The sequence below is a fragment of the Pongo abelii genome, chromosome Y, assembly GCF_028885655.2.
Source record: "Pongo abelii isolate AG06213 chromosome Y, NHGRI_mPonAbe1-v2.0_pri, whole genome shotgun sequence".
NCBI classification, from domain to species: domain Eukaryota; kingdom Metazoa; phylum Chordata; class Mammalia; order Primates; family Hominidae; genus Pongo; species Pongo abelii.
Genome location: NC_072009.2, coordinates 66954008 through 67026096, shown reverse-complemented (window position 1 = coordinate 67026096; position 72089 = coordinate 66954008). Strand labels below are relative to the sequence as shown.

The 72089-nt window shown below is 41.6% G+C and overlaps 2 long non-coding RNA genes across 2 annotated transcripts; both read right to left on the bottom strand.

The window, feature by feature from the left end:
* Positions 1-28681: 28681 nt before the first annotated feature.
* On the bottom strand, positions 28682-48709 carry LOC134760959 (uncharacterized). The gene is made up of 3 exons (XR_010139080.1): positions 46973-48709; positions 45181-45284; positions 28682-29818 (listed from the first exon to the last, which is right to left on the bottom strand). It is a non-coding gene; the product is annotated as an uncharacterized LOC134760959 (long non-coding RNA).
* Positions 48710-51514: 2805 nt separating this feature from the next.
* On the bottom strand, positions 51515-59243 carry LOC129053730 (uncharacterized). Its single transcript, XR_008518520.2, has 3 exons — positions 59081-59243; positions 56723-56823; positions 51515-54861 (listed from the first exon to the last, which is right to left on the bottom strand). It is a non-coding gene; the product is annotated as an uncharacterized LOC129053730 (long non-coding RNA).
* Between the last annotated feature and the right edge of the window lie 12846 nt (positions 59244-72089).

The following is a 72089-nucleotide window of genomic DNA, read 5'->3' as shown; positions in this document are numbered from 1 at the left end:
ACAGTCACATCACCTTGGTGGTAGGGTCAGTGATATGTCACAATCCCCTCTTTTGGAAGGGCCCAGATAAGAGTGGAGAGTCACATCACCTAGGCAATGAATAGAAATGTATGTCATAATACCCCTGTTGGCAAGATCTATGCAGAAGAATCACATCACCTATGTGTTCAACAAAGATATATGTTACCATACACCATGTATGCAGGGCCCAGGCAAGAGAAAAGGCCACATCACCTTGGTTCTGGGCCCAGCAATATATCACAATTTCCCCTAAGAGGAGGTAACAGACAGGAGAGTCACATCACCTAGGTCAGTGGAGCAAAGCTATATGGTAATGCCCTGGATGTGTGGGCCCAAAAATAGAGGAGAGTTACATCGCCTGAAGACTGCACCCAGCTATAAGTCACAATGACCCCTGTGGGCAGCACCCAGGCATGAGAAGAGAGTACTATCATGTAGGTGCTGTGCCAGGCTGTATTTCACCATCCCCACTATGGATAGGTTTCAGGGAGAAGAGGAGCATCACATCATCTAATTGATGAGTCTAGAGATACGTCAAAATGAACCCTCTGAAGAGACCAGGATGCAGAATCACAGGACCTGTGTGCTTTGCCTAGCAATAACTCACTCTCCCTTCTGTAAACGCGGCCAAGGCAGAAGATGAGGGTCACATCTTTAAGGTGGTGACCGCGGAAATATTTCACAAGCTCCCTGTAGGCAATACCCAGGCAGGAGATTCCCTTCCCTCAGTTGTTGGGACCAGAAATACATCACAATGTGGGGCTCAAGCAAAAAACAAAAGAAACATCACCTATTTTCTGGGCTTAAAATTATGTCACACTCTCTCCTATGGGCAAAGCCTTTGTTAAAAAAGAAGAGTCTTATCAAATATTTGATGGGCTCAGAGATATGTCCCAATGCCATATGTTACAAATTTCTGTAGGCAGGGTTCAGGCAGGAGACTTACTTTGGTGTTGGGCCCAATAATGTGTCACAGTGCTTTCTGCTTGCAGGGCAAAGTCAACAGAGTAATGTCACCTAGGAGTTGGACCCACCAACGTATCATAATCTCCTTCCAAACAAATGCTAAAAAAGAAAAGAAGAGTAACATGAGCTAGATGCTGGGCACAGTGATATGTCACAATCCCTTCTTTAAGCAGGGACTAGGCAGGAGAAGAAAATCACACCACATGGGTGATGGGCATATAGATATTTCACAATGTCCCCTTATGAAAAGCTCAGGAAGGAGAGGTAGATCGTCTAGGTTTTCGATGCAACAATATGTCAAAATGGCCATTGTGTACAGGACACCGGCAGAAGAATCACATAACCTGGATGTGGGACCCAGCAATACATCACAACGCCCCGGTGAGTAGCACTAATGCAAGACAGAAAACTTACGTTACCTAGGTGCAAGGCCAAGTGATACATCCCAATGTCCCCTGTGGGTAGCACCAAGGCAGGAGATAAAAGTCACATCACCTGGGTGCTGGCTTCAGTGATATGTCAGAATCCCATCTGTGAGCTGGGCACAGGAAACAGAGCTAAAATACTCGGGAGCTGGGCAGAGATGTATGTCACAATCCCCCCTGTAGAAAGCGACAGGGATGAGATGAATAATTCCACACATGTCCAGATTCCAGGTATGAGAATTTGTATGTTGGGCCTAAGTACACCAGTCCCAATCTCAACAGTGAACTGGATTCATAAATGAGTCTTCTCTGGCTGACCGTGTCCCCTTAGGAGAGTTACAGTCTCACAGATGTAATGAATTTTGTTCTGAGAGTCACCCACCTACCTGTGGAAAAGATCATTATATGAGAGTCAATTTTTTCTTTTTCTTTCTTTCTTTCTTTCTTTCTTTCTTTCTTTCTTTCTTTCTTTCTTTCTTTCTTTCTTCTCTCTCTCTCTCTTTCTTTTCCTTCCTTCTTTCTTTCTTTTCTTCTTTGCTTTCTTTTTTTTCTCCCTTGAGATGGCGTGTCACTGTATCACCAGTCTGGAGTGCAGTGGGACGATCTCGACTCTCTGCAACCTGTGCCTCCTGGGTTCAAGCGACTCTCCTGCCTCAGCTTCCTGAGTAGCTGGGATTACAGGTACATGCCACCACACCCAGCTAATTTTTGCATTTTTAGTAGAGAACGAGGTGGCCAGGCGCGGCGTCCCATGCCGGTAATCTCAGAACTTTGGGAGGTCGAGGTGTGTGGATCAATTGAAGTCAGGAGTTTGACACCAGTCTAATCATTATGGTGAAACCCCGTCTCTACCAAAAATATAAAAATTATCTGGACATGGCGGCATGAGCCTGTAGTCCCAGCTACTCGGGAAGCTGAGACAAGAGAATTGTTTGAACCTGGGAGGCAGAGGTTGCAGTAAGCCTAGATGGTGCCACTGCACTCCAGTCTGGGTGACAGAGGAAGAGTCTGTCTCAAAATAATAATAATAAATAAATAATAGAGAGACGGGGTTTCACCATGTTGGCCAGGATGGTCTTGATCTTCTGACCTCGTAATCCACCCGCCTCGGTCTCCCAGAGTGCTGTGATTACAGGCGTGAGCCACCGAGCCCAGCCGGTTGTGCCCATTTTTGAGGATGGTAACTTTTATTGTCACCAGAGTGTGCATGAGTGTTACAATTTCACCTGTTTGCTGGGCCCTGTTAAGACACTATTTACCTCCTGTGGGCTTTGTACAGTATGCATTAAACATAATCCACTCTGAGGTTTTCATGCTGATATGAAGCTATAAGCCCAGGTATGAGAGTCAACATCTCTCCAGCTGGCTGGATCCAGATAAGAGGATCTTTACTTGGCTGTAAACTGGGTTCAGAAATAAGTCACTATCCCAACTGTGACTGGATGTTCACATATGATAGTTACAATTCCAACTGTGGACTGCATTCAGGTATGAGATTTAGGACATCTGCAATCACCTCTGTTCCTGTGTAAGAATGATAATTCTGATGATTGGTGGGTGTGCACACAGAGAACACAATCTCACCTGTGTTCTGGGCCCTGTGATGACACTGTACCATTTGAGTGCTTTATGTGATATGCAAGAGTGCTTATTTTCTCTGACCTTCATAGTAAGAGAAGACCCATAATTTTGCACGTTTTGTTAAGCCTGGCTATGAGAGAAAGTATCTCTCCTATTGGTTGGTTTAAGGTATGAATGTCATCATCACACCTACGTGCTAGGCCAAAATATATGTGACAACTTCACATTTGGGTAGTCAGCAAGCAGGAGAGTCTCATCACCTGGGTCTGTGTCAGGGATATGTCACAGTCTCCCCTGAGGACAGGGACAAGGCAAGAGAGTCACATCCCTAGGTGTTCTGCCAGGGATATGTTCTTGCTCCCTCCTGAAAGCACGACACATGCATCAGAGTCACCTCACCTGGGTTCTGGGCCCAGTGGTATGTCACAATTTTCCCTGTGAACAAGGCACAGGCAGGAGAAACACATAACCTGTTTGGTGGGCCCAGAAGTATGCTACAATTTTTCTGTGAGCAGGGCTAAGGCAGAAATGGAGGGTATCACATTTTCTAGGTGATAAATGCACAGCTATATCACAAGACCTCCAGTAGTCATGGCCTTGGCAGAAGCTTCCTATTGTCTATGTGATTGGCCCAGTGATACATCACAATAGCTAAATTATGCAGGGCACAAGGCAAAGAAGAGAGTTGCATCACCTAAGTGATGAACAAAAAGATATGTCATAATACCCATGTGGAAATGGCCCATGCAGGTGAGTCACATTACTTAGGCATTGGACCCAGTGATATGTCACAATGCACAATATATGCAGGGCCCAGCCAAGAGGGAAGAGTCAAATCACCCAGGTGCTGGGCCCGGTGATACATTTTAATCTCTCTTTGGTCAGATCCCTAGCAGTAGAAGAAACTCACATCACCTCGATGCTGAGGTCAGCCATATGTCACAATACACCTGAGAAATGAGCCCAGGCAAAGAGTCTCATCATTTAAGTGAGAAGCCCATAGATATTTTGCAATGCCTCCTGTGGGTGGTGCTCAGTAATAAGACAGTCACATTACTTAGAGTCTGTCCCCAGCGATTTGTAAGAATCCCAGCTGTGAACAGGCACCAGGCAGGACAAAAGAGTCCCATCACCTGGGTGATCAGTGCAGAGATATGTCACAATACCCCCTGTAGGCAAAGCCTAGACAAGAGTAGCATCACCTGGGTGTTGGACCCAGCAATATGTCTCAATGGCTCGTGTGGGCAAAGCACAGGACAGGCTTACATAACAAAGTGCCAGGACCAGTGATAGGTCAGGATACCCATTATGGGCAGTGCCAAGACAGGAGAATAGAAGCATACTAATTAGCTGCTGGATTCAGGGATATATCACAATCTCATCTGTGGGCTATACACAGGCAAAAAAGTCAAATCACTCAGCTGCTGGCTAGAGGTGTACGGTAGAATCACACCTGCAGGAAGGTCCATGGATGAGATTAACAATCCCACATAAGTGCCGGTTCTGCGTATGAGAGTGAACGCCTCTTGTATGTAACATCTATGTGCATAAGTCACAATCTCAATGGTGGAATGGATTTTTTCCATGAGAGCCTTAATCCCTTTGGAAAACTGTGTTATCTTAGTGTAGTCACAGCCTCACAAGTGTTTTAGATCTTGGTCAGGGAGTCACAAACCCACTTGCGGACAAAATCCACTTATAAGGCCAATTTTCCAACTTTTGGCTGCCTCTGGGTGTGAGTTTCAGAACCTCAATTATGGCCCATGTTCATGTGGGAGAATGACAATTTTGACTGATGGCTGGGCTCAGGCAGGAGCCTTTCATCCTGCAGGTGTTGAGACAAAGGATATGACACAACACCTAAAATATGCTGGGTGCAGGTGAAAAAGGAGAGTCATATTAGCTGGTTGCTAGGTCCAGTTATATGTCACCACCTCTCTTTTTGGCAGGACTAAGGAAAAAGAGGAGAGTCAGAGCTAAAGAAATGTCATCATATATCTGTGGGTAGGGGTTATACATAAGAGTTGCATCACCTAGTCATTGAACCCAGCCATATATTATAATACACAATGTATACAAGGCCCAGGCAAGAAAGGAGAGTAATATCACGTAGGTACTGAGTCCAGCAATATGTCACAATATCCTCTGAGTGGAAGCTCCAAGCAACAGGGTAACATTACCTAAGTGAAGTGCCCAGAGAGATGTTTCAATGCCCCTGGTGGGTAGGATTTTGAAAAAGAAGTTATAGAACCTAGGGGCTAGGTCTAGCTATGTGTCACATTCATCTCCAAGATGGATCCCAGACATGACAGAAAAGTCACATGATGTAGGTACTGGGCAAAGTAGTATGTCACAATCCTTACTGTGAGCAGGCCCTAGGAAGAAGTAGAGAGTCATATACTCTAGATAATGGGCCCAGAGGTATTTGACAATGACTCCTGTACGTAGGGACCAGGGAGAAGAATCACATGACCCGTGTGCTGTGCCCATTTATAAGTCCCACTTCCTTCTGTGGGCATGACCTAGGCAGGGAGAAGAGTCACATCATCCCAGTGCTAGACCCAGAGATATGTCACAATGTCTCTTATGGGCAACGCTCAGGTAAGAGAGGAGAGTCACATAAAATAGGTGACGCACCCAGAGATATTTCACAATGCCTTCTGTAAACTAGATCCTGGCAGAAGATTCACATCAACATCAAGTTGGCGCTAAGCCCAGCAACATGTCACAATTCCTTCTGTGTAAACGGACCAGGCAGGAGAAGAGAATCACATTACCTGGCTGAAGAGCACAGAGATATATCATAATGCCCCTGTAAGGAAGGGCCCAGGCAGGTGAGTTACATCGCCTGAGTAGTGGACCCAGCAATATAACACAGTGTCCCATATGGGCAGTGCACAAGCCAGAGAGTCACATAACCTGGGAGTGAGGCCTAGCGAGTGAGGCCTAGCTATATATAACCACGCTTCCTGTGGGCAGCGCCAAGGCAGAAGAGGAGACTCACATCACCTGGGTGCAAGGTCTAGCGATATGTCAAAATGCTCACTGTGGGCAGTGCCAAGGAAGGAGAACAGAGTTACATCCTCAATATGCTGGATCCAGAAATATGTTAATATCCCATCCGTGGGCTGGGTCCATGCGAGACCGTCAAGTCTCTCAGGTGCTAGGCACTGGCAAATTTCACAATGAAAGCTGCAAAATGGTCCAGGAATTAGATTAAAAATCCCACAACTGTCTGAGTTGTAGGCATGACATTCAACACCTCCTATATGTTGGGTCTAAGCCCACGAATAACCATCTCAAAACCAGGCTGGATTTGTGCATGAGAGCCTCAATTCCTCTGCAGACTGACCTGTGTTCCTGTGAGAGGATGACAATAGTTACTGTTGGCTGGGTGTGCATATGAGTGTCACAATCTCACCTGTGTCCTCGGCCCAGTTAGCACGCTCTGTGTACTACCCAATGGCCCTATACAGTATGAATGAGAGTTGTAATCAACTATGAGAGCTTCCTAATGGTAGGGACCCATGATCGTACTTGTAGCATTAAGCCCAGGTATGAGAGTCAACATCATTACAATTAACTAGGTCAGGATAGGAGAGTCCTCCCTTGCCTATGAGCTGAGTTTAGAAATGAGCCACCATTTCAACTCTGGTTGGATGTTTATATATGAACACGGGCCTAGCACCAAGGTGATGAGAGTCTTTGGCCTAGACACTTCAAGCAGGAGGCAATGTGACATATCTCTGGGCCTATCAACTACTTGATGTGACCTTCCTTTTATACCTGAGCTTTCCCCATAAAAGAGATGTGACATATGTCTAGACCCAGCACCTGGGTGATGTGAGTCTTCTTTATTGACTGAGCCCTGTGTATTTTGGGTATTCTGACCTATCCCTGGACCTAACATCTGGAAGATAAGAAGATCCAGCATGGTCCCTGCCTAAAAAGTTTCTTATGACAAACTTCTACATGAATCACCTTGGAGATTTGACTCTTCTCTCTTACCTGAGCTTTGCTCATAAGAGGGATTGCTAAGTACCTCTGCAGCAAGCACCTAAATGCTGTGACTCTTCTTCCTTGTCTGGTTCATGCCCACAGATGAACGGGTGGCTTATCACTGTGTCCAGCACACCGGTATGTGATTATGCTGCCTGATCTCTTCTCACAGGAGCCATTGTGACATATCCCTGGGCCCAGAAACTATTTAATATGACTCTCCTCAATGACCTTAACTTTGTGCACGGGATAAATTGTGACATATCTCTGGATCCATCACCTAGGTGATGCGATTCTCCTTTTCTGCATGGGCTATGCTTACAAGAAGGACGCTGACTTATTGCTGTGTTGACAGCTGATGTGATACATCTGTTCTTGTTTTCTTAGTTTTTAAGAATTTAAACAAGAGACACGAAGAAAAAAAGTACAGCATAATTTATTGGAAAAGAAAATATTTGAAAGTTAAGTGCAGAATACAGTACATCCTGAGAGATATTCCAGGGTGGGTTGCTCATAAGAGTGAGACAGCGTGGATTGTCACTGGAGAAACACCCTTATAGGAGTGTTACATTATTATTAATAAGGAGGAAGGAAGAGGAGTTGCTACTAAGCATGTTCTGGGTGGTATTCTGGGTGCTCATGCGCAGTAGCTGTACATGCTTGTTCATATGTTGCATGTCTCGTTAGCATCTTAGATCTCCACCCAGGAGTGTATTTCTGTTTGTTTTTTGTTTGAGACACAGTCTCGCCGTGTTGCCCAGGCTGGAGTGCAGTGGTGTGATCCCTGCTCATTGCAACCTCCACCTCCTGAGTTCAAGCCATGCTTGTGCCTCAGCCTCCTGAGTAGCTGGGATTACACGCATGCACTACCATACCTGGCTAATTTTTGTATTTTTAGTTGAGACGCGGTTTCACAATGTTGGCCAGTTGAGTCTCGAACTTCTGGTTTGAAGTGATCCATCTTCCTCAGCCTCCCAAAGTGCTGGGAGTACAGGTATGAGCCAACGTGCCTGGCTAGGGGGTGTATTTTTTGTTATTAAAATAAGCAAAAGTTAAGTTTGAGGACAGGTAAATTCTAAACGCACATGCTTTCTAGAACAGAAAGACCTTAATGGGGATAGCTTTGCTCAAATAAGCCCAATTACAATGCGAATGCTAAGGCTTACTGTGTTTTCTGTACAGTCACCACAGTTTCTCTATCCCGAGATCATGGTCATTTTCTTGACTATCTATTCGGCCTCAATTTCCCCCTAAGATATTTTAGGGCAATCCTCATATTGGAAGTTGAGGGGTTAGGCCATTTTTTTCTGGAGCTGTTTCCTGCTGAGTGGGTGTTACTTCTGCCTAGCCTGGGCCTTAAAGCTTCTTCCTGTGTGATCTGACCGGGTGTAAACAACATCGTTCATGGAGCCAGTGGGCAAGATTTTGGCAGCCAAAGTTTGAAAGCCTTGCAAAACTATCATGCAAACATGGAGCTGCCGCAAGCAAGACAGCAAGAAATCAGTTAACATTTTAAACAAAATTGGAACAAAAGTAAAAGCTGCAAGTATAATAATGACTGATACTATTAAAGAGAGCAAGGCAGGCAATGGACATCTCTTTCATGTTCCCATGGATGTTCCTAGAGATTCAATTTTGTCTGCCTGGGTGATGATATTATTAATATTTTCTTGGACTTAACCAGACTGATTGATCTCAAAAACAGCATTCTTCTTTTAGATATAAACATGCTCCTCTTTGCCTGGCTGGGAGAAGATCCCAGGCTCTTTGGTTTTGTCGGACTACAGTGGCCATGGAGTCCAGACGTTGTTGAGTCTATTGAGGCCCTCTACTGCTTGTTGGGGACACATTGAGGTTTTCTGAGGTAGTTTATAATGGATTCCAGAGCCTCCACCTTATGGTGACATTTGTGCTGCAAAAGTATTCTGCATTAGAATGGTGAAAGCAACAAAAGTTTTAAGTCTTTTCTATTTTTTGCCAATAAGCAAAAGTTTTGTGCAGCTAAGTTAGCAGCAGTCATTGGTTCCATTTATGAAAGGTGAAGTTGAATGGTGGTCAAAGTTAGAACATGGGAGGCTGCGGTAAATGCGCTGAAGTTGTCTGAGAGCCATCAGAGCTGTTGCTTCCATTGGATTAGATAATTTATTGAGAGAACAAGCAGTCTGATGGTCCTCTCTCCATTTGAGACTTTCTGTAAGGGGAGCAATTTCTCTGGCCCTGCATGGTGTGAAGCTCCACTGAGAAAAGCTACAGTTGGGCTGGTCTCTATTGTACCTGGCAAAGGCCGATAGAGAGGAGTATAAGGAGGAGGTGAAACAAGCTTAGATTCTACAGAAGACTCTGATAGTGTGGGAGATGCTGGGGATTCTAAAGGAGGTGTGGGCCTATAAGGGCCCCTATCTGGAGCTGCTGTTGGGCTGTGCAGTCTCGGGTCCCTTCCACTTAATAAGAGATGATCTTCTAATGCTTCTGAGGAGCTTTGTGGCTTACTAGGCTTTAGCCCACAGGTGCTGCATAGAGCTGGGTTTTGTTGTCAGGCCAAAAATGTTTGCACATAGGATATTTCAGACAATTTTCCCTGATTTCTACAGAAAAGGTCTAGCTGTAGGAGGGGTTAAAAAGTTCACAGTCTCATTCTCCAGCTATGTTTTGTCAGCTATTCTGTATCCAGGTTAAATAGTATTACAAAAGAAGATAAGGTTTTTTTTGGTTCATCTTGCCAAAAGCTGTTTCAATTATTAAATATACATCCCAGAGGTGTTTTAATGGCAGTAGAGGAAGCGGCTCCCATGGTGCCGAGAGACTCTTGCAACGTCAGAACATGTACTAAGTCCGGGAGGCCATGGGCATCACAACGGGAAAAGTGGAACCAACAAAGTGTCCGGCGCTTCCCCTCAAGACTCCATTAACAGAAGCTCTAGGAGGTCATAGTCATTTGCCATACACCGTCCTATCTCTCACCAGTGCTGGACATCTCCAGTCCTACCGAGATGACCCCCACTGCTGGCTGGGGGACAGATGTCTGGCTGACAAGCCTTTCCCTAATTTACTGGTTTGCCATTTATGATGCCCAATTATAACACCTGCAATACTCCGATTCAAACACCACGACCGGACATCTACATGACTGTGGGTCTTTTGTTCAGCAAAGAAAACCTGTTGAAGAACAATTTCAAGGAGCTGGGAAATGCATAAAGCCTGAAGGGACAGGCTTATCTTAATATTCCTCTCAAAACAAAACAAAACAAAATTGTAAACAGAAAACCTGACCAGAAAATAAATTAAAACAGCCACTAGGTGGTGATCGAGTATTGCCGAAGGGACAGCAAACGCTAAACTGAGTCTGAAGTGTGGCCAGAAAGATGTGAAACTAAGCAGCAAAGTAGCCCTAATATGAAATGTTAAGAGCAACCCATGTGGTTAGTGTTATTTATGGATAGTACAGAGGCAGCAGCCAAAAGGAGAGCGGACATATATTCTCTCTCTAGAGAATGTAGGTGATTTAAACAGGTTTCCCCCAGAAGTTTAGTGAAACAGCGCTGGAACAACCAGCGATAGTTAACCAGGTAGTCTGGAAGTGCCATAGTATTCACTGCAAGTAAAGGGAAACTGAAATTAATGAAGCGTGCAAAGTTCTCTCTGGGCCATGGCAACAGAAATGTTGATGGCTGATGTAATACCTTGGTTCTTATCTTCTTAGCTTAAAACAATTTAAACAAGAAACACGCAGCAAAAGAAGTACAGCACAGAGTAATTTATTGCACACAAAAGATAAAACAATACGTTGAAAATTAACTGCAGAATAGACGGTACAGTCTGAGAAAGAGATTCCAGGGCAGCCTGCTCATAAGAGTGAGATAGCATTAATCGTTGCTGGAGAAAACCTCCTTCTGGGAGTTTTACATGATTATTCATAAGAAGGTGGAAAGAAGCGTTATAGTAAGCATGTTTTGAGTGGTCTTCTGGGTGCACATGTGCAGTAGCTGTACATATTTGTGCATATATTGCATGTCTCATTAGCATGCAATGACATTGCACCCAGGAATGTGTTTTTACTATTAAAATGAGCAAAGGTTCAGCTTGAGGACAGATAAAATCATGATCTCTAGAAGTAAAAGTCCCTACTGAAGATAGTGGATTTCAAAGAACCCAAGTGCTCTGCAACTTAAAACTGGCCCCCATGAAGCTGGACCACTATCTGTTCCTGAGGGATCCGGTCCTATTTGTGTCTCTGAGACACTGGCAAGTCAGGCCTGACTTGAGATGAGACTGATGATTTTAAGTGTAAAATACCTAAATAGCAGCTTCGGGTTGTATTTTGGAGCTTCTCCACTTAACTTGGTTGATGAAAATGGCTCACAAGACTCACGCCTTGGAAGTGGGGTTTTCTCCTTTGCTTTTAGCAGATTTTATGAAAACCAATAATTAACCTTCTTGATGCCTCGACTTTCACATTCGTGAAAAAGGCACCATTGAGAGTGACGTTTCCAGGAAGGCACAGCCCTTGTCCGCCCCTGCAGAGCTCTGAAGCTGTTCACAAGCAGGCCAGGTGGAAGATTTCTCTAAAAAGCGATTGAGGACGCGCTCTGGCTAGAGAAAAGAGAGGGCTGTGGCACAATGGACGGTGTCTCAGACATCAGGACAGTTTCCACAGCAGTTTAGGAAAGAAGGCAGCGCCCTGGGCTGCAGAGGGTGCAATGCTCTGGAAGGACCCCTGGGTGCAGCTGAAAGAGGAACCTGAGAAGCATAGGGCCAATCGGTTGAGGACAACCCCCCCAATTTGGGCAAAGGTAAGGTATCTTCGTAGGGTAATACCCTCCTCAACGCTCAGCCCAGACCTGTCCTCCAGGTCCACCTTTGTACTCACTCTCCGTGGCAAAGAGTCGGCATAGCATAAGAACTCAGCAGTGCTTTGGACACTGGGAAGTCCACAGCGCACTGTCCCTCCCTCCCTCCAGGGCTATGCGCCCCGGATCCTGGTACATGCTGGAATTATAGTTCTGAAGCCTACCGACAAACAGGCTGAGAGCAGTGAACGGACTACAGCTCTCAGCATATTAGGTGGTGCGTGTACCACTTTGCCCCTTCTTCCAGGGCTATGCCTCACCCCGGAGACTGGCGCATGCTGGGATTGTAGTCCTATAGCCCTTTGACCAAAGGGCTGGGAGTGTTTATAAGAATACATCTCCCAGCAATCTTAGGGAGGGGCACACAGCCCCGCCTCTTCCTCCAGCGACACTTATTGTCCCTGAGACAGGTGCATGCTAAGATCGTAGTCCTGAAGCTCTGCGACCAAAGGGCTGGGAGTGTTTATGAGCATATATCTCCCAGCAAGCCTAGGAAGACGCACACAGCCCCGCCTCTTTTTCCACTGATGCGCACTGTCCCTGACCCCAGTGCATACTGGGATGGTAGTCCTGCAGCCCTGTGACGAGAGTTCTGGGAGTCTTTATGAAACTACAACTCCCAGGAAGCAGAAGGAGGCGTCCACAGTCTAGCCTTTTCCTCCAGTAATGCGTACTGTCCCTGAGCCGGGTGCATGCTGGGATTGTAGTCCTGCAGCCCGGTGATGAAAGGTCTGCGAGTGTTTATGAGAATACATCTCATACCAAGCCCAGCGAGGCGCGCACAACGCTGCTTCTTTCTCCAGTGACGCCAACTTTCCCTGACCCCGGTGCATGCTACGATTGTAGCGCTGCAGCCCTGTGACCAGCGAGCTGTGAGTGTTTATGAGACTGCATCTCCCACCAAGCCCAGAGAGGCTTGCAGAGCCTTGCCCCTTCCTCCACTGATTAGCGCACGCTCCCTGAGCCCCATGCATGCTGGGATTGTAGTCCTACAGCGATGTGATGAAAGGGCTGGGAGTGTTTATGAGACTACCTCACCCAGCAAGCCCAGCGAGGTGCTCACAGACCTGACTCTTCCTCCATTGACTTGCTCACTCTCCCTGAGCCCGATGTATGTTGAAATTGTAGTGCTGCATCCCTGTGGCCAAAGGACTGCAGTGGTTATGAGACTGCATCTCCCAGCAAGCCCAGAGAGGCATGCACAGCTCCACGTCTTTCTCCAGTGACGCACACGGTCCCTGAACTCGCTGCATGCTGGGATTGTAGTCCCGCAGCCCTGTGATCAAAGGGCCAAGAGTGTTTATGAGACTACATCTCCTAGAAAACGTAGGGAGACGCACACAGCCCCACAGCTTTTCCCAGTGACGCATACTGTTTTTGATCCTGATACATACTGGGATTGTAGTCCTGCAGCCCTCTGACAAAAGGTCTGAGAGTCTTTATGAAACTACATCTCCCAGCAAGCGCAGCGAGGTGCGCACAACCTTCCCCTAGTTCTCAAGTGAAGAGGAATGTCGGTGAGCCCCAAGCATGCTGGGATTGTAGTCTTTTAGCACTGTGAGCAAAGGGCAGGGAGAGGCCAGGAGACAACATCTCCCAGCAAACTTAGGGAGATGCACCCAGCCCCGCATCTTTTCCCAGTGACGCATACTGTTTTTGATCCCGGTGCATTCTGGGATTGTAGTCCTGCAGCCCTGTGAAAGAAGGTCTGAGAGTCTTTATGAAACAACATCTCCCAAGAAGCGCAGCGAGGTGCGCACAACCTTCCCCTCTTTCTCCAGTCACTCGGACTGTCCGTGAGCCCCAAGCATGTTGGGATTGTAGTCTTATAGCACTGTGACCAAAGGGCAGGGAGACGCCATGGGACTACATCTCCCAGGAAGCCCAGCAAGGCGCACACTGCCATGCCTCTTTTTACTTAGACTATCGCACTGTCACGGAGCTGGGTGCATGCTAGGAATGTAGTTCGGCAGCCCTGTGAGCAAACGGCTGGACGTGTTTATGAGAATACATCTCCCACTACTCCCAGGATGTGCACACAGCCCTGCCTCTTCCTGAAGTGACTAGCGCACTGTCCCTGAGCTGGGTCCATGCTGGGATTGCAGTCCTGGCGCTCTATGACCAAAGGGCTAGGATTGTTAATAAGACTACATCTCCCAAAAAAGCATAGCGAGAAGCGCACAGCCCTCCCTCTTCCTCCTGTGACGTGCGCAGTCCCTGAACCCAGTGCATGCTGGGGCTGCAAGTGTAGTCCTTTAGCCGTGTGATGAAAGGGCTGGGAGGGTTTATGAGAATACATCTCCCAGCAAGCCCAGCCAGTAGCAAACAACCCCGCCTCTTCCTCCAGGGACGTGCAATTTCCTTGAGCCCTGTTCTGGCTGGGATTGTAGTCCTGCAGCCCTGTGACCAAAGGGTTAGGAGTGTTTATGAGAATACATATCCCACCAAGCCCAGCGAGCTGTGCACAATACCGCCTCATCCTCCAGTAACGTGCAGTACCCTTGAACTTGGTGCATACTGGGATAGTAGTTCTGCAGCCCTGTAATGAAAGGTCTGGGTGACTTTATGAAACTACATCTCCCAGCAAGCCAAAGGAGGAGCAGAAAGCTTTGCCTCTTCATCCAGATACACCCACTAATCCCTGATCCTGGTGCATGATGGGAATGTAGTCCTGCAGCCCTGTGACCAAGGGCTGGGAGTGTTTATGAGACCGCATCTCTCAGCAAGCAAAGCAAGGCCGGCACAGCCCCGCCTTTTCCTCCAGTGACGCGCACTGTTCACTAAGGAGTGTTCATGAGATTACATTTTCCAGCAAGCCCAGCGAGTCATGCACAGCTCTACCTCTTCCTCTAGCGATACACACTGTCCCTGATTCCGTTGTATGCTGGGATTGTGGTGCTGCAGCCCTGTGATCAAGGGGCTGGGAGTCTTTATAAGACTACATCTCCTAGCAAGCCCAAGAGGCGCTCACAGCCGTGCACCCCCCTCCAGCCCCACTTTTCCTTCAGTGCCGTGCACTGTCCCATGAACCTGGTGCATGGTGGAATTGTCCTGTTGCGGGATTCAGGAGGACGAGAGAGACCTCGGGTTGAAACAGAAGAATCTTTATTGAGTGCACTCAGGACCAGCTGACTCACGTCGAAAAGACTGGGCCTGGAACAAAGACAGCACCTGACTTTTAGACACACTTCACAAAAGGGGGTGGGCTAGCTTGAAGCAAGATTACAGTGGCATGAAAGTAGGAATACAGAGGCAGGACAAAGATAGGATTACACATGACCGTTGTCAAGCAACCCACATGTCCATTATCTAGGTTTCCCTGGGCATGGGCTTATCCTATAACCCTCACTATGGTGCCCAAACAGCTGTAGTTCAGCCTACTCAGGCTTCTCATGACTTTCATTGTACTTCTTCGATAAAACAGAATACTTGAAGTCACTAGTTACAGAGAACAAGAATCTATAAACTATTTCCATAAAACAAAGGAAATTTGTTTTTCTTTTCCCTGTGTTGGGGAAGAGCTGAGAGCGTCTCCAGAGCACATTAGATAATATTATCAAGACTTTTCCTGGGTCTGGGCTGAGCCTATTGCTGCCTCTGGGACAAGTTAGCCTAATACAAGAAAACTTATTTATCTTTCTTTTTAATTTTATTTTTCTTTAATTTCCTTCCTTAGGCCTCCAGTCCTGTGACGAAAGGCCTGGGAATGCACAGTTACACATCTGTTTACTTGTCATGAGACTCTTTTCCTTTACCCCCATGAACATACTTACCACACCTTCTTTCAAATCTTCTCTACTGATTACAGCATCTTGCACTTCTTGAGAATAGGTTCTATTGTCTGCTTTTTATCTTGTGAATCGATTACATTTTCATGCTTCTTCACACATCTCATGAATTTTTAAATTGTGTGACAGGAACTACAGGGACTCTGGATTGTGTTGCATTTCTTTGAAAATTATTATGTTAAGAGGGAGTTAATTTGAATAGATTCAAACCCCAATCCTTATCTCTTCTACAGTGGCATAGCTAAAATCTTCATTCGGTTCTTCTAAACAGTGTGCGTTTCTATAAGCAAAATATAGTATTTAATTAAGCTTTATTATACTTATCTGTGAAATAGTTATTCAACGAACTAGTTTACTTCATTATTACTGGAAGTCAGAACCTCAGTTGTGTTCACTTTTTGGATTTTATATAAGTGAAATTATATAATATGTACACATTTACATGTACTTTCTTCTATGCAACTTTATATTTATGATATTAATTCATGCTATTGCAGATAACTATAGTTTGTTTATTTAAAAAATATTTTTTACATTTTGGCAAAGTATACATAAAATTAACGATTTTAGCTACTTTAAGTGTGCAGCTGAGAAAAATTAACCACACTCACATTGTTTTGCATCTATTATTCCCATTCATAGGGACCTTCTTTCAACTTCCAAAACCAAAATTCAATACACATTAAATAAAAACTCCCTGTTACTCCTCCTTCAGCTCCTAGGAACCACTCTTCTACTTGGGTTTCTAGAATTTAACTACTCTAAGTATCTCATAAGTGGAACGATACAGTACTTGTCCTTTTATGACTGGCTCGTGTCACTTTGCACAATGTCCTTAAGGTTCATGCATGACGTACCATGTGTCAGAATTTCCTTATTTTACATAACTGAATAATATTCCAATGTATGTATAAATCACATTTTATATATTGATGATAATTCAAACAACACGGGTAATTCAAAAACCTTTTGGGTGATGTGAGTAATGCTGCTATGAACCTAGGTGTACATGTATTATTTTGTGTCTTTGCTTTCACATCTTTTGCTACATACCCAGATGTGAAATTGCGGGTTTATATGGTGAGTTTATGTGTAAATTTTTTAGTTACTATGCTGCTATTTTACAGCAGCTGCAGCATTTTACATTTCCACCAACAGTGTACAAGGATTCTAATTGCTCCACGTCCTCACCAACACTTGTGATTTTCTGTTTTCTTTTCTTTTGGTACTAGCTATGCTGATGCGTATTAAGTGATATATCATTTGGGGTTATATTTGCATTTTGCTAATGATTAATTTTGTTGAGCACCTTTTCATGGACTTATTAGCCATTTCACATAATTTTTAGAGAAATGTCTGTTTAAGTATTTTGCCCATATTTTAAACAAGTAGTTTGTTTTATTATTGCTGAATTGTTCTTTGTATATTCTGGATAGAGTCCTATTTATCTATTTTTCTTTTGTTTCTTGCGTTTTTGGTGTCCTGTTAAAAAAAAAAATTACTGCCAAATCCAGTGTTATGACATGTTTTACCTACATTTTATACTAAGAATTCTGTAGTTTTAGCTCTTACATTTAGGGTTTTGATCCAGTTAGTTAATTTTTTCTTATGGTATAAGTTAAGGGCCCAGCTTCACTCTTTTACATGTGGGTACCCAATTTCCCCTGCACTAATTGTTGTAAAGGCAATTCATTTCCCATAAAAATCATTTGACCATATATATGAGGGTTTACTTATATTGGCTTTCTATATTACTCCATTAGTCTATTTGTAGCATGCTATTTTGGAATTTTGTAGTAAGTTTTGAAATAATTAAGTGTGACTTCTCTAACTTTGGTATTTTTTTTCAAAATTATTTTTGCATTCCCTTGAGATTCCTCATAAACTTAAAAATTGATTTTTTAATATCTACACAAAATAATTGGCATTTTACTTCTTGGTTACTTCCTAAGTATTTTATTCTTTTGATGCTATGGTAAATTGAGTTGTTTTCATAGTTTTCTTCTCAGATTATTCATATTACTACATAAAATACAGTTTATTTTTCTATGTTGATTTTGTATGCTACTACTTTGCTGAATTTATTAGTTTTAATATTTTTTGTGTGGAATCTTTAAGATTTTCTCCATAAAAGATTATATTTTCTGTACATCTGTACACACTTTGATGCAGTTTATTTCATTGTCTTTTTAAATTTCTCTGAATGAAACTTCTAATACTGTGTTTAATAAAAGTGGCTGGCAAGAGCAGACATTCTGTCTGTCTTCTGAGCTTAGATGAAAGAATTTTGGTCTTTTCCTCTAGAACATGTTATTTGCTGTGGGTTTTTATATGTGAATTTTACAAAGATGGTTTTATTTTATTTGTAATTTATTATGTTTTTATTATGAAATATTTTGAATTTTGTAAAATACATTTTCTGTGTTAATGAGATAATGTTTTCTAAAAATTTTGTTAATGTGACATATGCATTGATTAATTTTCTTATGCTAAAACTTTTGTTAAGAAAGGCTAGCTAAGTGAACCAGTGAGACTGGAAAAAGAATAAAGAAATCTATACTGGTTGTGATCAATTAGTTGTAAACACCACTGCACTGAAACCAGACATATGCTAAAACTTCCTTACATTCCAATAATAAATTCCCCTTGGTCATGGGTTGTAATCTTGCTAGTATACTGCTGAATGTATTTAGATAGGATGTTGCAGAGTAGTTTTGCATCCGTGTTCATAAGGGATATTAGTCTACGGGTTTTTGTAGTCTCTTTGTCTGGCTTTGACATGAGCTAATGCTGGCATCATGGAATAAGTTTGGAACTGCTCTCTTCAGGCTTTTGGTAGACTTTGGAAAGGATTTTTATTCTATAAATGCTTGACCTAAATCACTAGTGAAGCCAACAAAACAAGGGCTTTTCTTCATGAAGAGGTTTTTAATTACTGATTCCATATCCTTAGTAGTTTTCTATCTATTCAGATTCTGTATTTCGTTGTAATCAAGTCTTGTATACCTAGGAATGTGCCCACTTTATCTAGGTTTTCCAATTTATCATCCTATCATAGTTCACAGCACACTTTTATGAACATTTTATTTCTTCGAATTCGTAGTAATGTCCCACTTTCATTTCCCATTTTAGTATGTGAATATGCTGTTAATTTTTTTGTGTGTAGCTGAAAGTTTGCCAATTGTTAATGTTTTGAAGAAATGAGAATGACTTTTGGTTTTTTGAAATTCTGTTGTTTGTATAACCTGTATTGCATTTATCTCTGCTAAAATCTTTAATACTTTCTTCTTTCTCTTTGCTATGCATCTAATTTGATCTTATATGTCTAATTTTCTAGGTGATAAAGTTATTATTTATTTGAAATCTTTGCTCTTTTTAAATGTATTTTAGCTGCAAACTTTTCATCTTAGCACTGTTTTTGCTGTTTCCCATAACTTTTGATATGTTTTGTTTTCATTTTTCTTCCTCTGTAAGTATGTTACTACTTCCTCTGTGATTTCTTCCTTTACTTATTGGTTAGTTAAGGGTATGTTGTTTAATTTATACAATTTTTTAAACTTTCTAGCGTTTCGTCTGTTATTGATTTAATTTGAGATCTACTATACAGCCCATCCTAGAGAATTCCCCATGTGCATTTGAGAAGAGTGTGTACTCTCTTTTGTTGGATGGAGTATATTGTATATATCTGTTAGATCAATTTGGTTCATTGAGTTAGTCAAGTCCTCTATTTCCTAATTTATCATCTATCTCATTTTTCTATTCATTACTCAGAGTGGAGTATTAACATCTTCAACTATTATTTTAGAACCGCCTATTTGTCCCTTTAATTCTGTCAACTTATGCTTTCTATATCTAAATGTTTTATTATTAGGTCTGGGTTTAAACTATTTCTATCCTCCTGCCAAGTGGACATTCTATGACTATATGATGTCTTATTGTCTCTTGTAACTTTTTAAGTCTATTTTGTCTGCTATTAATATGGTCATCCCCAGTCTCTTTTTCATATTATTGGTATACAATAATTTTTTTCTTCCTTTTTTTATAACCCTGAAGTCCTGTGGAAAGCCAACAGCAGCATTACTTAATTTAAAAAGCAGAGAAATCTTAAATCACTAGCTTAATGTTTGTAAAAGCATTTAAATGGAAATGAACTACCCAGTCGACCAGGAACAAAGGATATCAGTTGGATCTAAGAATAATCATGCCAAAAAGCTATAGGAGGAAGAGCTGCTGGGAATTAGGACTGTGATAATGGTCTTTGGGACCAAGAAGGAAATGGGGAAATGGGGATTCTTAGGGTCAGGTGCATGCTTAGCAAAAGACCCAGAAAACCCTAAGCTCTCACCTCTGTATTTTAAACTCTGCACAAGTAGAAAGTAGAGGTGCAAGGAGAGTTGTAACTTCATGCTCATTGGTAAAGGCATGCTCCAACACACATACATAGATCCCAGGTGAAAAAAAAATCAGATATTTATTTTTAGTGAAGGTTAAAAAATCTGGAGTCTTACTTTCCAATTAAGGTTCAGTGAAAATATTTGGGGAGATTTGCATTGATCAATTCATCCTGAGGTCAAGAAAATATTGATTTTGACATTTGGAGCCTCCAGTAAAGGATTAGCCTCCACCTAGAGGTGTTCTTTGGCCTTTTGGACTCAGAGACCTCTTGACACTACTACTGGTTACACTGATTTGAAAGTCAGCTAAGAGTTTGCTAAAGAACTCCTGACAAACTAAATTTGACCTATAGAGGGCTAGGGAATCCCCAGCTAGTTGAAATTTTGTGCCTCCTTCTATCCTCTGAAACAAAGCTGCTGTCTCTGTGGGGCCCCCAATTTACTGAGTATTTCCTATATGACGGGTCCTCGTTCATAGATGAGTCAGGAAAGCTGAAATCTCATGATGTCCACTGGGCTGCTATGGCTGTTTTACCTGTGCCAGCCATACAGAACCTGAAATTTATGGTTGCTCCTCTCAAAGGTCAGAACTCAGGCTTTGGGGTAAATGCCCATATTCTATCTGTTTTGTTATCTACAATGGAAATTGTAGACTGTCTGAATATCTTTTGGGCTGCAAGCCGGAAACAATCCCAGATGCTGATCTAACTGGGTCACTCATCTAGAAGTCCATGGTAAGTGTTTGTTTTCTAGAGAGTAACCACAATCAAGCTGCAGATTGAACCTAAATCTGTGTCTAACACAGAGTCTAATACTGCAGGCCAGATTTGGGGTTGCTGGAGAAAGTTGACCTATTTGTCTCATGATTGAACAATTCCTAGACAATAACTAGCAGAATAACCAGAAGTGGACTTTTAGCCCACTTCTTGAGATATCAGTCACCACTGTTGACATCTTCAGCATAATAGTCATGTGATTCCAGCCATACCATGTGTCTCTTGAAGCTAATCTGTGCCACCTTTTAGGCTTTTGAGACCAATTGAGCTCTGAATTTTGGCATTTATCACCACATCTACTAAAACGGGCCAACTCTATGATGTTCCCTCCTGTTCCACACATGTTGGTTAATTTGTTGATTAGGTATGCTTTTCTCTATAAGGGGATTATCTCTTCCTGATTGCCTCCAAGATAAGGATGAAATGGTTGGGGGATCTAAGAATCCATTTCACAAACTTGGAATTTCATGCTAATAATTCCTGGGAGAAATTTCTTTCTTTCCCATAACTGCAATTCTAGGCCAGCCTGGCTTGTGTACCCTCTGAGTTGCATCCCAGCCTAGTAGCAGTTATAGGACTCCAACTTAGTTCTAGTTAAGTTTTATGTAAATATTCTTGTCTCTATTTTACCTGGCTCTACTAGATAAAATGTCTAGAAAAAAGTAGAGGGCGACTAGAATAAAGGTGAGATTATAGGTACCGGAATGAGACACACTGATTCTGTGGAGGTAGAGGGAGAACAACAACCTGTAACCTGGGGAATGAACAACTTAGACCTCGGAAGGTACGGGGAATGGTGGGACATCAACAACTTGTTTTTCTTTCTGAATAACCCCTGGTGCAGCCCACCAAAGAGTCTGAAATACTATTAGACCAGACGGTAAGGCAGAGGCTGTGGATTCAGCTCCTTTTTGTCCTCCACATTACTCTTAAGAATCCTTTGAGACTACTCTATCTCTCTGTGATGTAGGCATGAAACTGTAGTAGGCAGTGTGCACTCTCAGTGCCCATGGTTCAAGGCCATAGTTTTTCAGATGATGGACAACCATTGCTTTTTCCTGAAGAGACTTAGTACCCTGTGGCTGAGCTTAAGCGGGACTCTAGACAGCATTGATTGCGTTTTCTTCTTCCTCTATGAACTGGGATTTCTCCTTCTGTTTTTCTACTACCTAGAGATGAATCTGTATTTGTCAATATTTAGGTAAATTAGAGACATAAATCACGTAAGGAACCCTAGACACAGCTTCTAGCATAGGTGGACTCACCTATTTCTCTTCTCACTTTATGATATCAATTATATTGGCACAGGGAGAGATACCCTTCGATGGGGTCTCTCAGGAGCCATTAGAGAAGCATACTTCTAGAGAAGCTGGTAGGACAGGGCAGGAGGACCAGTGAGGATAAAAGCTTCTGTCCAAATTTTTGAGCCTAGATGTGTGTGGCAGATGAATCCAGGAAAGATCCCAGATCCCTGGAAGGGATTATTAGGAGAGGATCCATTAGATTAGAACGCGAGAATGGGTGTTCATCCGTCACCTTCTGAGTCAGATTTTCATGGTTAAGTCTGTGGTAGGGCTGCAGAGAAATGCTCGCCTGGGAAAGCCGTTGATCATGTGCAACATAGGTGGCTCCAGCACAGGGAGAAGTCCTCTATTTGAGAAACATCATACGTCTGTGGATATATCTGTGCTCTTCCTCAGCAAAGCACCTTTGACTGAATGATTCTTTGAGAATTATGCGTAAAGAGCTCTATATTATTTTGAATTTAGTAAACATTGGAATAGAAACAAACAATATTACCTACTTTCAAACTGAATAACAGCATGAGCAACTTCCACGAAAATGTCACATGAGGAAATTCCGGGGCCTTGCTCATCCCCGGAAACCTTGAACATCTTGATGCAACCTGTAGGGTTAAACTTATGAACACTTAGTTTTTTAGCATATAGATTTTTCTTTATAAAAAAAGATTTCTTTGGACCTTTATTTTGTTATATGTCATGAAGAATAAATCATTTATTTCCTTTGTGATAAGAACATCCATTTTTACACCTCAAGTATTAATGATGCCATCCTCCATGTAGTTTTGTTGCTATGGCCTGAATGTTTATGTTGCCATTCAAATTCATATGTGGATAATTTTAGGCATGTGGCCTTGGGGAAGTGGTGAAGCCAAGAGTTCTTCATCTTCATGAATGGAATCAGTGCTCTTTCAAAGGAAGTTGAAGGGAATGCCCTTGTTCCTTTTGCAAGATGGTACCATCTATGGGGAACAGAGCTCTCACCATATACTAAATTTGCTGCTGCCTTGATCTTGCATTTCCAGCCTCTATAACTGTGAAAAATACATTTCTGTTGTTTGTCCTATACCCAGTCTAAGGAACTTTGTTATAGCAGCCTGGATGCCCTATGACACTTTCTTAGGCACTTTGGTCTATTTCTGAATGTTTAGTTTCAGTGACCTATGAGTTTTTTAATCAATCAAGATTTTTCAAAGGGCTTGCCAGTCTTGTTTTAATTTTTTCTCAGAGTTTTCTTGTCTATTCTTATTTGCGCTTTCATCTATATAATATTTTATAGTAACGTGTACTTCCAATATTTAATGGTATCTGTATAGGAACAAAATTGAATTTATAAATAACCTTAAGGACAATTGATGTTGACAATATTGAGTTTTTCTGCCTAAGAATACGATACAAACTGTCTCTTTGCTTATGTCTACTTTCATATATTTCATAAACTTTGTTTTTTCTCCTATTGTGTACATATTATTGTAATATTTATTCCAGTTTATTTTATTCTGCTAAAAAGTAATTTGAGACACAATGAAATTGTAAAATGTTTATTTGAGAAAGACCAATTGATAAATTATAAAATATCAGACCAAAAGATATTTAGTGCTTCACTGACTGTGTAAGAAGCAAGTATTTATTGGAAAAATGTAGAAACAAATAAATCATTTAATTGGTGGTAGCACAACTTTTTTTATTGTTTTCTGTTTGTCTGTTTACCTTGTTGGACAGTTTCTATTTATATAAGGTTGTTGGCTACTCCTGATTGGTTGAGCTTCATTTCTTTTTTTTAAATATGCAGCTACAAGAAATAATTTAAGTTTTGCTTTTATTTGCAAATCAAGCAGGTCGAGATCACTTATGAGACCTAACTAATTTTGTCTGCTCAGAGATTATTGAGACATGATCTCCATTTTAATTTACTTTAACAAATTTTCCGTACTTTTACTTTCCATCCAAACTGTAACTTATAAATTATTGTTGTACATATGTAGGCCCATTTGTGTATGCTTTGAAGACATGTCCTCCTTTCAAACTCATTTGCATTATGTTATTGTTGAATTTGCCCCATTTATTGGAATTCTAAACTGCAATCCCCCAACTACGAGAGGTATGAGTTCTGAGGAGATCACAGTAAAGACGAATCAGAAGAGAAAACAGTTCTCCAATCCGCACATGCAGTAAAAACAAATTTCACATGGATACAATGAGTAATTATCTAAAATTTAAATACCCTGGAAACATTAATATTTATCTCATTACTATGTAATATGGAAATTACAAGACCAAAAAAACCCAAAGAATTATTTTTAAAACAGAAATGACGCTTTTTATATGATGAAACAGTCCATAATTTAAATATAGAAAGCGAATAGGAAATATATGAAATAAAATGAAATTACTTGTAAAGGTGACAATGCCTGTATTAGATTTAAAAATATCTTACAATAAAATAAGTTGAAACCTACATAATAGAAGAAAGTTTAAAATTAGGCAAATGTTATGAGCCAGGTGAAGAATAAATACATATGTCAATAAGCGTTTAATGTATTTTGTCTTAGATTTTATATGAAATATTAAAAAGTAAACAAACCAATAGCATGGTAATTTCACCCTGATTGATTCAAACTGAAAAAATATTAACATTTCTCCATTAGAAGTTGGATTTATGGATTGGCTTCATGCTGCATTCAAGGCACTTTGGCCAGGACCCAACACTCATTGCCAAGAGTCAGCAGGCTAGAAGTTTGCTTTTAAGATGTTCTCTGGCATGCGACCAAGGCACTTTGTCCTGATTACTTCTTCAACTCTGCCATAGGTTTTGCTGATATATATGCAAACCCAGCTCTATACCTACCAAACATCTACGTGGCTAGGGGTGCACATTGAGCATTTAGGCACTAGGCAAGAGGTCTTCGCAGGTTTCCAAACAGACTTTCCAGAATTTCCCAAAAATACTGACATTGTCTTTTTCAGACCCCATCTCCAAAAGAGAATCAGAGAGGCGGTCTGGAAGCCATTTAGAATCTCCAGCCTCCAAACTAGTAACAATGGACTTGGATACAAAAAGGCAACCCACTGATCTCAAAGACACCAGCCCAGATTCTGGGCATTAAATTCCTGCCTCCCCATGAAAGATCTCATCTGAGTCACATCAAAGCCCACACTCTTCTTCAACGTTCACCTTCCAGACACGTTCCAAAACAGCCCCTCAGAGTTGTCTTGAGATGAAACAAAAGGTGATGAAGCTCCAGGTTTGGAACACCTGCCTCATTCCTCACTCCTGAAAAGTCTACACCTGCTGGTTAGAACTCTCACACCTTAGGGAGCCCGGCCTCTCAGAATGCATCCTCTAACAGGACCTCCTGGCCTTTTCCCCCTTGGAAGAGAGTGCCCAAGAATATGGAATACATGGCCTCCACTCTCACATGACTTGACTGACTGATGAACTGATGTCTTAGGAGGAAAAATATGTAGGGAACAGCCTGGGTCTTGTGAATCCCTGTTTCCCCAGCTATGATGTATGTGCAAATGGAGAGAGAATCCCCACGTATTACTGGGTGGTAGACAGACACTGCCTAATAAAATTAAGTAAATGTAAGGTGACTTGAAGTGGAATTTATCATAAGTCATATACAAAATACTAGTTAGTGAACTTTATGTGAAAACAGTCACAATTTGTAAGAGCATTCAAATATAATTTTAATAGGAAGCTATGAAAATTATCTGCACTTGCTATGTAAATGATTGAGTTTGGGTTGACTATCTGAAGGTCATGAGGTTGGTATCTGCTACTTAATTTCATAATACATTTACTTGCAAATGGTTGTCATTTTTGCCCTCACTATATGAAAATTTTTTCTTGCAGAGAGCATTTCTATGAAAGAAGAACTAGAAATTTTGACAATTTTGGTTATTAAAACGATAAAATTGGTATGTTTGTTATTCTTAACCAAATGCTCCTACAGATAGCACGTAATACCCATGCTTTGATTGCTTTTTTTTTTTTTTTCACCTTAGGTCAATTGCCTTTCATTTTATTCATCAAACTGTATCTACTGTAGATAGATATTGCAGTTGTCATGTGACCTATGGATTTGTACTTTGTTAGAAATATGAATTCTCAGGCAGAGTATATTGGCTCATGCCTGTAATCCCAGCACTTTGGGAAGCTGAAGCGGTTGGATCACCGGAGGTTGGATCACCTGAGGTGAGGAGTTCAAGGTCAGCCTGGCCAACATGTTGAAACCCCATCTCTCTACTATTTACAGTTCACATTGTACCTTGCAATGAATATACATTTTATCCAAAAAGCCTAAAAAAAATGAAATTGGTGGGGGAATGGCTGGAAGTATAAGTGACACAAAAATGACACGTGACTAGTAGCTCTTAAAGCTGGGTGACTGGTCTGTTATACTTTTTTTGTATCGTGTATACGTTTTTAATGTTCTGTAATAAAACACTTGTACAAAATGACAAAGTTTATCTGCATTTATCTCTTAAGGTCTTGGTTACCTTTTGGAAGGAGAAAGTGTCAAGGGCATGAACAAATCTGATTCTTAGATACACAAGTGTATTTATTTTGTAATAACTCATCAAGCATTCCATAAACGTTTTGTGCCTATATTGCGGTATGCATGTTATACATCAATAAAAATTTAAATTGTACATATTTGCATAAAAATCCTAAATTAATATTTTAGAATAATAGTAATGTTTTGTTTTGTTTTAAAGTGGGGCATGTTCACTCAGGACATCATCAGGTGTATATTAATGTTCCAAGTTATTTATTTATGTTTTAACTTTTGGATGAGTCCCCTAGGTCTTTTAATTTTAACCTCAACACAGTAAGTAGCATGGTTTTAACTTTTTGGAATGCAGCTTTGTTTCCAGAAAGGTTCTCCCCGAAGAATGAAGCTCACCCAGGCCAGGGCACACAGCACAGTGACCAGTGCACAGGATTGCACTGAGCACACACGGCACTCGGTGAATCAAGAACAGAACAAGCAGCACTGCCTGGGTCTGCAAAATATACTTTGTAGGAAAAGCAAGTAAAATTGAAAGGTCACAATTCAGCAGCAAACGTTTTTACATTCATTTGAGAAATCATTTCTAACAAAGGTTGCTGGTTAAACCCATGGTTTTGTGGTGTGCCTACACATTTGAATCACCTGCACAACTTTAAACCGTATTTTTTTCAGATCCAACTGCAAGGATTCTGATTTAATTGATCGGTTACAACTTGGGTTTAAGGGATTTCGAAAGTTTTTCTCCCCGCAGGTGATTCTCTCGCGCCAGGGGTAAGAAGCACTGGGTAGGGGTGAGGGATACTTTAGCTGTGAGAGATATCCATGTACACTTCAGGATTTGCCACATCGCAAATCAGGAGTTCGCGGTTTTAGAAAACATCCTTGCCCTGTTAAAAATTAAAGGATGGCTTCAATACATACTTAGCTGTTTGGCTACATTGAAGAAAATGAAAATGCCTTTCCAGAGATCAGTTTTTTGAGACAGGGTTTTGCTCTGTCAGTGAGGCTGGAGTGCAGTGGTGATCACGGCTCATTGCAGCCTTGACCTCCCAGGCTCAAGCGATCCTCCAGCTCCAGCCTTCTCAGTAGCTGGGACCGAAGTCATGCACCACCATAACTGGCTAATTTTTCCATTTTTTTCTTTTTTTTTTTGTAGAGATGGCTTTCTCTATGTTGCCTGAGCTGGTCTCAAACTGCTGGCCTCAAGTGATTCTCCTACATCAGACTCCCTCACAGTTCGACCTACAAGCACAGGGAAGCATGCCTGGTGTATTTACTAAAATGTAGCTACTAGAATATTTAAAATTCACAAGTGCCTCACATATTATTTCTTAGAGAATTGCCTCATTTTTGAAATCTCAGGCTATCTGCTCTAAAGCCTGGATGTGCCAGGAAAGTAAAAAATCTGAAATTTTAAAATAATTGTCATTATATTGTTTCCATGTATGAATAACACATATATATTATTCATAAATAAAAATAATCTTACACACAAATGTAAATGCAAGTATTTTACAGGCAGGGCCAGGGTCCAGTGCATGGAGGAAGTCCTGCCAGAAAAGGATCCAGGAAAAACCTATAATTCTTGCTTTATTAAAGCCAATGTCAAATCACATATGTCATTCATGGCCTGAGGGGGCGGGATGGGGAATTGAACTCTATCCAATCATGGGTGCTGGAGTGGAAAGTATCTAATCAGGTGCACAGCAGGAGAAGAATGGGCAGCTTTTTGGATCTAGGGCAGTCTTTCCCTGTCTCCCCAGTAAGAACTTCAGGACACTAGAGCCACCTCAATGCAATGGCCTGTTTTTTTAGTTGTTTTAATACTCCAAAAGAGAATTAGTTTTCTCATGCATTTTCCAAATGTGTGGAAAACAGGGCCTCAAATCTACAACCATGTTACCCCAGCCTAGCTCTGGCTTGCAGTCACATTTTAAATTTCCAGTTCTTTCCTGACACTCACCAACATTAACTAAATTGTGTAACTCACAACATTATCAACTGTTCTTTATTGTACATTTTAGACACACTAGTTTAATTCTTCATTTTTTCAAAAAGCAGTCTATGACACTTAAAAAAATATTTTTCAATTGTAGACATTTTACAGGAGACGGAAGCAGATAATAATCCCCTGATGCTCCACAGTGAAAGAAAAAAAAAAAGAAAAAGAAAAAAAAAAGAAAAAGAAAAAAAAAGAAAACCTTTGTGCCCCTTTCTTTAATCTTACCTTGGCACAGACACCCCATCAGAATGTCTTTGGGTTCAGGTTTCATTTCGGAAACTTCACAGTGCAATACATCCTCAGCCATCTTGTTATTTTTTGGTTTTGAGTTTCAAAACTGTTTGAGGATTCCCCAAGATGCCAACAGTGGCCATGACTCTTGAGGTGTCTAGTAAATAGCATCCCTTGTGTCATCTCCTCTCAGGGAACAGCCCAAGGTATGGGAATGCAGTCTCTCTGTGGAGTGGTTGGATGTACTGTACCTGGAAGGAATCTCCAGGTCTACCCTTGTGCTAAAAGCAAACCCCTTAGGACATTAAGATTTTCTTACCCCAACGCTTAGTTTCCATTCCTTAGAGACACATTGCAGTCCAGGCAACTGAATGCTGATACTGAGGAGAAAATATTCTCAGATTGGTGAAGGGAGAGAAAATATTTCAAAAGACAAAGAAACCCAACCCAGTGAGGCAGTGCAAAAACCCGCAAAGTAAAATGCCCCTCACAGACACAGTGGAGCACAGCGTAGCGGCTCCTGGTGGGACGCTCATGACCCACTTCACTGAACCAGATGGGAGCAGGGAAAATATCCCAAGTCATAGAATGGCTTGACTTGACCCTTGGGTCAGATATGTCTGTGTTTCAATTGGCATTGTCACCTTCTAATTTTGTCACTTTGAAAATATTATTGTATTTATTTTCACTTCACTTTTTCATTAACTGTAAATTATGTTTTGTCAGTGGAGCTTCAAAGGTATGAAAATATTTATAAAAACATTAAGTTGGTGGATTTTGAATACAATTAAGTAGTAATATATTTCATTTGCTAAAAATTATTACTTACCGATTTCTTCAGCAGAATGAGTGTAGCACATTTCCCAGGTCTGTTTTTTATTTGTTTGAGAGGTGATTTCAAGCAGAATCTCACAGCTTACTGTTGGAAATGCTACCGGGTGTAAAGACAGGGATAGTCTCTCTTCCACTACAGTGGTAGGAAATGAATACATATCCACAAGCAAGTGAGGTAGATTAATTGTCAAATTACATAAATTTATCCCATCAGTTATTGTTTTTTTCAAAACAGAGAACTTGTGCAAGTGAATATCTCTGTTCCATATGCTGCCATCTTGGTGTCTGAGGGTGATGCTAAGTTTTAGGAGCTGAGACTTCACACCCCCTGGAAGTGTTCACATATGATTAATTGTTTATCCAAATGATTTGTTATGAACATAATTAAATTACGTGTTTATTTTCTGAAAGAGATAGACACTTTGGCTTTTCTTGATGAGTTATAAGATGTAAGCCCCTTATAATGTTCTTTTATATTTTATTTTATTTTTTACATGTAGTTTCACTCTTGTTGCCCAGGCTGGAGTGCAATGGCACGACCTCGGCTCACTGCAACCTCCACTTCCCGGGTTCAAGCGATTCTCCTGCCTCGGCCTCACGAGTAGCTGGGATTACAGGCATACACCACCACACCCGGCTAATTTTGTATTTTTAGTAGAGACGGGGTTTCCTCATGTTATTCAGGCTGGTCTCAAACTCCTGACCTCATGTCATTGGCCCGCCTCGGCCTCCCAAAATGCAGGGATTACAGGCATGAGTCACCATGCCCGGCCATAATTTCCTCTCATTTATACCTTAGATTTGAATAATTTTTGCTGGATTCTTCAAACATGAAGTATTTTTCAAATTGAAAACTAACTGAATGACTCTAACTGGTAAGTAGAGGTCTTAGACCATTGACTAAAAGCTAAGGCCCACCTTGATCCAGCAAAAGGGGACCACTTAAGGCCCAGTTGATTATTCCTGGGTGTCTGCCCTGCAGGTGTCCAAGCCTGCTCACACCAACCATGGAAGGAGCCTTTGTCACTGCCAGAAGATATAGAGCCTTGGTAAGCTGGAAGTTCACAGGCAGATGCAGTTGAGATTGAGATAGAAGAAATGTTGGGAGATTCTTTCTAGAATGGAATTGTTATTGTCCTAAGACTGTTTCTAGACTTGGCCTAAGAAGATACCTAAGAAGCATTGCAACAAAGAAAAACTACAAATGATTAGATCTTTGAGGATCTCAAAGGTTAGGTGGAAAAGGGCTTTATTTCATAGGGAGGAGAAAACAAGTTTACAAAGAAGGTAGGAAGGGAAGCACAGGATGGACGGTAGCAAAATCTGATCCCAGATAAGGTAATGTTTCACCTTGAAGTCAGCCTGTTCTTAGGAAGGGTATGTATAAATAAGGGTTGTAGGTTTGCTGAGGCTGTGGGTGAGTCAAAGTTCATGGGCTGGTTGGAAGAAGAGAAACAAGCAAAATTTTTGTAACGAGTACTTTGTTTTGACCACTGAAGACTAAATTACTGAATGATTGTTCATATTTAAAAATAGGAATTTGCAATCTGTGTCCATCTTCATGAGAGTTTAAAAAAAACAGCGGGGAGCATCCCCAAAGTCATAATGGGAAGCACGTTTCTGTTCACTAAGCTCTTCTTTGAGAAGACAAAGAATGGGGGAATTTCTTTGAATATAGCTATTTCCAGGATTACCTTCACACACAACTGTTCCTTGCCCTAGACATCTCTTCCATTTGGCTGTTTCTGAGTTATATTTTTATAATAAAGTGGTAAATATAATTATAGTTATTTGTTGATTTTTTAAGTAATTCTGTCAAATTATTTATCTTGAAAAGGGGTTTATGGGAGTCTCAGATTTATAGGAGGTAGCTCAGAAATATAGATGGGCTTCCGGGACATGTGACTGTCCTCTGCAGTGAGAGCAGTGATGTGAGACTGAGCCCTGAATTTGTGGGGTCTGTGTGAACTCTAACTTGTGTCAGAATTAAATTTTGGGGCAACAAATGGGTGTTGGAGAATCAGTGGGTTTTCAGGGAACTTTACACCTTCAGGATCAAAAGTGTTGTAAGAAGAAAGACAATGTGGGGGCCTCTGCTGGAGAGAGACTCCAGGTGTCTCGGGGAAGGTAGGCTCTGCTCTGCACACAGCCTGCTACACCATGCACTGCCCTGTGGTTAAAGGCATCCTCCCAGGGTGAGAAGGACCAAGGACTTTGAGGGAAGAATTTCTGAGAACAAATGCCCTCTGCCCTCCTGCCAACCTGAGGCCACCACATGTTTTTCACCCACCGAACATACGCACTACGTGTTGATGTGGTCAAGCCCCTCCCAGGACAGGTCTTCGGCATCAAGATTGTTACCACGCTACCTTTCCTCATAGACTTTCCCACCAAAAACCCACACACGTGCCTACAAGACCCCTGGCATATGCTCTACCTCAGACACCGTATCTGCAGTGGCAACCTGGTTTTTTCACCATCCCAGGTCTCTGTGCCACCTGATCACAATCTCACCTTCCTGCATGAACATAGAAATAAGTCAGAACAAAGTTTCACCTGGGTCAGTATCTGTACCATGAACCAGTCCTTCCACCAACCCTGTACTGTCTCCCAATTGTGGGTTCTTAATAGCACTTTCCCCTCTTTTACCTTCTAGTTCACCTCAAACCTTTTTTTTATATGCACAGAGTGTGCCCAAGGCCACCCTTCAGTTGCCTGAATCCAGCACGTACTAAAATTCAGATGTCCAATAGTTCAAGACCATGGACCTAGACCAACTTTCTGCAGAAGGAAATACAAGTTAGAAATGAGAGGCTCTATTCTCCCATTTGAAAATAAAAACAATATAGTTTTTCCTTTTCCCTTTTCTTAAACAATGTAATTTAGAAAACTTTTATTATTAATTTTTTGAGACAGAATCTTACTCTTTTACTTAGTCTAAAGTGCAATGGCATAATCATAGCTCACTATAACCTTAAACTTTTGGGTTTGAGCAGTCCTCCTGCGTCAACCTCTTAATTACCTAGGACTATAGGCATGCACCACCATGCCTGGCTAACTTTATTTATTTTTGTTTTTTTTTTCAAGACAGTGTCTTGCTCTGTGGGCCAGGCTAGAGTGTAGTGGCATGATCTTAGCTCAATGCAACTTCCGCCTCCCGGGTTCAAGCAATTCTCCTGCCTCAACCTTTTGAGTAGCTGGGATTACAGGTGCAAACCACCATGCCTGGTTTACTTTTTATTGTTATTATTTTTAGGAGAGAAAAGGTTTCACCATTTTGGCCAGGCTGGTCTCTAACCCCTGACCTCATTATCCACCTGCCTCCGACTCCCAAAGTGCTGGGATTACAAACGTGAGCCAACATGCCCAGCCATATTTATTTTATTTTATTTTTTTATGGTGACAGAATTTCACCATGTTGCCTGCACTGGACTCAAATATTTGGCTTCAAGAGATCCTCCTGCCTTGGCCTCCCCAAGTGTTGGGATTACAGGCATGAACCACCTTGTCTGGCCTGGTAAACTTTTATATGTACCTTTTTTTCTCTGCTTTTTGAAATATAAGCAAATCATTTTAACAGCTAAATAAGCCTTTTGCCATTCTTCGTGACACAGAATTGTCTTTATCTAAGACCTGGAAACTATTGTTTTATTTTTTAATTTGGCAAAGATTTATCTATTTTTTTATTTTCTGTCTTTTGAAGTAGGCACAGCTCAGTACAGTGGCTCATGTTTTTAATCTCAGTGCTTTGGGAGGCTGAGATGAGGGAATTGCTTGGGCCAAGGAGTGTGAGACCAGCCTGGGCAGCATAATGAGATTCCTTCTTTATAAATAATTAAAATAAACTAGCAGGCCATGGTGGCACAGGAGGCTCAGGTGAGAGAATCACTACAGCCTAAGAGTTGGAGGCTTCAATGAGCCATGATCACACCACTCTACCACTATGCTCCAGCTTGGGCGACAGAGGGAGACCTTGTCTCTAAATAAATAAGTATATTAAAAAATTTGTTTTTCCATACATAAAAATAAATAAGTAAACAGATAAATAAAATAGACATGGATTTGCTTAGAATAAAGCTAACTATAAGATAACAGAAAAGTGAGCACCAAAGATGGGCTTCACCCTAGCAAATGATTCCAGCCTATTAGGACACTCACAGACTATTCCCTGCAGCATGACGGACATGAAAGTAGAATGTCATCATGTCAGGCTGCACCAGCATCGGAAGACTAAACGCTGTGGGGAAGAACCTCCCTTATAGAATATTATCAAAAGGTGAGAGCCCAGCTCCTGCCCTGATGGGCTACAGACATGAGTTCTTGAGATAATACATTGCAGAAACATGCATAGAGTAGTTTAACCTTTGTTGTGTGTAACACTTTCTCCATTTTCCTGCGAAATCCTCCCTAGTAATACTGTTAGCTTTTAAGTTTTGAGAGTCTGGTAGGACTGAAGCTGCATTCTGCAGGAGATACCTGGGGCAGGAAACTAACACAAACTGCAGCCACAGGCGTAAATACTCATGGCCTAATGTAAAATGAAAACAACACAAAAGTCTTTACTGTTATTCACACAAGTGTGTGAACAGAAACTTTCCACATAACCAATTGCCACTGAGACTGATGAAGGCCAGATTCCACTGAAACAAGACTATGAGTTACTCATGGGAAGGCCATAGGACAAAGCCCAGAAATTTTTCATATTTGAGTCTGGGTCCTGGGTCTGTCCCGGTCTTCTCGGGTTTCTGTCTGTAGAGACTCCTATGTGGCTTCTCTCAGCACAGCCCGGTGCTGGCTGTGGTTGTTGGTTTAGTGCACCTGATCTTTTTCCAAAGAGAGGGAGGAGTTGGTCACATCAAACAGCTCCTCATCAATCTGAATGCATCTTTGTAAAAAGTGCCTAGAAACAACGCAAAGAAAAGTCAGTGGTCTGCCTTGTTTTCACCGTATGTGACACCTCCATTAGAAATTCTGCTTTTCTCTACACTCCAGCCAGGGTGACAGAAGGAGAATTCATCAAAAGAAAGAGTGAGAGAGAGAAGGAAAGAAAGAAAGAGAAAGAAAGAAAGAAAGAGAAAGAAAGAAAGAAGAAAGAAAGAAAGAGAAAGAAAGAAAGAAAAAGAGAAGAGAAGAAAGGAGAAAAGAAAAGGAAAGAAAAGAAAAGGAAAGAAAAAAGAAAAGGAAAGAAAAGAAAAGAAAAGAAAAGAAATTCTGCTCTTCAGATTAGGCACTTAAGGAGAATCTGTATAAATCTCCATCAAGGAAGGAAACCAGAGGACAAGTTAAAGTCTTGGAATTCACATCTGAGTACACAGACTCGTTCTCCAACGCTCTTCTATTTATTCTGCCAGCTATGGCCTGGGTATGAACACGACAGATACACAAGGGTTCCAACACCTGACAATCTGCTTCAGTCCAAGAAGAGTGCGCGCCCTCTTGTTCCCCCTACAGCTCATGGTACCAAGAAGTGGTGTGGGACTGCCCAGATGAGTTGACAAGAGAGGCCTGGTGTGGAGGGGCCTGTCTTGGGCTGCCCTGTCTTATTTGTAGGTGCACCCGGCCAATAGCCAGGGGCATGAGGGATGAAGGCTGACTTGACATCCATGCTATCAGATAAGACTTTTACCTTGAGCCTTTGTAAGGCCAAAACTCAGAAATTTCAGGGCACAGTGAAAGAACATCTCACACTCTTGAGCATCTCTCACCACCAGAGGTGGATACAGAGCTGTCTCAAGAATGGGGATTCCTGGTTTCTTAACTGCTGTTGGGTTCTGTCACCAAGAAAATGTGTTAAACTCTTCAAGATTCCATCTACTGGGACCCTTGTTTCTGTAAGACCTACCCAAAGGCCCCACTGTGCTACTGATGGCTCAGTCTCCTCTTACATGTCAACTCTTTATTTGTCCACAATTAGGCAAACACAACTTCCCCTTAATTCCCTGGAAAGAACTAAATGCAGCCTGGGTTCCAGGATAGAAGACATAGCGGGAAAATAACCTTGTTTACCTTACCATCTCTGGGACCCAATAAAAGTCACTGTGTATTCGAGGCTTCCCCAGCCTCCTAGCATGCACAGTGGGGATGATGCTAACATCTACTTCCTATGCAATGTATTAGGTGTATATAAGATAAGACATAAAAATAATGAGGTGATGTCACCTGTAGATGATGCACCCACGTAGAGATGGAAGCATTAGGAGAATAGGTGGGAGGTAACATGGGCCACAACTCAAACAGGCTTGGGGTCTGGCAGGGTGATCCTGGGAATGTCACTCCTCCACTGGGCCTCACTTTCATTCTGCTCCAGTATGAAGTTGAAATTAAATGTAGATATTGTCCTCTGGTATTCATATGGTTTAGCTGCTTGTCCCCACCCAAACTTCATTGTGTATTATAACCCCCAGGTGTTAAGGGAAAAACCTGAGGGGAGTTGATTGGATTATGGGGACGGGTTTTCCTCGTGCTGTTCTTGTGATAGTGAGTTCCCACGAGATCTGATAGTTTCATAAGCATCTGGTATGTCCCCTGCTCTCACTCACTTCACTTGTCAGCCACTGTAATTGGAAGGTTTCTGAGGTGCCCCCATTGTGTGGAACAGTGAGTCAATTAAACCCTTTTTTATGTTACCCAGTCTCAGGTGCTTCATCATTGCAGTATGAGAATGGACTAATACAGGAATTCAACTTTACAGTGCTTTCTCTTTATATTTAGAATCATATCCATGTGCCTTATCACGCCAATGACAGGGGAAGTCTTCACAAAGTCTCCCAGTACTAGATGGTTAGTGACTCAGTTTTTTATCGAATAAAATGGCCTACTGCCTGACGCCAGTAGTATGGCCCTTCGGGTTTGAGGAAAATATCATCTTGTAGGTTGGCCAACAAGGAGATAGGAGTCCAGCTCAAATTTGTTTTGTGATACTGGCTTTAAGGCAGTGATTAGAAAAGGCCTAAGAAGCGGGTTCTGTAGGGGATTGCTGGAAGGAAAGCAGGAATTTGGAAAGTCATGAGACATACACAGTCATCTCTTCTTGCTTCCTCACAGGTCACATGCAAATTCAGGGAGAGTTAGTATGAAACACACAACGGAAATTTGGGCTCTAACATCTGCAAACTGATTCTTCATGGACTTCTGTTGGCCATATTGGTTCCAACAATTTCAGCCAATGTTTAAAACCTCATAAGCAGATACAATGTTAGTGTTTCAACAAGCCTTTTCCTATCTTTCATTCTGAAGATCCGTTTTTTAAGTCATTTTTTTTAACAGTGTAGGGAGCACAAATTCATCTTCTGTCCAATGAATTACAGAAAAGGATTTCACTTTTGTATTAGTTCAGGATGCTATGTCAAAGAACCATAGATAGGCAGCTTATAGACAACAGGACTTAATTTCTCATACTTCCAGAGGTTCAAATTTGAGATCAGGGTGTCAGCATGGTTGAGCTCTGGTGATGACTCGCTTCTGAATTTCAGGCTGCACACTTCAGGTTTTATCCTCATTTTGTAGAAGGAGGATGAGAGCCCTCTGCAGTTTCTTGTATAAAGCCAGTAATCTCTATATGAAGGTCCCACCCTCAGGGGTTAATTACATCCTACCTCCTTATAGCATTACACCGGGGGTTACAATTTTAACACAAATATAGAAGAAAAATTATTGTAACTCTCAAGTCTTTTTTTCTCTCTTTTTTTTTTTGTATTTGTTTTTGTTTTTGAGACACAGTTTCCCTCTTGTATCCCAGGCTGGAGTGCAGTGGTGCAATCTCGGCTTATTGGAACCTTCTCCTCTCAGGTTCAAGTGATTCTCCTGCCTCAGTCTCCCAAGTAGCTGGGATTACAGGCATGTGCCACCACACCTGGCTCATTTTGTATTTTTAGAAGAGACGGTGGTTTCACCATGTTGTCCAGGCTGGTTTCAAACAGCTGACCTCAGGCGATCCGCCCGTCTCAGCATCCCAAAGTGCTGGGATTACAGGTGTGAGCCACGGCACGCTGTCAAGATTTTTTTAAAGCCCTCATTTTTCTCCTACTGGGTTTTTCCTGTTTGCGCCCTCGATCTTTCTCTCTGTCTCTTTTTGTGTAAACCTTTTTGTCTAATTCTCTGTCTCTATTGTATTCCTCAAACACAGAAAGCAAGCTCCAATGTTATGAGATGCTCCATGTAGAGACCCACATAACAAAGACCTTAGGGGGTGCTCAGACCAGTAGAGAGAAGGAAAGTCAGGCTCTCTGTCCACACTAAACCCTGCCAATTTTCACATGAGTCAGCTTAAAGGCTTATACATTCCCAGTCCAGCTTCAGTTAAGACCACAGCCCCAGTCTCATAAAAGACCTGAAGGCAGAGGTAGCCAGCTGAACTGTGTCCAGATTCTGGTCCACACAAATTATGAGATATTATATGTCGTTGAAAAGTCCCGAGTTTTAGGGCAATGTTGTCAGAAAGGAGCAGATATCTAACCTCATCTCCCAGGTCCTAGGATTCCCCATTCCTCTGCTTATATCTTCCTCAGGCTGTCTGCAGCCAAACTAGTTCCTTTGTAACCTCTGTCAAACTCACACCTATGAGTCTCTTCACTAAGGGTGGCTTCTCCCTGACACATGCTTGTGCAGATGCCTTCCTGTTGTCATCCTCATCATGGATTAAAAGTCACCCCAGTGAGGCCTGAGGTCCTCCCATGCAATAATTTTCCAGCTTTTCTTCTCAACAATCTACTTTATATTATAGCCCTTGCTCTTTTCTTTCACATATACTTGCTTTAGTGCTTTTGTCCAGCTGTCCTCAGACTGTTTGGTCCTGGGTTGGGGGTGCAGGCATGATGTAATAATTTTCTGTACCACATGTTGGACCGGTTATCTGGCAAAGGGTGAGTGCAAGGGAAAACAGACTGGCTGTGCTTATATGGGGGATCTCTAATATCTCTTCCTCTTTTCACCACATGATAATGTGGAGATCACTCATAACAACATGAGGTGTGTGACTCTTACTTGTTCCAGCTGCTCCAGCAAAGCTCAGTGGGCACCAGAAACAGCAGGCTGTAACCACCTCCAGGCCATCACTAACACTACAGCCCCATGAAGGAGCACTACGGAACAAATCAGGTACATTGACTTTTCTGTCCTCAAGACACTGGTTCTTCAAGGTCCTAGGGGATAAAGTAGCAGGATCTGAAGGTCCCAAGTATAATGAGTGACCTAGGAATCCCCTTTTGCCCTCTCTTTGCCTCCACCTTTTCGGTTGTGCTATTTACTCATGAAGTATCCTCCCCTTATCCAGTGAAATCATTTTCTACCACTTTCAAATGAGGACCTTAAGAATCCAACAGTAGCTGGGAATTTCGTGGACTTCAGCCTCGGAGTCCAATGCTCTGGCACATTTAACTCTGTCTCATCTTCATCTACCCAAGAAGCCTCTCAAGTGGCCATGCGTCTGATTTGAAGGACCTGCTGAGAGTGGATGCATTTTTGCAGTCTCAGAGCAAGAATGCAGGCAGGCAGACACTTAAGAGTATGTGAAATCATCGAGGTCACCCACTTCAGGCTCTCCTTTTTATGAGGAAGAAAACAGGTTTTCCTGTAGGCATTGTCTACATTAGGCGAGGTGGAGCATAGCTCATTTTACTTCCAGGTGCCCTCAGAGCTGGATGCAGAACCCCAGTCCTGTCATCTTGAAACTGACATGGAGAGGTCCCCATGTGAAAAGAACCCTGGATCTGCTCATTTTCTTTGCCCTTGAATGTGTAGCTACAGACTCTAATTTCCAAAACAAACCTGATAGGTGGGACGGAGCCAAGGCCTAGGAAGCTGGAGCCCTCCCTAATGCTCTGGAGCCTGCCTACCTCCCGAGATCTGGACAAGTCCCTGCCCCTTTTGGGACCTCAATTTCCCAACTGTAATGAGAAATTAAATGTAAAACTGCATAAGCATATGCTCTGTGAGAATTTGGTGTCAGAGTCCTCAATACTGGATGATATATTGGGATGGGGTGGGTTTGGGCCCCATGGGTTCTCAGGCCTCCTGTCATACCCAGTGCAGTAGGTGTAGAGCTCTGGACAGCCAGGTCTTCTTTCCTGAGCCAGCTGATTACAATACAATGGACCAAGGGCTCTCATCTTAAATATGGTTTCACAGGATAACCCACATTCAGCCACCACCTGCTCTGTGCTTCCTATATTTTGGGGAGTTGATGAAAACCCCCAGAATACTGAGGGAGCCCTAGAAACTAGACTTGTGGGCTTGGAGAAAAGAAAAAAAACGCTTTTCTGTTTCTCCCATACTGTAGAATCTTTTGTGAAATATTTAATTTTGATTATATCTGACCTTGATAATATGTTCATGGTTAAACAGCTGCTTAAATTTATTTTTTCTGTGAAGTGTGGTATAATGTATTTGCCATGTTTTAAATGAACTTCTTAAAGCTCTCTTCAGAGTGGAAATATGAGCATCTTTGTGATATAAACTGCACAAATTTGTTGCCAGTTTGTTATTTTTGTTTTTGTTAAAATGTTTTGTTTTATTCTGGTTTGGATGTCTTTTGGGGTTTTGTTTTGTGGCTATTTATTAGTACAGTGTAATTTCTCCTCTAATTGACTGACAGGTTTGTACATTCTCAATAAAATATTTTGGTAAAATCTTTGTAAATACTGTGTAGTCAATTTTACATTACAGAAACACAAAACAGTCAAGACTATTATGATGAAAAAGAAAGACTGAGGGCTTAAAAATAAAATATGACACAGCTAAAGTAGTGTGTAAAGGGAAACTTATAGCACTAAATGCCCACAAGAGAAAGCAGACAAGGTCTAAAATAGACACCATAACATCACAATTAAAAATACTAGGGAAACAAGAGCAAACAAATTCAAAAGATAGCAGAAGACAAGATTTAAGATCAGAGCAGAACTGAAGGAGATAGAGACACAAAAAGCCCATCAAAAAAATCAATGAATCCAGGAGCTGGTTTTTTGAAAAGATCAAGAAAATAAATAAACTTCTAGCCAGACTAATAAGGAAGAAGAGAATAATCAAATACATGATAAAGGGGATATAACCATTGATCTCACAGAAATAAAAAGTATCATTAAAGAATATTATAAATACCTCTTTGCAAATTAACTAGAAAATCTAGACGAAATGGATAAATTCCTGGACACATATACCCTCTGAAGTCCAAACCAGTAAGAAGTCGAATCCCTGAATAGGCCAATAACAAGTTCTAAATTTGAGACAGTAATTACTAGCCTACCAACCAAAAGAAGTCCAGGACCAGACGGATTCACACCCGAATTCCACAAAAGGTACAAGGAGGAGCTGGTACCATTCCTTCTGAAACTATTTCAAACAATAGAAAAAGGGGTACTCCTCCCTCACTCATTTTATGTGGCCAGCATCATCCTGAAACCAAAACCTGGCAAAGGCGCAACAAAAAAAGAAAATTTCAGGCCCGTATCCCTAATGAACACCGACGCGAAAATCCTCAATAAAATACTGACAAACCGAATCCAGCAGCACATCAAAAAGGTTATCCACCACTATCTAGTCAGCTTAATCTCTGGGATGCAAAGCTGATTCAACATATGCAAATCAATAAATGTAATCCATTACATAAACAGAACAAATGACAAAAACCTCATGATTATCGCAATAGATGCAAAAAAGACCTTCAATAAAATTCCACACCTCGTCATGGTAAAAACTCTCAATGAATTATGTATTGATGGAACGTATCTCAACATAATAAGAGTTATTCATGACAAATGCAGAGCCAATATCATACTGAATGGGCAAAAACTGGAAGCATTCCCTTTGAAAACCTGCACAAGGCAAGAACACCTGCTCTCCCCACTCCTATTCAATATAGTACTGAAACTTCTGGCAAGCAGCCAAAGAAAGAAAGAAATAAAGCATATTCAAATAGGAAGTCAAATTGTCTCTGTTTGCAGATGACAGGATTGTATATCTAGAAAACCCCATCATCTCAGCCCAAAATCTCCTTAAACTGATAAGCAACTTCAGCAAAGTCTCAGGATACAAAATCAATGTTCAAAAATCACAAGCATTCCTATACGCAATAATAGGCAAACAGAGAGCCAAATCATGTGTGAACTCTCATTCGCAGTTGCTACAAAGGGAATAAAATACCTAGGAATCCAACTTAAAAGGGATGTAACGGACTTCTTCAAGGAGAACTACAAACCACTGCTCAAGGAAATGAAAGAGGACACAAACAAATGGAAAACAATCCGTGCTCATGGATAGGAAGAATCAATATTGTGAAAATGGCCATATTGCACAAAGAAATTTATAAATTCAGTGCTATCCCCATCAAGCTGCTGTTGACTTTCTTTACAGAATTAGAAAAAAAAAACTACTTTAAATTTCATATGGAATCAAAAAAGATCCTGCGAAGACAAGACAACCCTAAGTAAAAAGAACAAAGTTGGAGGCATCATGCTAGCTGTCTTCAAACTATACTAAAAGGCCACAGTAGCCAAGACAGGATGGTACTAGTGACAAAACACAGGATCTTACTCTATCTCCTGGGACAGAGTGCAGTGGTGCAATCACAGCTCACTGTATCCTCAAATTTCTGAAGTCAAGCAGTCATGCCACCTATGTATCCTGAGTAAATATGACCACAGTTGTGCACACAACCACTCCTGTATAGTTTCTTTAAAAAAAACTTGTACAAACAGAATGTTGCTATATTGCCTCGGCTTGTCTCAAACTCGTGGTCTCAAGCAATCCTACTGCCTCAGTCTGAAAGTGCTGGCATGAGCCACCATACCTGGAATTTTTTCTCTTTTAAGAAAAAAGGACTTTAAATAATTCATAGTAAAATAAAACAAAGAAAAGTATTGCATAACGATAAAGAGTTCTATTCAACAAGAAGTCTTATTTATCCTAAATGTAGATGCACCCAACTTTGGGGAACATAGAGTTATACGACAAGTACTGCTAGACCTACAATAAGACTCAAGTAGACACACAATAATAGTAGGGGAATGCAACTCCCCACTAAGTGTTTGACAGATTATCTAGGCAGAAACTTAACGAAGAAATTCTGGAGTTTGATTTGACACATGATCAATTGAAACTAATAGACATTTAGAGTATACGCCATACATCATCTATGGAAAGTAAATTCTTCTCATCTGCTCACAGAATATAAGCTAGGATTGACCACTTCCTAGCCATAAAGCAATTATCCATACATTTTTTAAAAATTAAAATTATACCAACCATACTGTCAGGCCACAATGGAACAAAGACAAAAATCAATGCCAAGAAAGTCTCACAAAATCACAGAATGATACTGAAATTAAACAACTTGCTCCTGAATGAATTTTGGGTAAACAAGAAAATTGAGGCAGAAAATTAAAAAAATTTTGAAATAGATGAAGAGACACAATATAACAAAATGTCTGGGATGTAGGAAAAGCACTGTTAAGAGGAAAGTTGAGAGTGCTAAATACCTACATCAAGAAGTTAGAAAGATCTCAAACTAACAATTTAAAATCACACTTAGAGAAACTAGAAAACTAAAATCAAACTAACCCCAAAGCTAGCAGAACGGGAAAAATATTCACAAACTATGAACCTGACAAAATCTAATACTCAGAACCTATAAGAAACTTAAAGAATTCACAAGCAAAAAATTACCCCATAAAAAAGTGGGCAATAACAGACACTGTTCAAAAGAATACATACAAGTGGCCAAATAACATGAAAAATGCTCATCATCACTAACCATCAAGGAAATGTAAATAAAAACCACAATACGACACCATCGTACACCAGTTAGAATGGATTTTGTTCAAACGTAAAATGATAATAGATGTTGAAGAGGTTTTAGAGGGAAAAATATCACTTATACACTGTTTATAGGGATACAAATTAGTTCAGCCACTGTGGAGAGCAGCTTGGAGCCTTTCCAAATAACTGAGAGTTAAACTATGATTCAACCCAGCAATTTCACCGCTGGGTATATACCCAGAAGAGAATAAATTCTTCTACCAAAATAGCACATGCAGTTGTTGGTTCATCACTACACTATCTATAAGAGGAAAGACAAGATTCAACCTAGGTGCCTATTAATGGTAATTTTTTTTTTTTTTTGAGATGAAATCTCACTCTGTTGCCCAGGCTGGAGTGCAGTGGCACGATCACAGCTCTCTACAACCTTCGTCTCCCAGGTTCAAGCAATTCTCCTGCCTCAGCCACCCAAGTAGCTGGGACTAAAGGCGCATGCCACCACGCCCGGCTAACTTTTATATTTTCAGTAGAGACGGGGTTTCATTATGTTGTCCAGGATGATCTCGATCTCCTGACCTCATGATCCACCCACCTCAGCCTCCCAAAGTGCTGGGATTACAGGCGTCAGCCACCGTGTCCAGCCTATTAATGGTAAATTGAATATAAAAAGTGTCACATGTACACCAATACTACTTAGCAAAAAAAAAAAACAAAAAACAAACAAAAAAAAACTTGTACTTTGCAGCAACGTTAATAGAACTAAAGGCCATTATACACAGCAAATGAATGCAGAAATGGAAAACGAAAATACTGCATGTTCTCACTTATAAATGGAAATTAACACCGGGTACAAATGGACATAAAAATAAAAATAATAGACAACTCTTAGAGGGTGGAGAGAGGGAGGAACCAAGAACTGAAAAACTGTATACTTAGTACTATGTTCACTGCCTGGGTGATGGAATTCCTCACATTTCAAACCTCAGCATTATAAAAAATACCCATGTAAAAAACCTGTGTAGGTACCTCCTAAATCTAAAATAAATTTGAAATTCTAAAAAGAGGTCTTACTCTCTCACCCAGACAGGAATACAATACCATGATTATAGCTCAATGCAGTCTCATATTCCTGGGGAACTCAAGCAATAGTCTTACATCAGCCTTCAACTTTCTGAGACTACAGGAACATTCCGCCATGCATGACTAATCTGTAGAAATATTTTTTACATACAGCTTCTCACAATATTGCCCAGGGTGGTCTCAAACTCCTGGCCTTAAGTAATTGATATTGTTTGGCTCTGTGTCCCCGACCAAATCTCACCTTGAATTGTAATAATCCCCACATGTCCTGGGAGGGACCCAGTAGGAGGTAATTGAATCATGGGGGTGGGATTTTCCCGTGCTGTTCTTTCAATAATGGTGAGACCTACCTAACCATGTGAAACTGGAGACCATTAAACCTTTTTTCATGATAAATTACCTAGTCTTGTTTTTGTCCTTATTAGCAGCATGAGAATGGTTTAATACAGTAGTCCTCTTGCCTTAGCTTTCAAAGTAGCTGGAATTACATGCACATGTCACTGTACCTGGCTAAAACACCTAGCTTAAAGATGCTCAGTCAGCTAAAGAAGAACATAGAAAACTAAACAGAAAAATAAAACAATGCATGAAGATAATGAGATTACCAACGAAGTGATTAAAAGTACAAAATAGAAACATAAATTGTAGAGCTGAAAAGTAAAATACCTGAATTTAGAGATTCACTAGAAGGTCCAGCAACAGGTTTGATCTAGCAGGAAAAAATCCATCATGCTTGATAAGAAGTCATTTGAAATTATAGGCTGTGGAGGCTAAAAATAATTTTAAAAATTAAGAGAGCCTAAGGGACTTATGGGATACCATTAAAATGGCCAATATACTTATAATGGGAATTCTAAAATAAAAAGAGAGAAAAGAGACTTTAAAATCTCAAAATAAATACACTTATAATCTAATTTAAAAAATGCAAAAGATCTTAACAGACGTTTGTCAAAAAAAGATACAAAAATGGCTAACTGGAACATAAAAATATGTTCTACATTACTAATCACCAAGGAAATGCAAATCCAAACCGCAATGAGGTACCACCTCACTCCCATTAGAATGGCTATAATAAAAATAAATAAATAAATAAAAAGTACTAATGAGTATATAAAAACTAGTGAATGTATGCATTGTTGGTGGAATTGTAAATTAGTATGGCCATTATAGAAAATAGTATGGAGGTTTCAGAAAGAAATTGAAAATAAATCTATTATATGATCCAGCAATTTTACTCCTGGCTGTATATCCAAAAGAAAGGCTATCACTGTGTCGAAAAGGTATTTGCATGCTCATGTTAATTACAGAACTATTCATAATAGCTTACATATGGAATCAATTCAAATGTACAGCAACAGATAAATGGATAAGAAAAATGTAATTTATATACACAGTGAAATCCTATTCAGCCATAAGAAGGGATAAAATTCTGTCAGTTAATAGAGCATGGATGAACCTTGAGCATAGCATGTTAAGTAAAATAAGCCACAGAGAGAAACACAAGTGCTTTATGATCTTATTATCTCACTCATTTGTGTAACCTGAAAAAAAGGGTTGATATAAGCAAACAGTACAACGCGGGTTGTACTGAATAGGAGGACTGAAATAGGAGGATGGGAAAAGGCTGCTTAACAAGTATTGTGTTACAATTAGACAGGAGAAACAAGGTTTTGTTTTTTATTACACAGTAGAATAATAATAATTAATGAAAAGGTATCGCATATTACAAAATAGCTGAAAGGGACCAGTTGTGGCACATTCCTGCAATCCATACATTTTGGGAGACTGAGGTGGGACAATCACTTGAACACAGAAGTTCAAGATGAGCCTGGACAACATAGTGTGACCCTGTCTCTATGAAAAATTAAAACATTATCCAGGCATGGTGGCAGGTTCCTGTGGTCTCAGCTAATTGGGAAGCTGAGGTTAGAAGATTGTTTGAGGTTACTGTGAGCTAGGATTGCACCACTGCACTCCAGTCTGGGTGTTAGAGCAATATCCTGTCCCTAAAAAAAGTTAATACATAAAGATAAAATGAAATAGCTAGAGAAGAAGCTTTTGAATGTTCTCACCACAAAAATAACACAAGCATGAGGCAATAAATATACTAAGTACTCTGATTTTTATTGGTATACAACATATATACATAATTGTTTCCCCAAAATATGTACTATTACATGTGTCAATTTTAAGAAATGAAGACTATAATGTAAAACCTATAGCTGTAAAATTCCTAGCACAATACAGAAGGGTGAAGCTTCATGACAATTGGTCTTGGCAATAATTTGGGGGATGTAACATCAACGGATCAGACAACAAAAGCAAGGGAATACACATGGTACTAAATCAGTGTGAGAAAAATATCCCAAACAGGCAAAGCAGAACATGGAATAGATATATGCACAATTATGTACATTGTAGTATTACTCACAAACATACTACCTGGAAGCAAATGTACCTTTAAGGATGAGTAGATTCAACAAACAAGGCACGTATATTCACTGGGATAGCATTCAGCCTTAAAAATAAGGAAATCTTGAAAAGTACTACAATAAGGACAAATCTTGAAAACATTTGGTAAAGTAAAACAAGACAGTCAAAAAGGAAAACCGTATAATTACACTTATATAAAATATTTAGTCAGTCAAACTCATAGAAACTAAGTGTTGTAGTCTCAGCAGTGCACCAAGATGTAACAGTATCTCTAGTCTGAGATCACACCCAGAGTTCTTTTTTCTACCTCTAAGGAGATTAAGGAGCGTGAACACAAAGGTGAGGTTGGAGTGAAAGTTTGATAAGCAAGAGAAAAAAGCTCTTTGCCAGCAGAGATAGGCGTCTGAACGGGGTGCCCTCTATGAGGCTGGGGTCCAGGGTTTTTATGGACTTGGAAGGGAAGGGAAGGGAATGTGCCTAGTTCACAGGCTGTCTTGAAAAACGTGTGGCTCAGCTTGGTCCATGACTTTGGCCCGGTACTAATCAGGAGTTGAAGGGATGATTCACAGATGCTACTTAGCTTGGCCCAGGACTTATCAGAAGATAAGGTGAAAGATTGGCCAAGCAGCTTGGCCCGGGAGCAATTAGGGGCTGAAGTAATTATTCGTAGAGATCAGACTTACAGTTCAAATAAAGGAGAGTATCGACGGGAATGCACATGAGAACACTGTGCTTATTTCCTGGGAGCCCACTGACTGTACAAAGGGCAAAGGCGTTTCTTTTTTTCTTTTTCTGTTCTTTCTTTCATTTTTTTTTTCTTTTTGAGACTTACTTTCTTCTTCTTATTTATTTATTTATTTATTTATTTATTTTGAGATGTAGTTTTGCTCTTGTTGCCCAGGCTGGAGTGCAATGGTGCGATCTCGGCTCACAGCAACTTCCGCCATCTGGGTTCAAGAGATTCTCCTGCCTCAGCTTCCCAAGTAGCTGGGATTACAGGCATGCGACAGCATGCCCGGCTAATTTTGTATTCTTAGTAGAGACGGAGTTTCTCCATGTTGGTCACGCTGGTCTCGAACTCCCGACCTCAGGTGATCCGCCCGCCTCTGCCTCCCAAATTGCTGGGATTACAGGCATGAGCCAACGTGCCTGGACAAACAAAGGCATTTCTATGCCAGTTCGGTCTTGTTCCCTTAACTAAGTGGGCTGGAGGTTTCTACAAGTTTCTATCCAAATGGGCCAGAGGTTTTTCTATCTGTGCAGCCATGGGCAGGTCTCCATGCACAACACCAAGTGCTAGTTCCCTTCTTGGTGTCTGCAGCTTGATTTTTTCCAGGATTCATTTTATATTATGCAGGGATGAGACACTGACCCAAGGTCCAGGGACTTTCCAGGGACCCTTCTGTTGCTACCTACATAAAGCAAGCTAACTAATTTCTTTCACAAGTAATGAGTATTCACTTTTACTTTTGTAAGACAAAAATTATCTAAAACCTACTGCAAAACAATAGAACTATACTTACCACTTCTAAACCATATACTTAAAATGTTAGAAAGTGACAATGGCATGATTTTAACGACAATTAGAAACTTAAGACTACCTAAAAGGCACAGTTACAAAATCTTCAAACATCCCCTTCAAATAATAAAGGGTTCTTCCCACATAATTGTTTAGATTTAACTACAAGTTGATTGTGAATTTACGATTATTTTTCCCAGACTACTCACCAAGATAGAATGAAATAATCACTAGAAACCAAGAAAAGAGGGAAATTTATAGCAGTAATGTCCACATCAGAAAGCTAGAAAGGGCCGGGCATGGTACCTCATGCCTGTAATTCCAGCACTTTGGGAGGCTGGGGCAGACAGATCACTCGAGGCCAGCTGTTCAAGACCTGCCTGGCCAACACAGCAAAACCCCATCTCTGCAAAAAAATACAAAAATTAACTGAGTGTGATGATGCACATCTCTAATCCCAGCTACTCAGGAGGCTGAGACAGCAGAAATGACTTAAAACTGAGAAGTGGAGGTTGCAGTGAGCCGAGATCATGCCACTGTACTCCAGCCTGGGCAACAGAGTGAGACTCTCCCACAAGAAAAAAAAAAAAAAAATTCCTAGAAAGATCTAAAGTTAACAGACTAACATCTTGATTAAAAGAACAAGAAGACCAAGTGAAAAAGAAACTGAAAGCTAGCAGAAAACAAGAAATAACCAAGATGAGAATAGAGCTGAAGGAGATAGAGACACTGAAAACTCTTCCAAAAAAAAATAAACTCAACCAATCCAGGAGCTGTTTTTATGAAAACAATTTATAAACTAGATGGAACACTAGCTAGACAAATAAGAAAAGAAAGAACCAAACACAATGAGAAATAACAAGGCAGACATCATCACTGATCCCATGGAATTAAGAACAACCAAAAGAGAATACTGTAAACACCTCTATGCACATAAACCAGAAAATCTAGAAGAAATGGACAATTTATTGCCAAAAAAACCCTCCACAAGACTGAACCCTGAATAGATCAATAATGTGTTCTGAAATTGAGGCAGTAAAAACTAGCCTACCAAGCAAGCTGAATTTGACCAGAGGTACAAAGAGGACATGGTACCTTTTCTCCTAAAACTACCAAAAAAAAATTGAAGACAAAGACGTTCTCTCTAACTCATTCTATTAGACCAGCATCATCATGATACCAAATCCTAATATAGATACAACATCAACAACAACAAAACATCATGCTAACGGCTTTGATGAACACTGTGCAAAAATTCTCAATAAAATACTTGCAAACCAAATCCAGCAGCACGTTAAAAAGTGCATCCAACACAATGGAATTGGCTTTGTCCCCAGGATGCAAGGTTGATTCAACATATGCAAATCAATAAATGTGACACGTCACATAAAGAGAACTAAATAGAAAAACCACATGATTATCTCAATAGATGCAGAAAAATTATGCAATAAAATTCAACATTCCTTCACGTTTAAAATTCTCAATAAACTAGGAACTGAAGAAACATACCTCAAAATAATAAGCGCCATATACAACAAACCCACAGACAATATCATACTGAATGTGCAAAAGCTGGAAACATTCCCCCTGAAAACTGGCACAAGAAAAGTATGTCTTCTCTCACCACTCTCATTCGACACAGTATCGGAAACCTTGGCCAGGAAAATCAGGACAGAGGAAGAAATAAAGAGTATTCTAATAGAAAGAGAGGAAGTCAAATTATCTTTGTTTGCAGATGACCTGATCATATATCTAGAAAGCCTCATCTTCTTAGCCCCAAAGCTTCTTAAGGTGATAAGCAACAGTAGCAAAATCTCAGGATATAAAATCAATGTGCAAAAGTAGCTAGCATTCCCATACACAAACAACAGGCAAGAAGGGAGACAAATAATGAATGAACTTTCATTCACGTTTGCTACAAAGAGAAAAAAATACCGAGGAATACAGCTAAGAAGGAAAGTGAAGGACTTCTTCAAGGAGAACTACAAACAACTGCTTACAGAAATCAGAGTGGACACAAAACAAATGTAGAAACATTTCATGCTCATGGAGAGGAAGAATAAGTATCATGAATATGAGTGCATTGCCCTAAGTAATTTATAGATTCAATGCTATTCCCATTGGACTACTGACATTCTTCAGAGAATTAGAAAAAAAAAACTTTTAAAATTCATAGGGAACCAAAAAAGAGCCAAAACAGCCAAGCCAACCTTAAGGAAAAAAAAAAAAAAAAAAAAAAAAAACTGAAAGCGTCACTGCCTAACTTCAAACTATACTAGAAGAGTACAGTAACCAAAACAGCATGGTACTGGTATAGAAACAGACACATAGACAAATGAAACAAAATACAGAGCCTAGAAATAAAGCCAAAAACCTACAACAACCTGATCTTTGACAAAGTCAACAAAAACAAGGAATTAGGGAAAGATCTCCCTATTCAATAAATTGTGCTAGGAGAACTGGCTAGTCATATGCAGAAAATTAAAACTGGAACCCTTCCTAACACCATAGACAAAAATTAACTCAATATGGAATAAAGACTTAAATGTACAACCTAAAACTATAAAAACCTTAGAAGAAAAAATCTAGATAATACCATTCAAGATATAGGCAGGAGGAAAGATTTGATGACAAAAAGGCCAAAAGCAATAGCAACAAAAACAAAAATTGACTAATGGGGTCTAATTAAATTAACAGCTTCCGCAGAGCCAAAGAAACTCTCATCAGAGCAGAGAACCTAGAGAATGGGAGAAAAATTTTGCAACCTATCCATCTGACAAACGTCCAATACCCAGAATCTACGAGGGACTTGAAATTTACAAGAGAAAAACAAACAACCCCATTAAAAAGTGGTCAAAGGACATGAACAGACATATCTCAAAAGAAGACATACATGTGCCCAACAAACATGAAAAGCTCAACATCACCGATAACTGGATAAACACACATCAAAACAACAATGAGATACCATATCACACCAATTACATGGCTATTAATAAAAAGTAAAAAAAAATAAAAACACATGCTGGTGAGGTTGTGGAGAAAAGGAAACACTTTTACACTGTTGGTGAGAGGGTAAATTATTTCAAGCATTGTGGAAGAGATTGGGGAGACTCCTCAAAGACCTAGAAGCAGAAATACCGTTTGACCCAGCAATAGTATTACTGGGTATACACCCAAAGGAATAGAAATCTATTTTAAATATACATGTATGCATATGTTCATTGCAGCACTATTTACAATAGCAACGTCATATAATCAATCTACATGCCCATCAATGATAGACTGGATAAAGAAAATGTGGTACACCTACACCATGGAACACTATAAAGCCATAAAATGTAATGAGATGATGTCCCTTGCAGGGACATGGTTGGAGTTTGAAGCCATTAATCCCAGCAAACTAATGCAGGAACTAAAAACAAAACACCACCTATTATTATTCTAACTTACTAGCGGAAGCAGATAAATTAGAACACATGGACACACTAGGAAGAACAACACACACTGGACACCTGTTTCATGGCATGGGGGAGGGGAAGGAGAGCATCAGGAAGAATAGCTGCGGATGCTGGCCTTAGTATCTGGGTGATGAGATGATCTGTGCAGTAAAGCACAATGGCACACGTTTATCTATGTAAAAGACCTGCATATCCTGCACATGGACCCCTAAACTTAAAATAAAAGTTTAAAAAAATGTTTATCACATATGGACCCCTGAACTTAAAATAAAAGTTGAAAAAAAATGCGTATCTGGTGGATTCTCTATGTTAGAAACAAACTGAGGATCCTGAAGCTCCCGCTGGGAGAATCGGGGCTGGGGGCACCCTGGGGAGCCGCTGCCAAGGCCGTCCACCATCCCTACAGGCCGCCTCCCTTCCCGGCCAGTGATGGAAAGAAGAATAGGTATGTGAACAGCTGTGGAAGTCAGACTCTCGGGAACTGAATCAGGCCCCTGGCCATGACCCCCAACCCAGTCCAGCCAGCGTGCCCACCAGTCTTCCCACCCAGTCAGCCCAGCCCTCAGGATTGTTAGATGGAACAAGTCTCCATCATCACCCAGGCATGGAGGGAAGACAGAGAAAAATCAAGGAAGGATCTGTATGGGCACTGACTTGGATGAAACCCTTGTGCCTAGCTCCTTGAAGGCATTCAGCAATGCTGACTGCCTAATGCCTGTAGAGATTGAGGATACCAGGCACCAGATCCATTTGCTCATGAGGCCTTATATGGATGAGTTCCTGAGATGACAGGAGGAACTGCTTAAATGTGTTTTTTTCATTGCTGTATTCATTCCAGCCTGAACAAGTATGCAGATCCTGTTAAGAGGTGACAGTGTGCTGGCAGTCCTCATAGCCCTCGCTCGCTCTCAGGGCCTCCTCTGCCAGGGCTCCCACTTTGGCGGCACTTGAGGAGCCCTTCAGCACACTGCTGCAGTGCGGGAACCCCTTTCTGGGCTGGCCAAGGCCAGAGCTGGCTCCCTCAGTTTGCGAGGAGTTGTGGACGGAGAGGTGCGGGCGGGAACCGTGGCTGCGCACAGTGCTTGTGGGCCAGCGCGAGTTCCGGGTGGGTGTAGGCTCGGTGGACCCCGCACTCAGAGTGGCCGGCCTGCCTCACCGGCCCTAGGCAGTGAGGGGCTTAGAACCTGGGCCAGCAGTTGGTGTGCTCAATTTCTCACTGGGCCTTAGATGCCTTCCCACGGGGCAGGGCTCTGGACCTGCAGCCCGCCATGCCTGACCGTCCCCCCACCTCCTTCGGCTCCTGTGCGACCGGAGCCTCCCCGACAAGCCCCACACCCTGCTCCACAGCACCCAATCCCATCAACCACCCAAGGGCTGAGGAGTGCAGGCACACGGCGCAGGACTGGCAGGCAGCTCCACCTGCAGACCCGGTGCAGGATCCAGTGGGTGAAGCCAGCTAGGCTCCTGAGTCTGGTGGGGACGTGGAGAAACTTTATGTCTAGCTAAGGGATTGTAAATACACCAATCAGCACTGTGTATCTAGCTCAAGGTTTGTAAACACACCAATCAGCACCCTGTTTCTAGCTCAGGGTTTGTGAATGAACCAATCAACAATCTGTATCTAGGTTCTCTGGTGGGGACATGGAGAACCTTTATCTAGCTCAGGGATTGTAAACACACCAATCAACGGCCTGCTAAAACAGACCACTTGGCTCTACCAATCAGCAGGATGTGGGTGGGGCCAGATAAGGGAATAAAAGCAGGCTGCCCGAGCCAGCAGTGGCAACCCACTCGAGTCCCCTTCCACATTGTGGAAGCTTTGTTCTTTTGCTCTTTGCAATAAATCTTGCTGCTGCTCACTCTTTGGGTCCACAATGCCTTTATGAACTGTAACACTCACCGTGAAGGTCTGCAACTTCACTCCTGAAGCCAGCGAGACCACAAACCCACTGGGAGGAATGAGCAACTCCAGACGCGCCACCTTAAGAGCTGTAACACTCACCACGAACATCTGCAGCTTCATTCCTGAGCCAGCGAGACCACAAACCCACCAGAAGGAGGAAACTCTGAACACATCCGAATGTCAGAAGGAACAAACTCCAGACATGCCCCCTTTAAGAACTGTAACACTCATCGTGAGGGTCTGCAGCTTCATTCTTGAAGTCAGTGAGAACAAGAACCCACCAATTCCAAACACAGTGTGAAGGGTGTGCTGGACCAGTGTGGGGTGTTCTGGGGTTGCCTAGCCCATGAGTCGTGTTTGTTCCACCAGGGCTGCTATATCAAGGAACTCAGCCATCTGGGCACGGACCTGAGGAAAACTCTCATCCTGGACAACTCGCCTGCTTCTTACATCTTCCACACAGAGAATGCAGTGCCTGTGCAGTCCTGGTTTGATAACATTCCAGACAGCAGCTGCTGCACCTGATATCAATCTTTGAGGAGACGAGTGGAGCAGATGGTGTCTACACCAGCCTTGGGCAGCAGTGGGCCCTTAGCCTTCCCTGCTTCCCAGCAATGGCCACCACAGTAGGGGATTTTCCCACACTGTGCCTTTATGATCAGCCTGAAAGAGTGAAGGCTGGAACACCTACCCACATGGGCCTGGAAAGAGTAAGAAATGATTGAAAAGAGCTTTAGGACAGCTTAGATGCCCAGTGAGTGAATGCCAGACCAAAGATACCCAGAGCTACCTGCCATCAAGTTGTTGGGTTTCCGAGATGTAGGTGTGAGAGAAAGAAAGAGAGCATGTATGTTTTGCCATGAACTGTGGCCCCAATATATAGTGTTTCAGTGGGGGAGAAGCTGAAGGACGAATACTTCCCAAGTTAGCTTGTCTCCTCTCCTGTCACCCTATGAGCCCCTGAGCTCCATAGGGATGAAGACTCTTGAAGGCTCCATTGTAAACCTGGTGTTTCCTCAGTGCTGCAAGGCCTATGCTAAGGAGAAAGGAAAGGTATGCCTTTGGGTGCTCCAGACACATATCTTTCTGAAATATTTCTCCAGCCAGTTGTTGCAGACAAAAGACTACATTTCTGGGAAGATGGGGACTTATGTCCAGACCAGTACCCAAGCCATCAGGTCTTGTGGCCCAAAGGCTGTGCTTACTTAAGTCCAGCCAAGTGCCTGGGATGGATCTTTTCTGCATCTCCCCAAGACTCACCACTTAGCCATAGCCTCAAACCTGTGGGGAAGGAAGTTATCTCCCCACTCTGCAAGAGGAGAAATAACTGATTTTGGTTCTTTTGACTCTGTTTTAAAATTCTCTTTAAAAAAAAGCCTATCTGAAACTGAAAAAAAAAAAACAAACAAGGAAAAAAGATGTCAGACTTACATAGGTGAAAAACACACAGATATATCTATAAGCAACAAACACAGCTAATTCACACATATATTAAACATCACTTTGAGATAAAGTGTACTGAGCTAAAAATTATCATTCAACTCATGATATCAAGCTTTAAAAGCAAGAATACAATTAACTGATCTGACAAAACATACCCAAGAAAAGAAACGCAATAACACGCAATTGATAATAAGAAAAGAGATTTTAATACACAAAATCCTGAATACATCGTAGATTTAATAGAAAAAAATTTTTTTTTTTTTTTTTTTTTTGAGTCAGAGTCTTGCTTTGTCGCCCAGGCTGGAGTGCAGTGGCGTGATCTTGGCTCTGCCCAATGGGTTCACGCCATTCTCGCGCCTCAGCCTCCCGAGTAGCTGGGAATACAGGTGCCCGCCACTATGCCCAGCTAATTTTTTGTGTATTTAGTAGAGACGGGGTTTCACCATGTTAGTCAGGATGGTCTTGATCTCCTGACCTCGTGATCCACCCGCCTCTGCCTCCCAAAGTGCTGGGAATACAGGCATGAGTGATCACACCCGGCCAAAAAATGACTCTTTAGATATCTACAGCATTCAACTGCGTGCACTCATGAAAAGCAGACATTCTAAGTCATTGGAATTTAATAAATTGCAGTAAAATTATACAGAAAATACATTACAATCATTAATAACAGGCTCTAAAGAGATGAATTTAATTAATAATCATTAAAAAGATAGGAGAATTTAATTATGTCCTCAATATATTTCTGCTCTTCTTACCACAAAATATAATAAAACTATATGACTATAATATAGCTTTCAGGAGCTAAAAAAGCCTTATGTTTCGAAATAAAAGAACAACAAAAATTTTGCAAAATACGCTGAGCATTACTGAAGTATAAAGTAAATATCTGGAATGAAAATATACCATCATCTAGATACAGACTAAAAAAAAGAATATAAATGTTAATGATTCCTTTCTGCCTGCAGTGAGCTTGAAATTACAACCAAAAATTTTAATAAATATGTTGCACCTACAAGAAATTTTATTAATAGCTTACATAATGTGTAAATTTGAGCAATTTATTTTAGAATTTTTGAATCTAAAAATCACCAGCTTGACATTCATTTCAAAAAGTGAAATATAAACGAGAGTAACATAAGCAGCATGACAGAATGGGTGGTTCTGCGTGCACATCCCCCACAACATAATGCAGCTGCCACAGCAAACATAAGTGCTTTCATGAAAGCCTTGGAATCCAGTTCAGAGTATGTGACACCCAGCTGGAGGCAAAGACCAAGAAACACATCTTCAGAGGGTAAGCACTTGACCAAGTGGCAAGCTTGCCAATCATGGTCCTGGCTTCAAAACCGAATACTGCCACATCTTACTGTAGACTTGCCTATAACTCGTTTGACCTTGGTCCTGCCACTGCAACTATCTGCCAAAAACACGAGAATTCATACTCACCTGAGACAGGTGACAGGCCTGTAGAACTTGGTTCTCTCTATAGTCCCTGAATCAGGCAAAACCCACCTTCTTTACTTCTCCAGCCATGGTCTAGAAGAAATCTTCACATTGATAAGATGAAATGCTAATTACCAATATGAAAAATACTAAAGTATAAATGTCACTAAAAATGGTAAATACACACCGAAATTCAGAATACTCTAAATTGTTATCATCTTAAACCAGATTATTAAAATACAAGATGTTTTATATAAGTCTCATGATAACCACTAGGAAAAAACTGTAGTAAAAAAACAGAAAGTAATTAAAGCATATACAAACAATAAAAATTACACATTGGATATGGTGGCTCCTGCTTATAATTCCAACACTTTGGGAGGCCAAGGTGGAAGAATCATAAGCTCCTTGGGTGTTGTGGTGTGTGTCTCTAGTCCAATCTACTTGGGCGGCTAAGGTGGGAGGATTGCTTGATTTCAGGAGATTGAGGCTACAGTGAGCTGTGATATGCAACTGCACTTCAGTCTGAGCAAGAAAGCATAACTTTGTCTCAACAAAAATTAACAATACCACAGGAAAGACAGAACCAGAAAAAAAGGAAGCAAATTTAAAATGGACAGAAAACCACAAATTTACAATGGTAACTGCTTACCTATCACTACCTTACAAATAAAAATATTAAATTATCTACTAAACAGATACTGCTGTAGACTGAATGTCATCTCCAAAATTTAGGATAAAATTTAATAGCCAATATGTTAGAATTAAGAGGTGGAACCTTTAAAAATTAATTAAGCTATAAGAACTCTGCCTTCATGAATGGATTAATGTTCTTATTATGGGAATGGGCTAAATATAGCAAGAATGGATCTGTTATATATTTAAAAAAAGGCTCTCTCTCCCTCACATCTTTGGCCATGTTATTATCCAGCAACTAGACCTTCAACAGATACCAGTATCATGTTGTTTTGCCTTCCCAGCCTCCAGAATTATGAGTCAAATAAAATTCTATTCTTTATTACCAGTCTGTGATATTCTGTTATAGCAGCCAAAAGAGACTAAAGCAGACAGAGTAGATAAATGAATCTTTTAAACCTGGTAATATGCTGCTTACAGGAGACTCAATTATGAATTAAGAGCATAGGCTAAAAGTGAAAGGATAGAAAATGATATTACATGCAAATAATAACCAAAGGAGTGCAATGGTAGTTATGCTTAAATTAGACAAAATAGACTTTCTAGCAATGTCTCTCACAAGCATGAAATGAGTTTACCATACAATAATAATAGAGGTTAATTTGTCAAGAGAATATAGCTATATATATTTATGTGCCCAAAAGGGAGGCTTCTAAATATAAAAAGCAAATATTGCCAGAACTGTAGGGAGAAGTAGAAAGAAATCCAATAATAGAAAGCTTTAATGAAATGTATAGTAAAGGACAAATAGTTAATAGCATTGTAAATTGGCAAGGGAAAGCTGGTCTCATGTGTTGCATTTGAGAATGCAGCAAAGAAAGTGGGACCTTATAATTTTACTGCAAGTCTGAGTTAGGCTGAAAAACAGGGTGGTCGATTAGAGGCTCCATTTGCCATACATTAAAAAAACACAGGAGAAAACCAGTCCTCCTCTGAAGTGTTAAAATAATTAAAGAGCAGAAAACTAGACTAAAGTGGCTGTAGTGCCCTGTGTTCATAGGTTAAAAAAAAAAAAAAAATCTAAAACCTAACTCAAATACATTTCCTATAAACCATTATCTTGGCCTGAAACAAAATGCAGATTTAACCAATGACAAACATGCAATTAACCTCTGAATATGTAACTAGGAAATTTCCATCTGGATAGTTCAAATAAGGAGACTACATAACTGGAAACAATTTATGAATTTGGGTTGCTTTCTCATGCATCTTATAAAAGCCTTTCCTTTATGCCCCTCGGGTGGACCACAAATCATGTCTGGGTGCTTTCCATTTCACCAGTCACTGTTTGTTCAGATAAACTGGTTAACGTTTTAACATAGACTCCCGCTAATTTTTAACAAGGGAGACTGTGGACGCCACGGGCCGCAGCTCCTCCCACGCAAACACCCAGTCTCGGTTTTTCCCTGATGACCCACCTGGCATCCCTGAACAATCTTGGAAATACTCATGGCTGTGGGCGCAGAGCAGGGCGCTGCCCAGGGACAGGACCGAATGGGCCGGGCGGGACGTGGGGGTCCTCGCTGCTGGCCCAGCGGCCATCTTGCAGCCACAGGGGATTGAGGGCCAAGCTGCGGGAGGCTCGGAGCTAACCGTGGGGAGGCCGGTCCTGCCGGTTTCTCAGGCTGCTCTCCCCTCTCGGGATGCCGAACCCCGCATACTCACCATTTCCCAGCTTCCAGGATGTCCTGGCACCTTAACTATGCGTCCCCAAGGACCTACAGATCACAGGGCAACAGGGGCTGTGAGAGAGTAGCCCGGGGCTCCGAAGGTGGAGGAGGCGAAAGAGGAGACGGATCCCAAGCTCCTGTGCCAGCGCCAGCGAGAGACAAAGACCCCGCCAAACGCCGGAAGCCACGCCCCCTTTTCCTCTCCGCTCCCACTGCGCGCCTGATTGGGCGGTTCCCACATCAGTGTCACTGATTGGATAAAACTCCAGGACTCACCCACCCCCGCCTGACTCCTGCCCCTACCTCAACTCCCCCTCAGCGTTAGCGCATTTTTGTTAGTTTGTTTTAATTTAACTTCTGGAATACATGTGCAGAACGTGCAGGTTTGTTACATAGTTTTACGTGTGCCATGGTGGTTTGCTGCATCTATCAACCTGCCATCTAGGTTTTAAGCCCCACATGCATTAGGGATTTGTCCTAATTTTCTCACTCCTCTTGACCTCAATCCCCTAACAGGCCCCAGTGTGTGATGTTTCGTTCCCGGTGTCCATGTGTTCTCATTGTTCAACTCCCACATATGACTGAGAACATATGGTGTTTGGTTTCATGTTCCTGTGTTAGGTTGCAAAGATAATGGTTTCCAGCATCATTCACATCCCTACAAACGACATGAACTCATTCTTTTTATGGCTGAATATTACTTCATGGTGTATATGTGCCACAGTTTCTTTTTCCAGTCTATCAATGATGGGCATTAGGGTTGGCTCCAAGTCTTTGCTATTGTAAACAGTGCTGCAACAGACATATGAGTGCATGTGTCTTTATGCTACAATGATTTATATTCCTTTGGGTATATACCCAGTAATGAGATTGCTGAGTCAAATTGTATTTCTGGTTCTAGATCCTTGAGGAATCACCACACTGTCTTCCATAATGGTTCAACTAATTTACACTCCCTCCTGCAGTGTAAAAGCATTTCTATTTCTCCACTGCCTCACCAGCATCTGTTGTTTCCTGACTTTTTAATAACTTCCATTCCAAATGGTGTGAGATGATATCCCATTGTGGTTTTGATTTGCATTTCTGTAATCATCAGTGATGATGAGCTTTTCTCATTTTTTCTTTTTGTGTGTTTGTGGACCACATAAATGTCTTCTTGTTCTTCTTCCTCTTCTTCTTCTTTTCTTTTTATTTATTTTATTTATTATTATTGTTTTTAAGACGGAATCTTGCTCTGTTACCCAGGCTGGAGTGCAGTGGCAGGATCTTGGCTCACTGCAACATCTGCCACCCAGGTTCAAGTGATTCTCCCGCCTTAGCCTCCCGAGGAGCTGGGATTACAGGCCACCTGCCAATACACCCCGCTAATTTTTTGTGTTTTTAGTAGAGATGCAGTTTCACCATGTTGCCCAGGCTGGTCTTGAACACCTGACTTCATGGTCCACCTGTCTCCATGGCTGAAAGTGCTGGGATTACAGGCTTCATCAACCACGCCCAGCAAAATGTCTTCTTTTGAGAAGAGTCTGTTCATATTCTTTACTCACTTTTTGATGGTATTTGTGTGTGTGTCAATTTGTTTAAGTTGCTTGTAGATTCTGCATATTAGACCTCTGACACATGGTTAGATTGCAAAAATTTTCTCTCATTCTGTAGGTTGCCTGGTCACTCTGATGATAGCTTCTTTTGCTGTGCAGAAGCTCGTTAGTTTAATTATATCTCATTTGTCAATTTTAGCTTTTGCAATTTAGCGATTGCTTTTGGTATTTATTCATGAAATCTTTGCTCATGCCTATGTCTTGAATGGTTTTGCCTAGGTTTTCTTCTAGGGTTTTTATGGTTTAGTGTTTTACATTTAAGACTTTAATCCATCTTGATGTAATGTTTGTATAAGGTGTAAGGAAGGAGTCCAGTTTCTGTTTTCTGAATGTGGCTAGCCAGTTCTTTCAGCACAATTTGTTAAGTAGGAAATCTTTCCCCATTGCTTGTTTTTGTCAGGTTTGTCGGAGATCAGATGGCTGTAGATGCGCGATGTTATTTCTGAGATCTCTGTTCTGTTCCATTGGTCTATATATCTGTTTTGGTATCAGTACTGTGCTGTTTTGGTTACTGTAGCCTTGTAGTATAGTTTGAAGTCTGGCAGCAGGATGCCTCAAGCCTTGTTGTTTTTGCTTAGGATTATTTTGGGTTGACAGGCAAACAGGCTCGTATAGTTGGGGTCACATGCCCAGAGTATCACAGCTAATTAAGATGTGAGCTGAGAATTGAAATGCACATGCTCCTTCCCTTACCTGGGTCTGTTGTATAATGCAACTTAGCAGCTATTTAAGGGTAGGAATTAGAACATTTGGACTTCTTTTTAGCTACTTTTTAACCTGCATTTTGATAATGCAGGAAAGACCTTCATCCCATCCCTGAGCCCCTCTCTCAGAACCCTGAACCCCACTGCTGACCACATTGTGGGGTGGCCATTAGGAATCAGGCGGGGAGCGGGGGCCAGGAAAAAATACGCATGAATTATGTTGCCCAAATTTGCTCATCTTAGAAAGTCTCCTCCACCATTCTGTGTGAACTGATTATTCCAGGGTAATTGTGCCCTGATGCACTGCATCTCAGTCTGACTTGTCTTTTTGAAAATCACTGGATTACTCTCATGAACGGGGATATTTCTCTTTCTATTTGAAAACGGCCAACTGTCCTCTGCAGGTGTCCTGATTTGCTAGTTTAGACCCTGAAGGTAGCAGTGAGAAAATATTTGGGCCACATCAGAATACCTATCCTCAGCTGCAGGATATATAGAAATTTCTTAATAATATCTAACCATTTTCTCAATAACCATTATATTTAACATTGATAGCTTGGAGGGCAGGGAAGGACACAGATAACACAATCTTGAAAGTTTAATTTGTTTATTAGGTTTTTTTGGTTCTTGTTTAGTTTTTGGATACAAGGTGTTGCTCTGGTGCCCAGGCTGGAGGGCAGTGTCATAATCATAACTCATAATTTGGTTGTAACGGTTATTTAAAATATATTTTTGCTGAGAGTGGTAGCTCACACCTGTAATCTAAACAGTTTGGGTGGCTAAGGTGGAATTATCGCCTGATCCCAGGAGTTCAAGACGAGTCTGGGCAACATAAGTGGGCTCAGTCTCTAGAAAAAAATTTAAAAATTGGCTGGGTGTAGCTTTGCATGCCTGTAGTCCCAGCTACTTGAGAGGCTGAGGTGAAAGCATCACTGGAGCCTAAGAGTTTGAGGCTGCAATGACCCATGATTCAGCCACTGCGTGTGTGTGTGGGTGTGTGTATAAAAAATTTGTATGAAAAAAATTCAAGCATGGGAGAAAAATGAAAGCCCATGTTGGAGGATGTGGAGAAATGTGAGTATGGCTTCAGCAACTCAGTGAGACTTGGTTTTCCATCTTGAAGAATTGCCCATCCACACTGAAACCATAGCCTAACAAATGCCCGTTCTCACACTATGCCTGCTGGGATACCAATATGTAGCCTTTTGAAAGAAATAAAATCTTTCACCTAAGAGAAGGACAAGAGAAAATGAGGGTTTCACATCTAAAGCCTTCATTTTCTTTATGAATCTACAGCAACTTGTCATTTGAGTTGTCCAAAGGCGACTGACAGCACTAATACACTTAATGAATCAACCAGGAAAAATGGGCCTCTCAGATGAGGAGGAGGCACAATGGTAAAAAAAAAAACCAATCCATTCTCAGGTTTGCATGGTGCTCGCACCTCAAGAGGTGGTTTTAGCCATGTGAACCGTGTTCAATGGACAAGGCCAGAGGAAAGATTAGTACAACACAACTATGAGGCCGCAAATCAAACTGGTAGTGGGAGCATGCATGAGGCTTCAGTGGCCGAGACGCTGGTGGCTACCCTTGGGTGTCACTTAAACCTTCGAGGTGAAGGACCTTTTTCTCCCAATTGGCTCAGAGAAACTAATAAACATTAAAATTGAGATTTGTTTTCTTTTCAAAATTTCTAAGACATAGAGGACTCTCTAACACTCCAAAAGACATTCAGCTATTCATGCAGCTGAAGACCTGCCTGCTCTTTAGAGGGATGGCAGAGCAGCAGCTACCACCTTTAGTAGGTTTAAGCTCCTCGTCTCATAGGGACAGGCCACCCCCACACAACCCCCTAACTTCATAGGCTCTGGCTGTCAGGTTCACCTGGGGGACTGTCTTCCTCCCATCTCACTATCTCTCCAAGACAGTCCAGCTCAATCTAAAACCTACCCTAGGATGGCGAGTTGAAGACTCTCTTCCATTCTCCTAGCACATTGTGACTTCTGGAGAGTGCTCCCCCATCTTCTTACCTCAACTGATGTGAAAAGAGCCGGTTCCCGGGCAATTAGATGTTCAGTGACATAAGAGGCCCAGCATGAGCAGGGCCTGGCCCCACAGTGTGGCACCTCTCCCCTACCTGCCCTTCACGCCGGCCTTTTCTCTTCTGTCACCAATGTCAGGTGATGGTCACCTGTGCCACACTCTCATGAGCTTGGTAAGTAGCAGGGGTGTAAACCCCAACCGATTTCCTGTGACTCTACCCTCTTACCTCCCACTCAAGTGACATTATAAGCATAATTTTACATTTGATCTAATTTATGCATAACTTTTTTATAACATTTCTGACAACAGCCCTCACAACCAAATGAGTCTGGGTTACAGAACACATGGGTGAAGCTGGGGTAGCAGGTTTCACTTACTTTATTCCAATGTGAAATGAAGATTGATTATTTAAAACCAAAAAAAGTTGTTTATCAGCTGTGGGGTTGCTACACTTGCTAGCTCATGCTCACTTCCTTTGAAACAAGGTACTGGACAGATCATATTCATAAGTAGCTCTTCGCAAAACCCCAGACAGAAGTTCCAGTCAGACACAGCTCCCTCAGTCTCACAGGGCGGCAACCTCCTCCTCCTCCATTTTGGGCTCTGACAGCAGGCAAGGGAAGGAGCACAGGCAGCAGGGGACAGGGAAGGCCCGGGACTGTAGGGAACCCCAAATGCCCCAGAGCTATTCTCTGTAGAAGGGCGCACTCACGTCTCACTCTTTCAGTGCAGTGGCTGAATCATGGGTCACTGCAGCCTCAAACTCTTAGGCTCCAGTGATGCTTTCACCTCAGCCTCTCAAGTAGCTGTGTGGCAAAAAGCCTCCTATTTTTTGACTTAAAACCTGGACTTTAAGCCAGGTTGAGCCTGGAAATAGTGGCAGCAAAAGCAGCAGCCAAATATACACACTCTAGATGTCTACACTCATGGACACAGCATATTCTACACTTGCTGGAGCACGAGAGGCCTGAGAGGCACCTGTTTGCCAGCTGCAAACTGATGTCCACACACCCCATTCACGTGTCTTCATTTAGGTCTCTGCATCATATATTCGCTCAGCCAGCGCAAACACATCTTCTGGGGGGCATCATGAATTGCAGCACCAGCCCCTCTTGTACGAGGAGGGAGTCAGGAGAAATCTGGTCAGCTCCTAATCCCCCAGGACAAAGGTGATGCCCTCTTTTCAGGACTTACATCCAGCAGCGCCATCTCGGGATGGGTTTTTCAAACACAAGCAGCATGAGGTAGCAAGCATGTTGTGACAGGCTCAGGGCCATGGGCAGCCGGCTGCTGGAGAAGCAGCACAGGGCAGGCACATCTGCGGGTGGCACCACGAAAAGCCAAGGCAGCCACAGCCTCTACCCCTAACAGCCCCAGCCCAGATGGCATTCAAATCTTCCCGGGTAGTATTTGGGTACCCGATGCCCATCACTCGCGGGCTCATTAGCACGGCCTTGTTGGTTACTCAGGGACTAAGAAGAGGTGTTGGGAGATGCAGATCCAGGGTGGGCACTGCCTCACGGCCAGAGTCCACCTGATTGCAGGCCAGCAAGCAAGCCCAAGCAGCTCAGCTCTAGTCACCTCTGGCGGCACTTTCTATGTATACTTTACACAAAGGGAGAAAAAGAGGTCAACATTCACTGTTGTGACATGAAAGTCTATAACCCATTAAGACCTTAAAATGCTATTTTCTTAAGCCCTCTTTAATAAAATTTATACAAATAAACACATACAAGCTGAAACTACTATAAATGAAATATTAGGATTTTTTAAACCCATAAACAGACACGAAAACAGTCACTGTTTGACTGCAGAGAAAGTGAGATTCTAAAGCAGCTGACCACAAAACAGCTCCGCCATATCCCAGGCAGGCCAGGCAGTCTCAACACTACAATGCCACGTGATGGCCACAGAGGATGACAGCTCCCATGAGTATTCTAAGGCACTGTGTTAGCTTCTCACTCACAGTCTCACAATACCCTGTGAGGGGAGGCCCCGCCTCACTACAGCACAGGAGTTTCCTGAGTTCTTCCCAGAAAACGGTCATCAAACGCTGGAGCAGGGGAAGCTCACACAGAACAAGTGAGTCCCTAGGGTCTCCTTAACCTCCCTCAGCTCCTCCACATGGGTCCCTGAGGGAAAGTGAGCAGCCTCCTAACCCCCTTGATAGGGTTCCAGTCCTGCAGGTCTGGACTCTCTCATTTTGTGCTACCATAGGGGGTGACAATGCAAACACAGGCCCCCTTATTTGCCATCTCTCAATGCCAGGCAAGGCCCAGAGCCCTTTGATGACACAGCACAGGGGATGCTCAAGGCTCACCTCCGCACAGTCACCTGTAGTGTACTGAGATGAGCAAGCAGGTGCAAGTAGACACAAATCCCCATGGGCATGGCCTCAGTCATGTTCCACAGGCTCAGGGCCTCGCTGATGAGCTCACAGCCCTCCTTCAGGAATCCTGCAGATCACACCCTCAGGGAGCAGTGCTCAGATGAGCAGGCAGGTCCCACATCCTCCACCCCACGATGCTCTGTTCCACTTTGCAGGCTTCTGCATTGGCCAGTCCGCACTGATTTCTGGTGAGATGTCCGAGTTGAAGTGAATGTTGAAGGCCACACAGCTGATGGAGCTCACTGCCTTGCCCATGTTGTACATCACCTCCTGGCTCCAAGGGTCAGCTGTGGAGACACAGCTTGATGGGAGGTAGCCCCACTCCACCATCAGTGGTGCTGTGTTGCCCTGATCTGCACCTCCCAGGTCCTTGCTGAGGCGTCGGCATGCTTCTCTAAGGGACTGGGTCACGAGGCACCCTTGGTAAGGACCAGCTGGCAGAACAGGCTGGACACTTCCTCAGCCTCCCCAGCAGCCCCGCCAGTGCTGTCATCTGTGTGATGATCTCCGTGGTAAGATTATGGGAAATTTTTTAAAGCATCATTTCCCCGTTCACTTCCCTATCTTAATAACAGCACTGATAAGTTTTAAGCCCTAGCAAGCTGAAACTGCAAGACATATGATCTTCCGCCTTAGAAGGGCCATGTTAGGGCAGTGTGTGCCCAGGTGAGAGCCCCATGGTTGTTAGTGGAAGTGGGGAGCTGGATTGGCCTGGCCTCATAGCCTAGTGAAAAGTAGGACTCTCTCTTTCCAGAATATGAAAGTCTCAGAGGCCGGGAAAAGGTGCTTGGGTGGGCTGCCAAGAAGCAGAAGGCTAGAAGGCCTGGAATGAACCCCAACAGACTTCAAGATGCCTGAGAGGGCTGGGTTCATTCCAGCTTTCTTTGCTTTCATCCTGTTAGCAAGAAAACCTGCTCGCAGATGGCAGGCGGACCTGAGGTTGCCATTCCCTCATCAGGGGCTATAGGCACATTTAATGTGGCTCTTTCTTGAAGCAGCTGCTCAGGCCGGTTCTTGCAAAGCAATTCCCTTATCCACAGGTCCTTGTTCCATCCAGGTGTCTGCAGAGGGACTAGGGAGGGAGACAAGGGCTCAGCCTGGGTCCCACAACCTGCTCTGAGATATCTCTTTTGTTACTTCCTCACAGATAGCCTCAAACTTCCAAATGAACAGACCAGCATGGAGGCTCCAGGAAAGTGCACAGAATTCTGTCTAGTACCCAGATGGAAGGGGGTTCCAAGTCAGGGCAGGGCCAGGCTGCATGTATCTCTTCAGGAATGTTCACCTCATGGTCCAACTTCAAGGTGTCCATCCTCTGTGTGCATGCAGTCCATGGAAGGCTCTGCCTGGGGAACCGTCCAGCTGCACACCTGCAATGTGTTGATGTCCCTCTTGAATGGGTGGTTGTGGGCCCCATGGCAGGCAGCAGAGAGGGAGATGCTCAGCCCACAAAGCCCAGAGCCCTGCCACAGTCTACTGTGAAGCCTCCACCTGCTCTAGGTTCTTGCCCTGAGAGACTGCCCTGAAGTCAAACAGAAGCAGGTGAGCCTCTCTCCAGGGCTGCTCTCTCCCCCACTGACAGCTCCCTAGAGGGGGACTCAGATGGCGGCGACAGTTTCCTCAGGCAGAAGGACTGGAGTTTAGGCTGACCGATTCATTCCATACCCCCACGTGACATGACACAAGGCAGGGGATGTGGGACAAAGGCATTGCCTTTTCTTCTGGCATGAAGAATGGCTTAGGAAGCAGGGTCTGGTGGGGCTGGGGTTGAGCGATAGGCTGTGGGCCACAAGGAGTGGTCGAACACTGAGTAAGTGTCCTGGTTACCTGCCCACAGACCCAGAACAGGTGGCATCCCAGGAGCCTGGGAGGGGCTGGCAGAGACTTACTGTTCCCAGCAAAAGCCCCATGTGGATGCAGTAATGCTGCCTGCTTGTTGGCTGTAATTACAAACAGGTACGTGAGGTCCCCATGCATCTTGAAGCTCTCAGAGAGTGGGTTCCAGCTGCTCATGGTAGGCACTTTTAGTCACTGAACGTGCTTCAAAAATGGCCAAGCTTGACTAAGCCAGGCGTCTTGCTGTGAGATCCTCCACCCAACTGAGGACCTTTTTCTTTTTCCCCCTGGCAGTTTCACCTTACAATTCTGGTTCTGGAGACACGATGGCCCCTCTTGGACTCCCGGGAGAATGTGCTCAGGTGACACACAGTCGACAGGGCCCATTTCCATGCCATTCTTCCATTTCCCACTGTTTGAGGGGCCGAGGCCGGTGATCAGCACAGGGCCACCCAGGGCCAGCTGTCTGCAGCTAAATGTCATGCTGGTCTGGATGTCTCAGGGCCAGGAACCTCCAGGTGAGATGGTCTGGTCCTCAGCACCTGGCTTCCATGTTCCTTTTTCCTCTGTTCAATCCTGGCCCCAATGCCTCCCGCAACTTTCAGGTCACCATTGGCGAAGATGCTCAGGAAGAACAAGCAGCTGCACTCAAACCTGCTGAAGGTGGCATATGGGTCCAGGCTCTTGAGCTGATCTTGGACGTGGTACATGTAGCTGCAGGCCTTGAGCAGTGTGTGTCGCTCTTTCCGGAAGTAGGGGAAAAGGATTTTCCAGGGTCCTACGCCTTAGAATGACCCATCTAGCACAGAAAATAGTTTGTAAGGTGCTATCATGTGTGATTTTAATTTTGAGCTTTAGGCTTTCATTTTCAAATTCCACAATAAACACATAAGGTGGGGTTCTGATTTCAACACACACACACATTTTCTCTCTCTCCCTCTCTCTTAGAAACTTCCAGTGCATTCACTCTGAAAGCCAAAGTCCTCCCAGAATCTTGTGAGAATCTAAATGATCTGAATAGTTTGTCATTGCTTTTGGGGATCTGGGAAAATCTCTGCACATTTCTGGAGACCGCTGTTATGCCATTTTTTATAAATCTGTTGGGTTTCAATTCAGAAGTGTGTGAAGGGAGTTGTGGCGGAATTGGCGTTTGGTTTAGAAATTCCAGGAACACCAGAGACAGATGATACTTGTTTTCAGCTTCATAACATCAAGTCTTATGAAGGCTAAAACCTAATTCTACAAAAAAATTAGACTGAAAAACTTTATAGGCAAAAATTATCTTATTAAAAAGGAAAATCTAATTATTTTATTTAAAAATTTTCTTTTTCTTGGTAGGACCTAATCATAGAAATTTGAACTCTGTATGCCAACAGCCTCTATTGTAGGATGGCTTACTGTATGTACTCATTTTACAGATTTCTTACAAAAACTTTTTCCTTAAGGGAAATTATAATACTGTTCGACATATATTGAATTCCCAATTATTACCTTATTTCTCACTTATAATTTTATGATTCTGTCTTCTTTAATATGAAGATTACTATGACTGTGTGTTCACTTTCTGAATTATCATGTGTCACATTAGTCTGTAATTTCAGTTTGAAAAGTTCTAAGATAGCATATATATTCAATATATTGCTATATATTGAATATATATTCAATATATTGCTAATATATTCAAATGAATATATTATGTATGAATTATATAATTAATAATTTATTAATATATTTAGCTTTATGTTTAACTGACTCTAGGCACAATGTTACTATTAGCATTTTCTTCCAGGTTTCCCAACTTTTATTTGACTGATAGTACAATTTATTTCCAATTTTTATTTTATATATCAATGTTTTATATTGTATTTACAATATTTATATTTTTACCACATATAAAAATGTAAGACTTTTCTATTAAAGGCTAGATTACAGCCTTACCGTTTTGTGTAAGAAAAGCAACAATGCATCAAGTAGCATAATATAAAATTTTCTCTGGTATTACTTAAAGGCTTATTCCTTAAAACTTTTGCATCACAGCTCTTTGTAATAATTATGTGTTTTCTCTGAATTGTTGTTGCCCCAACTGTATCCAAATAATTCAAAATTTATTGTTTTCATAAATTCACAGGAAGAGTTGAAAATTGTAGTTATGTAGGATTCTTTTTCAGTTGGACACTATGTTCATTCAGGATTTTATGGATTAAAGTTTTCCTTAATTAGGTTTTATAATTTTATGTTTCTGCATTTTTTAGAGTAGGCTGTCTCACATCAGTTAATTGTGTTTTTAGTTTCTACCTGTTTATTATGATTTTGAATTACATTATTCAAATAAGAATTTGAATGTTTTGCAATTTTACATTTCTGTGTTTCATGTTTTAGGGTAGGGCACCTTACATCAGTTTATTATTTTTAGTTTTAATTTATATAATGTAATTTTGTATGACAATATTCAACTCTGTACACCTTAAGACAGTGTGGTGCAAAAGTCAAATATTAACCATCCATATGTCTTTTGTTAATATAATGATTTAAGTGTTTGTTTGCTTGTATAAATATGGCCTCTATTTTGTTTATGACTTGTATATTTTCTTCTTGTTTGATGGCCAATAATTGATTCTGTCTAAGTGGGTAATCATGGAAATTGTCTTAATTTCAACATCTATTGTTTATATTATCTTAGTGTGAAAGAAAGATTTATGCGATTGGAAGATAATTTTTCAAAAACTTTGTAACTCTGACTCTTCGGGTGTCTCTTTTTTTTTTTTTTTCAGCTTTTGACAGATTCTTACCCTGTCGCCAAACTGCAGTGGCACAATCTTGGATCACTGCAACCTCCACCTCCCAGGTTAAAGCAATTCTCCTGCTGCCGCCTCTTGAGTGGCTGGCATTAAAGCTGTGCACCGCCACACCTGGCTAATTTTTGTATTTTTCATAGAGCTGGGGCTTCACCATGTTGGCCAGGCTGGTCTTGAACTCATGGCCTCAAGTAATCTGTATGCCCCAGCCTCCCAGAGTGCTGGGATTACAGCCATGAGCCATCACTCTTGGCCCTTGAGTGTCATTTTTAATTTAGATTGTGGAAAAAATACATAACATAAAATTTAGAATCTTTAACATTTTTCTTTATCTAGTTCAATCATGTTAAGTGTATTTACATTGTTATGCAACATATTTGTAAAACTTTTTTCTTTTACAAAACTAAAACTCAGTACACATGAAATGACAACTACCCATTTTCCTTACCACCTAGCTCCTGATAAAAACCATTCTATTTTCTGTTTCTAAGCTTCAATACTTTAGATATTACATATAAGTAGAATCATAGAGCATGTGTTTTATTGTGACTAATTTTACGTAGCATCATGTTCTCAAGATTTCTCTTTATTGTGAATGGTACAAGATTTTCTGCCTTTAAAAGCTGAGTAATAGTCCATTACTTTTATATTACAAATTGTATTTATTTATTTATTCTATCAGGAAAGTTTGTGTTGCTTTCACCTATTCGCCTCTGTGAATAATGCTGCAATGAATATGGGTGTGCAAATAACTATTTGCTCATATGTGCGAGGTTGACGTCTGTGCTATCTTCTGTTTTATTGGAAAAAGTGTCTGTCTTTATGCCAGAAACAAACTGTTTTCATTACTGTTGCTTTGTAATGTGCTTTGAAATCAAAAAAGGTGAGGTCACTAACATTGTTGTTTTTTTTAAACATTTTTGGGCTCTTTATGTTCGCTTGAGATTCCATGTAATTTGTTGGTTCCTTTTTCTATTTCTAAAAAAAAAATTTTTTTAATTTAAAAGGGATTGCATTGAATCTGTAACTCACTTTAGGCATCATGAACATTCTTCATAATATTAAGTCTTACAACCCTTAAACATGAGCGTGCTCAAAAGTGAGTTAATTTCCATATATATGTTGCTGTTTTTGTTTTCTTCTGTTATTGATTTCTAGTTTTATTCCATTTTGATCAGAAATAATAGCCACTGAAAGGTTAAACCACTCTGGGAAGTGACCTCCATTACAGAACATTACAAAGATATGTGAGGGCACCGCTTCTGCCCTGATGGGCTACAGGGATGAATTCTCTGGGATGACACATTGCAGACAAATGCACGGAACAATATAATCCCCTTTTCATGTAAGCTCTTCCTTATTTTTGTAGAGCATTAGTGATAGTGGTGGCTTTTAAGTCTTGGAGAAGGTCTGGCAGTACCGTGAAGCTGCCTGCTACAGATGACACCGGGGTGAATAATTAAAACTATACAAACTGTAGTAACATGAATAAATACAGCCTAGTGTAAAGTAAAATCAACACAAAGGCCTCCTCTGCTGTTTCTACAAGAATGTAGAAAGGGACTTTACTCTTAACCCAGTTGCCATTGGGACTAGTTAAGGCTAGACATTTGGGGGGGAGATCTTTGGGTCACTCATGGAA